Source organism: Miniopterus schreibersii (genome assembly GCF_964146895.1).
Source record: "Miniopterus schreibersii genome assembly, chromosome: 2".
NCBI lineage: Eukaryota > Metazoa > Chordata > Mammalia > Chiroptera > Miniopteridae > Miniopterus > Miniopterus schreibersii.
Window position 1 is genome coordinate 36,900,639 of NC_138102.1, and position 70,814 is coordinate 36,971,452.

General features: G+C 38.9%; 1 protein-coding gene across 1 annotated transcript; it reads right to left on the reverse strand.

Moving 5' to 3' along the window:
• Positions 1 to 8,272: 8,272 nt before the first annotated feature.
• On the reverse strand, positions 8,273 to 39,646 carry RAP2A (RAP2A, member of RAS oncogene family). The gene is made up of 2 exons (XM_081129820.1): positions 39,045 to 39,646; positions 8,273 to 12,081 (listed from the first exon to the last, which is right to left on the reverse strand). Exons 1-2 carry the CDS (start codon positions 39,356 to 39,358, stop codon positions 11,844 to 11,846), a joined length of 552 nt encoding a protein of 183 aa, XP_080985946.1. The 5' UTR covers positions 39,359 to 39,646; the 3' UTR covers positions 8,273 to 11,843.
• Between the last annotated feature and the right edge of the window lie 31,168 nt (positions 39,647 to 70,814).

A 70,814-nucleotide genomic window follows, 5' to 3' on the forward strand; every position in this document is an offset into this window, starting at 1 on the left:
CAAAAACCCTCGAGTGTAAATATTTTTTTTCTTTTACTCCTCACCGGAAGATATTTTTCCATTGCTTTTCAGAGCGGAAGGACAGAGAGAGAAACATCAATGAGAGAGGGACACATCAATTGGTTGCCTCGTGCAAGTGGTCGGACCACCGGGGCCAGGGATCAAGCCTGAAACCAAGGTACATGCTCTTGGCCAGAATCGAACCTGGGACCCTTCAGTCTGCGGGCCAACACTCTAACCACTGAGCCAAACCGGCTAGGGCAAGTGTAAGTTCTTTACTAACCCATTGCAGATTTTCTGGTTTATAGACTAAATTTGGTTAAAGTACTACAGTGACCTTGGGTCACATTCCAGGGATAGTGGGGTGGGGGTAGGATTAGTAGTCCTAACTAGTTTATTGACTGGTTCCTCTGCAGCAGAAAGAACCTTTGGTTGGGGAGGAGAGGGACTTCCAGGTTTCATGCTCCTCCCATCCAGGTATCTACTGCCAGATCTTATTAGCTGCTTCTTTATTACCAAGGCTCTCAGGGAGAAAATCTCTCTAAGAAGAAAGATAATCTCATTTCATGGGCCTATTAAAATACAATCCATAAACCAAACCAGTTAATGGGAAACCAGGTAAACCTAGTAAATTGACAGTAAATCAACTGTCACCTGAGATGTAAACTGCTTTGTATTTTTGTTGTTGTTGTTGTTTTTTAATATATCTTTATTGATTTCAGAGAGAGGAAAGGAGAGGGAGAGAGAGAGATAGAAACATCAATGATGAGAGACTCATTGATCGAGCCCGCAACCTGGGCATGTGCCCTGACCGGGAATAGAACCCCGATCGCCTGGATCCTAGGTCGACGCTCAACTGCTGAGCCACGCCCGGCCGGGCGTAAACTGCTTTGTTACTGACAATTATAAACCAACTTTACAAAGGAAAAAATATAGGAATCAGGTACAAAATATTTTTCAAATTAATTTTATTAATCGGTCTTAGCCTTCACCTAGAGAAGTTATAGATTGTAACAGCTCAGAAACTCCATTTCCTTAACATGATCTTCTCTTTTCTGTCTACTCCCTTTCTTAATCATTAAGCCCTTCAGACATCAGATTCTGGTCAGTATCAAACAGTCTTAAGAACAAAACTCAGGTCTATTGACCATAGAAACAGTTTTGGTCAAGCTAAAGATAACATTTTGACTTCAGTTGTATTTTAACCACAGGCCCATGAAAGCAGAACCACCCTTCAGCCCACACCCTCATGACACTAGACAGAACAATGCCATGGCTGACATCAGGACTGGATACAATGAGCCAGTACTCCCTACCCTGGCCCCAACCAACCAGTAGATCCCACGACCCCAACTCCTTTAGCCTCCATGATTAATGATATTTACTCTAGATCTCCTGGATGTCATCCGAGAGCCAGGTCTTTTAGCACTAGATTACCTGTGACTCTGGGTTTGGCACCATTTCCTCAACTAATAAGCTTCTACTTTCTTTGATGCAAACTCCTGTTTGCATTTGATTGGGCTTTGATGCACGCAGGTGAATGGACCCCTTTAGTCCGGTAACAAGCTGACAATACTCAACCCTCCCAGTTGATGTTCAATAAATATTAATTGATTAAAAAATAAAAGCTGGGAAAAAAACCCAAAACCACACCTGTACCCTCCCATCACCCCTGCAAATAAAGAAATAACTTCCAGGATCCATCAATGGAAGAACATTCTGTTGAAATGCTAGTTTATTGTTTAATGAAGGCCAATTAATTTTGAGTTCTGTACTGCTACAGTAGATGAATATTTGGGAGATTGTTTTGCTTTAATGAGGAAAAATATTTAACTTATGCCTATTTAATATTCAATACTTAAACATAATCAGTTCCTGCCTTTCTAGTTAGTGGATAAGGGTTTCCTGTATGTCTGATGCACTGGACATTTTTTCTAAATATAGTGGTACAGTGATGGTAGAGGAGACATTGAAATCAAGATAAATGGGGGGGAAAAGAGTAGGCAGTGAAATCCTTACACTGTAAAGCATAATTCTCTAAGTAGAAAGACAGTATGGTATAAAATTCATAATAGTGTATGGTAGGCAGCCTTCTAAGGGGGCGCCGAATGACCCCTTCCTTCTGGTATTCACTCCTATGTTAGTCAGGGTTCTCCAGAGAAATGGACAATAGGATGCATTTATCTTTCCTCCCTCCCTCCCTCCCTCCCTCCCTCCCTCCCTCCCTCCCTCCCTCCCTCCCTCCCTCCCTCCCTTCCCCTATCATCTGTCTATATATAAAAAGATTTATTATAAAGAATTGGCTCATGAGATTATGGGAGCTGGCAAGTCCCAAGACCTGCAGGATGAGTCAGCAACCTGGAGACCCAGAAGAGCCAATATTGCAGTCCCAGGCGGAGTCTGAAGGCCTGAGAGCCAGGAGAGCCAATAGTATAGTTCCAGCTCAAGGCTGGCAGACTTGAGGCCCAGGAAGAGCCAAAGTTTCAGTTTGAGTCTGAATGTAGGAAAAAGCCAATGTCCTAGTTTGAAGGCCGTTAGGCAGGAAGAATTCACTCTTACCTGGAGGAAGGTCAGCCTTTTTGTACTTCAATGGATTGGAGGAGGCCCTCCCACATTAGGAAGGAGAATCTTATTTTACTCAGTCTATTAATTTAAATCTTAATCGCATCCAAAAATACTCACAGGAACACCCAGAATAATGTTTGACCAAATATCTGGGCACCCCACATGGCCCAGTTAATCTGACACATAAAATTAACCACCATGAGACTCTTGTGTAATCTCCTCTTGAGTGTGGGCTGAACCTAGTGACTTGCTTTTAACTCTGAAGATATGGCAAAAGTGGTGAAAAATATCTGAGAGTAAAATATGAGACGGTGACTTCTGTCTTGCTTGTACTCCTCTGTTGCTCTGTCACCTGCTCACTAGGATAAAGCCAGCTGCCACACTGTGAGCTGCCCTGTGAGGAGGCTTATGTGGGCAGCCTCAGGCCAATAGCCAGCAAGGAAGTGAAGGCCTTAGAGCAACAGCCCTAGAGAAAGCAAATCCTGCCAACCACCACTGAGGGAGCTTGGAAGTGGGTCCACCTGGAGTCCAGCCATAAGGTGACTGAAAGCCCAGTGCACAGAGAGCTTGATTGCAGCCTTGTGAGTGACCAGAGCCACGCCTGGATTCCTGACCCACAGAAACCGTGAGGTAATAAATGTTTGCTGCCTTAAGCTGCTAAGCTTGGGGGCCATTTGTTACAGAGCAATAGATAACTAATACAGAGAGTGTAAATAAACTGGAAAGTAGGAAGGGTGCAAGCAAACAAAATCAATTGTGGGGAAAAAGGAATTTAAACTCTATTTATAAGAAAGGTGTTATTGGGCCCTAGCCAGTTTGGCTCAGTGGTTAGAGTGTCAGCCCACGGGCTGAAGGGTCCCGGGTTTGATTCCGGCCAAGGGCACATACCTTGGTTGCAGGCTCGATGCCCGGCCTCAGTCGGAGCACATGTGGGAGGCAACCAGTTGATGTGTCTCTCTCACATTAATGTTTCTCTCTGTCTCTCTCTCCCCATTCCACTCTCTCTGAAAACCAATGGAAAAATATCCTTGGGTAGGATTTTTAAAAAAGGAAGGTATTGTTGGGCTCTGGTGTAGGAAAAGTTGTCTTCCTACCTGTATCTGTCTTCACTTTTTCCTCTCTATTTCACTCTCAAGAGGAGGTCAGCTCTTGAAGGATGAGGGTATTAAGCCCCCTCAGCCAGAGCAGCGGGCTGCACAGATGGCCCCTCCAGAGTAAAGGCCGGGGTTTCTCTGCTCATCTCTCTTCTTCGTGAAGCAAGGTGAGTCTGAAGGAGGCTGCCCAGGAGAGCCCTGTGCCTGTGCACCTCCTCTCAGTCTCCCACCAGGACTGGGCAGGTGGCCTACAGGAGCCCCTTGCTAGACACTGGATCAAGCTCTCTTTAAAAAAAAAACAACAAAAAACCGATTTGAGAGAGATGGAGAAAGAAAGAGAGAGAGAAACATGGATTTGCTGTTCCATTTGTTTATGCACTCACTGGTTGATTCTTGTATGCGCCCTGACCAGGGATTGAACTTGCCTCCTTGGCACATTGGGATGGCTCTCTAACCAACTGCGCTACTTGGCCAGGGCCAAATTTTCTTTTTCCCTGTCTTTTGGTTCTTCTTGCTAGCAGGGGTTCTGGCCTTTCTTTGCATCGCAGAGGCAAGGTTCAATATTTGGATTCAGGCCCCAAGATCGTGGACAGAAGCCTTTGGGTCTGCTCATTAGGCCCCTCAGCAGCCTGAGTCTGTGGGGGTCCAGTCAGCGCACTGGCGTCCTTCACTGCAGCTTCAAAATGAAAGCTCCAGCAAGTAACTGTTGTTCCCTCCCCCCGGTGTCCTCAGGTGTGTGCGTGTTACTGTGTGATGGGAGGTACGCAGGAGCTTATACTGCCCTCAGAAGTGACATGGGGAGGACTGAGGATAAGAGTCAGGGAATCCTGGATACGTCGGCCACTGCTTTCTTAATGCTACCCCAACTCATCATTTCCTGGCATGGCCAAGGTCAAGGACACTGGTGAGTCACAGGGCAATGGGGCGGGTACTACCGTGTGGGGAGTAAGGTCCAGGCTGCTATCTGCTAAGAAGATCCTCTGTTGTGAGTTGGCCCAGGACTAGACATACAGACTGGCCAATATACGCTTTAAGAGGAAAACAGTCATTGTTTTAGAGTTGATTTTTTTCTTGATTTTTATCTTTCCTTCTTCCTCTTCTTACCTTTTTCAAAAAGGTAAGCTGTGAGGGCCAAGGTTAAGTACGAGTCTGAGGAAAGTGGACAGAGACCACAGTGCTTTCTCTCTTTCGCCCTGTTTTCACTAGAGTTCTCAGGTTCACAAGTGACCCAGGTCCCCCCACGTGGACAGAATCCTCACAGCACGGTTTGAAGGGTGAATATCTAACAGCGACATTTCCCAAATTTTGCTCCAAAGCATGCTGCTATGTATTATATGAAGAAAGTGTCCTCGTGTCAGGTTAGTTTTAGAAACATCAGCATATTTTTTCAGGGCCTTTTCCAATATGGGAGATGTGTTTTTCCGAACTTCTTGACTCGATAACCATTTCCTGCAAAACATCTCATCGTGTAAAACCTCTTCAGAACACACTTGGGGAAAACTTATCCAAAGAAATAACTAATATCCATGTGCTGGAACGTCCCATTGGCAGATCTCCCTCTGGAACCTGACTCACAGATTGTAGGCCATGGCTTTCTCACTTTCTTACCACGTAGACATGACTGGGGACTAAATAAATGAAGCCCCCAGTTGTTTTGGTTCACCCTTTTTAAAATTTGCTGTCTTACTCAGATTTTGTGATTTTTTTTCACAGAAATTCTACCGTCCTTCCACTAATAGTATATGTTTCTTGGCTTTAGTACGTCCCCACTAAACAATGATTTACTTCAATTGCTCTAAGTATATGTGAATTACTCATTTTGTAGGATCATATTAGAAAATGCTTTCCAATCCTGACATTTTTAAATAAAAATCTCACTAAAATCTAAAAATGTGTAATATTTAACTGAAGGCATGAATCCAGGATTTATTATTCAGCATGTCTGATATAAAGATCCCTCTGACCCGCTCAGCTTTGCTACTGTCCCCAAACTAGCTGAGTGCCCTGATGTCCACCCTCCAGGGGCTAGCCCATTGCAGATTCTACTGTTAGCTTCCTTAGGAAATAGACATATCCTGTAACAGCAGAGCCCTGGAGCTGTTGTATTGCCACCCACCCCCACCCATCATATAGATACCTCAAATTCCCAGAATGGAAGAGCTCAGGCTGGTCATACTGGCTGTGGAAAGAACTGAGCCAGTAGCAGCCTCTGTAGGCTGCGCCCAGGACTTTGGCTTGGCCTGCGTTACTGGAGTACTGGCATGCAAAAGTAGAAAAGGTACAAATGAATTATTTCTTGCCAGTAGGTTAATTTGTATCTGCTTGAGGTGAAGAGAAAGGCAAGGAGACAAGACTAGTGTTATAGAATGACTGTTGGAATCCCCTCAAAATTCATGTTGAAACCTAATCCCCAGTGTGATGGTATTAGGAGGTGATTAGGTCATGAGGGTGGAGCCCCCACAATGGGATTAGTGTCCTCACGAAAGAGACCTCAGGGAGCTGCCTTCTCCCTTCCACCAAGTGAGGTTACAGTGAGAAGTCAGCAGTCTGCAACCTGGAGATGGGCCCTAACCAGACACCAAATCTGTCAGAGTCTTAATCATGGACTTCCCAGCTTCCAGAAGTGTGAGAAATGTTTGCTGTATAACCCACCCAGTCTATGTATTTTGTTTTAGCAGCCAGAATTAAGCTATCAGGGATTATGTATATGTGTCTACTTGTGTATTGCTGCGTCAAGTCAATCGTAGGAGTAACCCTCAATGAATAATAGCTGAATGAGTCTGGATGAGTGGGTGCCATTTCGCTAAAAAGAATTCACAGTGAGGAAAAGGTGATTTAAAGTTAGAGGCTTCAGTCTGCATCTTAACTCTGCGTCTTGACCTTGGGTGATTCATTTTACAGTCAGTTTCTCATGAGTAACATGGAGTTACTCACCCTTCCACCTACATCTGTGTGTATCTGCATGTGTATATCTGCATAGAAAGATGTTGGGATGATTTACAAATGTTATTAACATGGTTGTTTTGTGGATTTGGAAACTGGGTGGCTTTTCCTTTTATTCTTTATAAATAATATCCAGTATCTAATTTTCTAAGGTAAAAAATGTAAGTTATATCCCAAATATTGTCATTGTAAAATTGTAATCATATGGTAAAACAATGAACTATTTGATACTTTTGAGTTTTTGAGATGAGAGCTTATAAAATATTCCCCCAAACCAAGTATCATTTCTTCAGTTTCTTTTTTCCTAATTTGTGTGCACTTTAAGTCTTGGAGGAATCCTTAGACAGCAAATGAAGAGTATTGCTCTAAGAAAATATTGAAAGAAATAACATCACCTTACCTGAAAGGGCAGGTCTCTTAAAAACCTAATACTTAAAAGGAAAACAAAAACAAAAACCAGAAAAAAAGCCCCACTTAACAAATGAAGTACCGCTGTGTTTTATTAGTATTTATATGGAAACATGGGTATTTAAAATTTAAGAAACAAATAAGAGGTCAGAAGCTTTTTAAGGGAGTTTGTAACAATTTTCTCCACTTCACAGGTCCCAGAGGTCAGATGGGTTCCAAATTGGGTGGCACTTTATTCCTTCAGCTATTTGTATGTCCATTCATGGACCTGTAATGATCAGTAAACTGTGTAACTTGGGAGAATTTCAAAATACTATTTTTCAGTCACAAAGAAACTCTTCCAATTCAAATGAGAATTTGATCTATTTAAATAATTTACAAATGCTTCAAATGAGAAAATAAAGAAAGCTAACCAGCAGTTATTTATCTATTATGCTAAAATATAGGCACATTTTCCTTTAAATATTTGAGATTCTGTCTACAGTGCCTCTGTTATATTCATTCAAATTATTCTTATATTCTAAAACAATGGAGCTTCTAAACTGGTGGAGTGTTGCCAGGGGATTTCAGCAGAGTTTGAAGGCAACATAACCAAAAGGCATAGTTTAAATTGGCTTAGGGAATGAATGGGCTTCTTATCAGAGCAGCTGAAGCTGTATATAATTACCAGCATCTGTCAACATTCACAGGGCCCCATATAGAACAGGCAGGTCCTACAGCCCAACAGAGCACAACCTCTAGCTTCTGGCACCTCAGACTCCACAAGACAGGAACAGAAAGACAGCTCCAAGCCATCACTAGAACACTGATATATTTTAGTGATACTAGCAGGACTGCTAATTAAAGTTATCTAGAACAATTCTGTTAACATTAGCATTAAGGCTGCAAATTAGCCAGATAGCATTATTTTGTGTTGAATAAACTTGTGGTCAGAGAATGAAAAAAAAAACCACAGACTCCCCCATCTATATATCTATATATATATATATCTACATATATATCTACATATAGATATATATATATATAATACTATTTATAAGTTTATATTTGTGATTACTGATTTTTAAATTTTGTGTTTTTATACAGGGTATGAAAATGGTCTACTAACCTCCCTTTTTATATGATGAATTCTCAATTTTATTTAGCTTGAATTATCTCTGTATGAAGAGTATTAACTAATTTGGTGGCAATTTCTAGTTGTTTTTGTATATAGTAAATACAGTTCAGTAACGAACGTGTACAAAACCAAATAAAATTCAGAGGAAATTTCATTAAATAAATTTATTTGTTAAAATAATTTAACTCCAAATACAACTGTTGAATTTGCATTGAGTTATAACTACAATTCATGTTTTAATTGAAATGTCAAGGTTTAACAACTGACATTGTTACAAAACAATAAACTGTTGTTAAATTTTGAATAGTCAGTTGTATTAGAGCTCAACAATTAACTGTGAACTATATTTATCTCTGGGAAACCCCAAATCAATAATGATAAGTCTGTTTCCAAAACCCACTGCAGTCATTCTTGAAACCCTGATCAAGATTTAACAGATGCACAATGACACATTAATTGAAAAAAGAAAAGACCCCCATAGTCTTTAAGATTTGATTGGCTAAGGAGACAATTAAAGCTTACCCAGTGCTAACACAAGACTACTGAGACAACAAAAAACTAAAAAAACAAAAGAAACAAAAAAGCCAACAGCAACAAACAAAATAAGTACTTATATATTCACACATAAAAAACCAACATTCCCACTGAACAACTCTTAAAAACAAACAGCAGACATCCTTAGGCAACATTTTTTATATAGAAAAGCAAGTATCAGTAGTTTTACCACAGAAAAGTGATGGCAACTGTAGCAATTAGAGTCAAGTTCAGTCCTAATTCTACAAACCAAAGAAGAAAATCATCAAAGCACCTTTCAATAGTTTAAGAAAGATTTTATGTAATACTTTTGATGCTGGCTTGTTTTGTGTAAGTGGAACAAAATGAAAATCTTCAGTTACCATCGCTATCACAGCTTAAAAGAACCAAAAAAAGTTGCAACATAAAAGAAAAAAAACTTTAACAAATGTTGCCTTTGTATAAAAGTAAAACAAGGCAAAACAAAAACAAAAAACCTTATCAAAATAGCTAAAAAAAAAAAAAAAAAGTGGGTCTTTGGATTAAACCATAATATTTTTAAGGCATGTTAGAAAAACTTCCACTTATCTAGTTGCTAGTCTGATCAGGGCATAAAATAATAGCGACACAAGGTCACCAACTTTTCTCTGTAGCCACTATTATTTCATGTGCCAACAAATTTAATCTTCCTGTTCTTAAGCTTTTTATTAACATCTCAACAAGCACATTCATTTGAGCTGAGTTATATTCAAAGCAGATGAAATACCAACAGTAAGAGCACACGAGGGTTTCCCGTTTCTGGATATCATTGTTTACGCTTTGTCATTAATATGTAGGAAACACTGTGATCAGGCAGCCAAGTCGGTTATTATTAACATCTTTACAGTAAAAGCCCACTTTATTGTCTGACACAAACACTTCTTACTAAAACTCCAATTTTTAGATAATCTTTTCCACCTTACATTTTGCCATACCTTTCATATTATTAAACTCATTTTTCTTGTCTGCATAGCAATCCATGATGTAAAACTGTAGAATCTTTACAGATGCTTCTAATATGGAATCTTAGTTGTCACAAATTGCTGTTAAATATGAAATTCTAAAAAACAGAATCACTCTGAGAAGTTAAAGGCTACAGAACTCAACCAATTCACTAACAAATATTTCTATTTCGGTAGAGAAATCATACTTCTTGAACCTTTGCATTTCTCTACGCATTGAGTCAAATCAACTTTTACACAATGAAATTTGTTTCAATGAAATTGGTTAGAACATTTTGTCCTATAAACAAGGTGCTTCATTCATAATTGAGGTTTCTAAAAAACCTATACTGAAGAATGGCAATATTCACATCTCAAAGACTCAACAACCATGGCCTGGTTTTACCCATGTACCTGTTTTCTCATCTGTGAGAAGTGACTATCTGCCTTTTTCCTATCCTTCAAGCATAATGCCAGTTTACTCAACACTGAGGGCTACCAATGACCTCAATGATGTATAACAAACACGTAAATAATTTTTAAAAAGATGCTTTTGATACACTATATCTGCAGCACAGATTCTCAGTATAGACAGCCATCTCTGACTTGTGCCAAATTCTTAGGAACAATAAACACACATGCACACACGAACATACACTATTCTCTCAGTTACACACATAGACCAGAGGTTACTTGCACAAGAGGGTGAAACAACAAAATGTGGGGCAGTATGTAGATCACAGGCTCGGTGATATTGCAGTTCTGAAGGCCAAATTTATCTCGAGAATCAGCTCAAGGTACTCTCTTCAGCATTTATGACTCAAGTTAAAAACCTTTCCTACACTTGATTGTGAAACTTATGCATAGGTTTTTCCTGTGCCATTAGTCATGCAAATGATAAATACTTCTCGGCTATAAAAACCAGCAATGTCGGAGCTTGAGCACCTTTTCAAAACAAAATATTCTCTAGCTTTATTTGCCAATTCAGTAATCAGGGCAAAACTGTTATGAGAAAATCTTTATATAATTCTCCAAGAAAATTAAAGATAAAAGATTTTTTTTTTTTGTCCCTTACCTTCCACTCTATAATTATGTTCTACTTTTAAGCCCAAATTATTTCACATGGTTATTCAATCTTTTTAAAGGCTTGCAATAAAGCTCTGCTACAGCAAACTTGATTTTGAAAGCAGGTTAACCAAGAACCACACCACAACCATAGCCCTTAAAGGCAAGAAGGAATTTGCTGCTTTAACAAACATAAAAATGCAAGATACTTGTACTGTCCTGTGAGGTTTCTGCAAACGGGAACATGTGGATGCAACATGGCTTCATTTTCCGTACACGATGGTGCTAGTTCATCTACTACTAGAATGCTTCTTGTTAGTAAGGCTGGGCAATCGCTTTGCATCACAGCTGCTTCCTTCTTGCTCAGTAATGTAATCAAGACCATACCTGCTTGGTTAACAGAGGGGGGGTGTCTGTGATTTTATCTGGATCAAAACCTTGTGAGAGCCTTCGTTTTCTGTGGCAAAGCAGGCGATTTTACACATTCTAAAACCAGATTGTACTTTTACATAACCTGTTTTGACTTTTGCTCTATCAAGGATCGATGTATGAGTTAGTTCTGTGTCAGAAATTAGGATAACATCTACAATTAAGCATCACTTTTGGAAAACAGAAATGTGTCAGTTGAGCAAAGAATCTCTCCCTGTAATGCTGTTGGCAGGTCAGCTGTTATCTTGACGGAATACATTGGTTAGAAGCACTATCTCAATTCCTGAAATTCAGTACTCTTGTAGGAAAATATTTCTCCTTTACTTATTATTATTTTTACAGAAGATAAAATATTTTAATTGTAGTGGTCATAGGAATTCTTCCGGTTTCTCTCTCATGATTATTTTTAATTTATACAATAGTTGCTTCGGTCATCTCAGCGACAATGCCATCATAGCTTTCAAAGGAGATCACCCTGTAGATCGATTGGCTATGCCTCAAAGTTGCAGGTGTGTAGAGAAGACTGAGGACAATGGTGAAAACTGTAGTTACTGAACCCAAATGTTACTCAGAGATATCAACGGACAATCACTGCTGAATTCTGAATGAGGGCTGCTATTTCACTGTAGATTCACACCACACATCCTGCAAACTCCGCAGTCGGGCAGACGAGGTTTGTATCGCCTATGATATTGGGCAAATCCTGTCCAGGACAGCCATTTCTGAATGCTATTGTATGTTACATGCAGAACAGCATGGGTCATCTTTGTCAGGCTGTGCAGCATAGTTCATCTGCCTCACAATTTCTGCAAAGAGTTCGTCCACCATTGTTTTACTCTTAGCAGAAGTCTCCATAAAGGGGCAGCCCCACTCCTCAGCAAGGGCTCTGCCTTCATTGGATGACACTTCTCTCTCACTTTCCAGGTCCACTTTGTTCCCAACCAAGATGACTGGCACTTTCTCATACCTATGAGAAAATAAACACAACATGCATATATTGTAAAGTCAGCACAAAGTTCAACAGGTAAGATATATTTTCTCTTTTTTCAGTATATTCTGCTACAAATATTCTCTTTTGTTGCATGAGAAATTATTTGCCCCACTGGCTTGACATCTACCTGAGAGTGTTCAGGAACTGCTCCCACAGTGGATCATAAATGGGTTTTTCAGCCTGGCTGTCATGGCTCAGTGGTTGAGCGTCGACCCATACACTGGGAGGACACTGGTTCGATTCCCGGTCAGGGCACATGCCTGGGTTATGGGCTCGATCCCCAGTGGGGGGTGTGTAGGAGGCAGCCCATCAATGACTCTCTCATCATTGATGTTTCTCTCTCTCTCTCTCCCTTCTCCTTCTCCCTTCCTCTCTAAAAATCAATAAAAATATAAGAAATGGGTTTTTCAAAATTATGTTTTTAATTAATCAATTACATATCCTTTAAAATCAATTTACCTTTCCAGATATACTTGGAAAATTATTCTCAGAATAAATCTTCTTAGATGGATTAAACTTTTTTTAATATATGAGATGCTTACTCAAAATGTCTTTACTATGCTCTGTAATATACAAAATTGATCATATTAATAAGAAAAAAGCTGGCAGAAATCATTAAGATGAAAATCATCAAATGAAGCTAAACTCTTCCCCTTTATAAAACTTATACATTAGCCAGTTGAAAGATAATTATGGTTCTTTCCAGTCTGACAAGGATGAAGCATTTCAATCATTAGCTTTATTTGATGTTATCTATTCTTTGCCTTCCTAACTAGCATAGGTGTGTTACAGACTGCATGTTTGTGTGTCCATTGCCCATATGTTGAAACTATTTCCCAATATAATTGTATTTAGGAGGTCAGGCCTTTGGGAGGTAATAGGGTCGTGAGTGTAGAGTGCTCATGAATGGGATTAGTAACCTTAGTAAAGAGACACCATTGCCTCTACAGCCACGTGAAGCCACAGCAAAAAGTCTATGATCTAGGGGAATGATCCCTTCTCACCAGATGCTGAATCTACCAGAGCTTTGATCTTGGACTTTCCAGCCTCCAAAAGTGTGAGAAATAAATTTCTGCTCTTTAAGCCATTTAATCTATGGTACTTTTGTTATAGCAGCTAGACAGGGCTAAGATAAGGTGACTCTGAATAGACATGTCTGGTAAAAGCTAAACTAATAAAGATAACAAATGATATGAAAGGAACAAAGTAAAAAGATCCTACATCACTTTGGAACCTAAAGATGATTCTTTCTACAATGGCTACTCACTGTATAAAAATACATGGTGCTACTCTGCATATTTATTTACTATTCTTATTTATGTTTGTTCTAAGAAATGTTGATAATATATTTTCATAAGTTTATCAATTTTACTTTACCATCATTTTAAAAGCTTTTTGTGACTTTAGTATAAATCAGCATGTGTATGTGTGTGTGTGTGTGTACTTTCCCCTAAGCAGAATGCACCTCTAGTTTATAAAAGAAGTAAACTGCAAAAATGCACACGGGTGATAAAAAATGTGACTGGACACAGCTCATCTGTTAGAAGAGAAAACTACATAGTCAAGACTTTACTGAGGCAGGAGTTGTATAGAATTTTTATCATTCAAGAAAAACAGGCAGGAATGTTAGAGACAATACTTCTACAATTACATCATCCTTTCAAGATGGCTCTCTCCACTCACCCTAAAGTGTAAAGCAAACTATATTCCCAACAGAATCTCACTTTTTTTTCTTTGGCACTAGATCAAACCGAGAGTGGTCTCAACATGAGGGCACATTCTAGGCAGTGTGCCATTTAGCAATCTGAAATATAAAAACAACTTAAAGATGAGTGGGGAGAACAACATGCACAGTAAAAACTAGAATCTGGATATTACCATCTTGCAAAAAATGGATTTGGACAACTCCGATTTATATCAAAGAACTTTATATGTGAATTTACTGTATACCAACTCTGCCTGTGCTTTCTGGCCTCAGGTCATACTGAGAACTCTAAACACAGGGTTTTATACATCTAGGACTCTTACACACAGTCAATTATGTGTACCCCTCGGCCTCTGGGTGGACAAATGGCAATGAGAATGAAGTTGCATTACAAAGCCTATATACATCAGCTGCTTCGCACACAAGCCCTCTTGACCTGCCATACAGAGCAGCTTTGCAGGGAGCTAACACTGCCAGTCCTGTCAGGACAATGTCAGTTCCTAATCTGTTTTAATTGCAAAGACATAAATGCATTTTATTTTTCTTATGAGACTATATATATATATATATATATGATCTCAATCACAGTGTGCTTCAAAATGCTTTGTTTGGCAGTGGAGTAAAATGAACATTAATTACTTCAGTAAAAGTGGTTGAATTTAAGTTAAAAATTAATTTCAATCTGTTTACAATACTTAATAATAAAAAAGAAAGTGATAAAACATCATTTTATAATATTTGTAAGCAATATTGTAATACTTTTTAGTTGTAATAGAATATTGTTTTATATGTAAAGAAATATTTCTTATATATTTAATTAAAAATTACAAATACACAGATTTTCAAAACTTGTGAACTAGCACACTGTTTGAATCAAGAATCTGAATAAATCTTACTAACAGATTCTCAAAAGAGCAACAAAACACTGCAAACATAGGTCCACATGTAATAGCATTTAATAATTGTTAAATAAAAATGGCAATTTAGTCAGTATAAAAAAACCTGTCCATTATATCACTAACCAAACTCAGTGGTCTTTTCTTTTTTTCTGATTTTGAGAGTACATTTATTAAAGCTGGGGACAGTGAAACAAAGGAAGGGCTTAGGATAGAAGAAGCAACAGCAGAGTGCCTAGGCGGGGCTGTTCTGACCCTTTAGAAACAAAGAAGTGAGCCACATAGGGTAGTGTGGACTCACTGAGAAGTAAAGGTCACAGTGACAGAAGTGAGCCAAGGTGGGGCTGCTGTTAGCTCACTGAGAAGTCAGAAAAAGGAGCCCTGAAGACAGGTTCAGGGGGTTGGTCTGGGACAAGCTGCTGCTGTCCACTGCTCCCCTGGTTACAAGTCTCGTGGTGACCCTTAGAGTTTAGGAGAGAAAGGTAAAGATGCACGAGAGTGAAGAAAGGACTCCTGAGAGGGAAGAAACGTGTGGGCGTGCTTCAGAGAGGGCCTGCTCAGTGGTCTTTTCTAAAACCAAGATGCTCAAGATGCTAGAGAAACTCAGATTCATATCCTCAGAAGACTTTAAAAGACTGAATAAGATCTTTAGGAAGAAACAATACTATGTACATTTCAGAATACCAGTCAGCGATAATTTTTGTCTCTCTGTAACACTAAAATAGGAGATGGTAGAAAAGATATAAACTAGGATTTGGAGGCTCAGTGTCCAGTCCTGCCACTGAGAGGTTGCAAGACAGAGAGCGCATCATTTACTCTACTCACCTGTATTTTACTACCTTGTCAGCAAAAAAGGGAACAAGAATATCTGTTCCCACTTAACACAAAAAATTGTTGAAAAGGTCAAAGGAGATAAATGTAGGAAAAAAACAAGGGTAGTGTTTCTTTCCCCTTCTGCACACTGAGACCACAGCTTCAGTAAGTTAAAAAGTAGGAGATGCACCCGGCTGGGCATGGCTCAGTGGTTGAGCATTGACCCAGGATTCAGGAGATCACGGTTCAATTCTCGGTCGGGGCGCATGCCCAGGTTGAGGGCTAGGTCCCCAGTTGGGGGTGTGCAGTAGGCAGCCCATCAATGACTCTCTTATCATTGATGTTTCTCTCTCTCTCCCCTTTATCTCTCTGAAATCAATAAAGATATATTTAGAAGAAAAAAAAAAAAGGAGATGCTAATCAAGGGAGGTGAGGAGCTCCTGAGGAAGGGTGAGCCAAGTCAGGGTGCTAGTGTGATGTGGGTACAAACAGGCAAGAGAAAGATGGAATCAAAAGGAGGACAGCAGCCAAATGACGTCCAGTCCCCAAGGTGAGGATCACAGTAAAGAGGAACTAGAAAGTGGAACTTCCTTCCCCAAATACTCATACCTGTGGGGAAGGGAATCTAAGGTGGCTGTGGATTGGGATGACAGAATGGAATCTATATGCGGAAGTAAGATTTGGAGAAACGTGGACCCTCCGTAAGGAAGATGAGTGAGAAGGAGAATACAAGAAGCAAAAGGTTGTGTTGACAGAAGAGAAGAGTGTGTGAGGAAGCTGGTCTTGCTCTCTGCTGTAGAAAGATGGTATATCAAAAAACAAACACTAATTTGAAAGACTATATGCACCCTTATATTCATTGCAGCGTTATTTACAGCAGCCAAGATTTGGAAACAGCCCAAGTGCCCACAGTAGATGAGTGGATAAAAAAGCAGTGGGACATTTACACAATGAAACACTACGAGGCTGTAAAAAAGAAGGAAATCTTGTCGTTTGGGATAGCATGGATGGACCTGCAAAGTATTATGCTGAGTGAAATAAGCCAGTCAAAGAAAAACACCAAAATAAACTAACAAACAAAATAGAAACAGACTCAGAGATATATAGAATGGACTGACAACTGTCAGAAGGAAGGGGTGCTAGGGGACTGGGTGAAAAGGTGAAGAAATTAAGCAAAAACAAACAAACAAACAAAAAACAGACACAGACAACTGTGGTGACTGCCAGAGGGCAAGGGGAGTGGTGGGAGATCAGAAGAGGGCAAAAGGGGATAAATGGTGGCAGAAAGACTTGACTTTGGGTGGTGAACACACAATGCAGTATACAGATGATGTATTATAGAGCTGTACACTTGAAACCTATATGGTTTTTTTAAATTAACCAATGTCACCCCAATAAATTCAATTAAAAATGTAAAAAAATTAAAAACAATAAAAATTAAAAGTACAGAAAACAAACAACAACAATAACAAAACACCCAGCTCAAGTACTCCAATTGCAGAATTGCCTCTAGCTAGTTCTGTGAATTTAGAAAATTAATCTCTTGGTTCTTCAGTTTCTTGAACTTTAAAATGAGTTGGACTAGAGAATTTCTAAGATGTTCTTAAGTTCTGAAGTTAAATATCAGAAAAGATACAGTGGGTCACTCCCGTAATCAACACAAATCCTTTAGTGAGTAACTGCTAAGAGTTTAGCACTGTTCTAAGAATAACACCCAACAGGCTGATCTTTACAAGAGATATGAAAGTGCCTATCAGGAGGAAGGCAAAAAGGTAGGGGAAAACCTCATCAGATTCTGTGGGGTCACCAACCAGCAGAGACTTTCAACTCTACAAGCAAAGCAGCTACTGCCAACATGCTGACTCATCGGGCAGAAAGTACTCAGGACCTAGGCAGTTCCATTTCACTGATAGTAATGTTCAAACACAAAAATGTGGGATGGTTTTAACTATGTGAATACTGAAGGCTCTATTGAAAACTGTTTATTACTCGTTATTTATGCAACGACAATCAAGTATCATATATTTATTCATCCAGTTAACATATATTTATTTGATAAGAGCCTACTATGTGCTAGATACTATTCTAGGCACCTATAATACGTCAATGAATGAAACAAAGATATCTGCCCTCACAGTAATGATAGTCTAGCAGAGGAGACAGGCACCAACAATAAACATCAGCAAATCATAGATTTACTGCAAGGTGTTAAGTACAATGAGAAACAGAAAATGTAGATCAGCAAGGGGCTGTGGGCACAGGTTCAATTTGAAATTAGATGATCAGAGTAGGCTTGTTGGGAAGGTGGCCTGTGAGCAAAGATGTGCAGGGAATAAGGGAGTCTGCCAAGCACGAATCTGGGGGAAGAGTATTTTAGGCAGGATATGGACCAGACAATGTGAAAGCTGGTGGGGTGGGCATGGTTGTTCAAGAAACAGCAAATGGCCTGTGGGGTGGATAACCTCTTGCAACTTCTGCAGTGCAGGAAACTTGCTCATTTGAGGCTAGATAGAACTGAGGAATCTGGGTAGCAGAAGTAGCCTCAGCAGAAGTAGTCTCAGTCATGTATGTGACATTATGACAGGGCCAATTATACTGTTTAAGAGGACTAGGGACTTGGTTAGTGGTTCCTTTCATGTCCTATAGTAAGTAACAGTTGTCTATATGAGTTGTCTTCATTTTTTTCCTTTTCTAAAGATCATTTGGGAATAAAGCTGAAGATGCAAAGTTCTAAAAATATTTATGGATTATTGTTAACCTGACCATGAGCAGGATACCATCTTGTCCACATCTTAAACATTGGCTGGTTTCTAATCAAGTTTAGTGCATCTTCCTTGATATTTCCTTTAAGAGCATGACCAGGGTGATATAGTGGCTGCTGTTTATAGTCTGTGGACAAATACTTGTTTTATTAACATGAATTTTTATATCGTTTATTGTATTCACGAGCATGATTACATAATATATTAATAAATAAAACTAGTTCTTTTAAGCAGCTCTGCTTAATGCATTGAATGAAACATCAGAAATACTGGCTTGAGTATCACTTAGCTGTAGAACATTGATGGGCTTCTCAGTGAGGCTGCTTTGTAAATATGAATAGTTAAAAGCATCTGATGTGTTTATCAATCGACCTTATACTTTCTTTGTTTTTGGTAGCTGTCCTGATACGTGTCTATTTGTTATGTATATGTGCATGTGTATTTTATTTTGGTTATGTCTAAACTTGGCTGACCATCAAAATAACTCGAGAATTTAAAAAATACTGATGTCCAGGCCCTACTCCAGAGCTACTGAAGCTGAATTTACAGGATCAGGACCCAGGAGGCTATAAAATATAGATATCACTGGCTGGTGTGGCTCGGTTGGAGCATCATCTCATGTACCAGAAGGTCTAGGATTTGATTCCTGGTCAGGGCACATACCCAGGTTTAGGTTTGATCCCTGGTCGGGGTGTGTATAGGAGGCAACCAATCAATGTTTCTCTCTCTTTCTTTCCCTTCTTCTCTCTCTAAAATCAATAAAAATATATATATTTGCTCTAAAGACTGTGTAGTTCAGCAGGGTTTGGGAATCACTGGCCTAATCTACTACTTTGTGATCCCAAACAATATTGTATGTCTATAGTTCATCGTTTTACACTGTAGTAAGTCCAGAATCAATTCCTTCTTCCTTTCATTTATTCACTAATGATAATTTGTAAACAGATACCACTACTGTCAGTGTCTTTAGCTTTCTTTTGAGGGTGTTGTAACATTAAAAGGCCATCCTTCACATGAATTTTATCATGCTGTTTGTCTTTTTCACAAGCAGCTTAAAATACAATTCTCTTTGAATTCAGAAGTGAGAATCAAAAAGATTTTTATAGGTCCCCTTGTTCAGCCTTCCACCCATTGTTAAAAGTCTCATCTATTGAGGGAGTCCCGAGGCAAAATGTCAAAACATTTGATGTTTCAATCACTTCCGTGACAACCTTACCAAATGGTTATGTTTGAACATCTTTAGTGATGCAACCCTCATGTCTCAGGCAACCCATTTGTCCTTTCTGTCACTTAGTTAAATATTTGTGTTAAAAAGTTTACCCCTATCAAATGAATGAGCTATATAATCTGTAACATCCTGTCCTTTCTTCTCATAGGTTCTAGTGCTTTTACCCTTTAGAATATAAAAATCTTTCCTGTTTTTCTTTTTTGAATACATTTTTTAAAATTTAATTTTTTCTAGAAATCTTTTCTCCAAAATTAAAATTGGTTTTCTTCCTTTTCTCCTTGCTTGAATTAAATAATACTTACTAATTTAAATAGTCTCTGGAAAGAATTAAATAAGTAGAGAAGAAAAGGAAAAACATTCTTACTCTCACCACCATGAGAATAATCACTACAACTATTTTGGTGTATATCCATTTAGACTATTTTCTTATACCTATCTATATAAACATAGATGTAAATTTTTACATAAAAAATACTGATATTTAGTAGCTTCAATTTTCATTTATTATCATGGAGCTTCCCATTTCAATATATAATACACATTATATTAATGGCTAAGTAGTACTCCATTTTATAGACTCTATTCTATAACTGTACCATAATTTAATTATTTCTCCCCCATTGACACATATAAAGGGTTCTCATCCCCTCATTTCTTTTTCCACTAACATAAATAACAGGCTGATGAATTACACCTGGAAGTGTGATTTCTGTCTCAAAGGTACACATAATGTGTGTGATGCCATTTGAACCAGAAAATTTCTTTTCTAGGTTAGTTCATCACACACAACGAATCTCAATGGACATCCAGAAATATACACTAAAATCAATAGTGTGTAAGTTAAGAGTGCCTGTTTCCCCACCCTTGGGATTGATATTTTTAACCTTCCAATAAAGTATTATGGCAGTTCTGCAGAAAGGACTGTTTTTGGCTGGGAGTTGCAGGCTTCCACAACAGCATGCTAGCATGAAACATCAATACGTCTTGCAAGGAAAACATGAGCTAAATAAGGTTGCCCACTTCCTCTAAATTGACTTGTTCTGAAGTGACTAAATATTTCATCTTAAAGGGCATTTCTGGTAATTTAGCTTGAATAATGAAAAGAAACCACAATCTTTTGCTCTTTCTCTTGGTTACAGAATACATACTGAAGAAGAACAGAGAAATTATAAACATAATGTAAAAATTAAGTAAGGAGAGTAATGATACTAAAAAGATATTTGAAGCTATCAGGAGTATTCCATACCAATGTAAATAAAAACAATCTGCTTTCACAGAAATCAGGAGTTGACATTTATCAGAAGATGGATTCCTAAACCTTTGATTGTGAGGGACCAAATGATCATGACTATGCAACTCAGGCATTTTGAATGTTTTTAAAAGCTGTTGAAGATGCTTGCTTTGGCAGCACATGTACTAAAGTTGAAATGATACAGAAAAGATTAGCATGGTCCCTACTCAAGGATGAAATGCAAATTCATGAAGCATTCCATATTTTTAAGACTATCAGCTGACTTCTCAACAGAAATTTGCAGGCCAGAAGGGATTGGCACGAAATATTCAAAGTGATGAAAAGCAAGGACCTACAACCAAGATTACTCTACCCAGCAAAGCTATCATTTAGACTAGAAGGACAGATAAAGAGCTTCCCAGACAAGAAAAAGCTACAGTTTATCACCAAACCAGTATTATATGAAATATTAAAAGGTCTTCATTAAGAAGAAAAAAAAGATAAAAATATGAATAAAATGGCAATAACTACATATCTATCAATAATCACTTTAAATGCGAATGAATTAAATGTTCCAATCAAAAGACATAGGATGGCTGAATGGATAACAAAACAAGACCCTTACATACCCTGTCTCAAAGGGACTCCCTTCAGCCCTGGCCGGGTAACTCAGTTGGTTAAAGCGTCAACCTGATATGCCAAGGTTGCAGGCTTGATCCCCGTCAGGGCACATACAAGAATCAACCAATGAATGCATAAATAAATGGAACAACAAATCGATGTTTCTCAAATAAATAAAAAAATTAAAAAAATACAGGGATGGAAAAAGATATTTCATGAAAATGGAAACAAACAAAAGCTGGTTAGCAATATGTACACCAGACTGAATAGACTTTAAAACAAAGGCTACAACAAGAGAAAGAGACTAAAAGAGACCCAGCAATTCCACTTACGGGTATTTATCTGAAAAAGCCCAAAACACAAAATTGAAAAGACACATACGTCCATATGTTCATTGCATTATTTACAGTAGCCAAGACATGGAAGCAACCTAAATGTCCATCAATAGATGCATGGAAAAGAAGTGGAGCATATATACAATGGAATATGTTTCAACCATAAAAAGGAATGAAATTTTGCCATTTGCAATAACATGGATGGATCTAGAGGGTATTTTGTTGAATGAGATAAGTCAGACAGAGAAGACAAATGCCAGAAGATTTCACTTACACGTAGAATCTTAAAAAACAAAAAACAATAAATGAACAATGGGAAATAGTCTATTAAATTGGGTCAACTGGATATCCATATGTTAAAACAAAACAAAACAACAAAAACCCTGACCCTCTTATCTTATACCACTGATCACTCATACAACTTAATGAGCAATGAATCAGAGAATGAAAGTCGTATCATAAACCTTCCAGAAACCATAAAATATGGAGGACAGAGCTTCATAACCTTGAGGTAGAGGGGAAAGATAGTAAACAGGTGCAGAAAAAAACCATGAAAGAAAAGATTAATAAACTAAACTCCATTAAAATTAAGAATTTACGCTAATTAAAAGAAACTACTAAGCAAGTCAAATTGGGGAAACGTAATTGCAATATATATATCTGACAAAGGACTTCTATCCAGAATCTAAAAAGAATTTGTACAAAACATAAAAAAAAAGACAATACAATTTTTTTAAATGAACAAAACACCTGAGTAGGTTTTGTTTTTTTTTAAACATATCTTTATTGATTTCAGAGAGAGGAAGGGAGCAGGAGAGAAAGAGAGATAGAAACATCAATGATGAGTAAGTCATTGATGGGCTGCCTCCTGCACGCCCCCTGCCGGGGATCAAGGGCACAGCCCGAGCATGTGCCCTAACCAGGAATTCAACCTTGATCTCCTGGATCCTAGGCCAATGCTCAATTGCTGAGCCACGCCCTAGCCCGGCTAGTAGGTATTTCTTAAAAGATAATCAAGTAGTCATTAAAAATATGAAAAAGTGCTCAACGTCATTATACACCAGGGAAACAAAAACTAAAACCACAGTGAGGTACCACTAGAATGTTATCGGATTAGGTAAAATTAAAAAGCTTGGCAAATATCAAATGTTGGCCAGGATATTGAACAACTGGAACTCTTACTGGTGGAAGAGTAACCATTGGTACAACTATTTGGGAAAATCATTTGGCAGTATTTAGTAATGTTGAACCTATAGATTTATGACCCAAGAATTCTACTCGTAGGTATACACCAAGAGAAATTTGTGTGTGTGTGTGTGTGTGTGTGTGTATTACAGCAAAAGATATGCGCTAGAATGTTCAGAGTAGTATTATACATAATAGCTATCATCCAGAAACTATCCAAATGCCCATCAATAGAATAATGAAGTCACAGTATATTCATACAAGAGGACTACTTCACCTCAATGAAGAAAATTCTTCTTACATAATTTAAGTAGCAGGGAAAATTCAAGCTTGGACACATATAAGAAGAACATACAGCTTTCATCTGTCAAGGGAGCAAAGGTGTTCAGATATATCTTTCGTGAGAGTTGAAATGTGAAACCTGTACATTAAGAAATAGGTCTATTATACTTGAAAAGACTAAATTTAGTCAATTGTTCAGGAACATGCAAGTTATCTGAACTGTTATCTAAATTCATATCTGGATTAAATTAAAAGATATATCTTCTCAGCACACCTTCATTGCAGAATTCTTGGAAAAAGTGTTTATGAATTAAAATCCATATGTATCTGGTACACAAAGTTCAATTAAAAATACTTTTTTAAAGCTAACTTTGGAGGAAGAAGACCTAAGGATGCACCAAAGCCATTAAGAGCTAAGACTTTTTAGGAATTTTAAAAGTATTAATAGAAGAGCTTTGTCCTGGGAGATTTTTCTTCTCTTGATAGTAAGATCTTAAAATATTTATTTCCAAATTACTAGAAACAAACATCACTGAAAAAAAACACACAAACAGAAAAAACTCACACAAAAAACCTACCAGCTTTAAATTAGCATTTCTTCTCTCCAACAATAACCAGCTCTGGGGAAGAGGACATCAATTATATATGACATGTAACTGGTTGGTTCCCATGGCATAAGATTGATTGGTATGTCTATTGAAAAGATTTTTCATTTGAACCAGGAGAAGTAATAGGTGACATATGGAAAAGGCAAAACAAAAATGCACAATAACGAAAGGAGCTGGAAACTATCACGACTGGCAGAGATTATGGTGCCCAACAGTTGCCAATGGAGAATGATGAGCTAGATATTTCCACAGGATTCATGTCAACACTGAAGCAAAAGAAGTTAGAAACAGTTACGACAAATCACTGTGGGAGCGAGGGAAAATGGGTGTAAAGCAAAAAGTCTTCGATAATCTCTAGTAGTCATCAGGTCGGGATGAGAAGCTGTAACAACAGGTCTAGCATAATAGTGATTACAGGGGATGGGAAGAGCAAGAATTAATTGGATGTGAGAAAATCTGTCCCTTTATTTTCATTCCCACTACAAAATGCCTTTCATTTCCAAAATAATTCATACCTGAGCTATGTAACAGTCTCCTAACTGGTTCCACCACCAATTTCTCACCCCTCTATTGGCCACTTCCCAATAATTATCTTAAAACATTGTTTTTACACAGTCCTCTCCCAATCTCCCCAATCCGCTACCTCAGAAAAGTATGTGGTGACTCTACAATGATTCAAGTCTATCCCTATGTTAACAGTCAAGGCCAACCACAATTTAGTCACTGGCTAAAATCAGGATGGAATGCACTACAAGGAAGAGAGAACTAGATTTGGATTTAGAGGATCTAGAAATAAGACCCAACTCTGATCTCTTGAACATGTCATGTGACCTTTCTGAGCTTCAGGTTCCTTATTTGTGAAATAGAAATAGTAATGATACTTAGGCATTATGTTAAGGAAGATGGTGATGACTTTACTAATAATAGGTAGCATCAGTAGAGGCTTTAGTCACTGTCAGATACTATACCAAGCAGTTTAAAGTATCATGGATACTGTAAAATACTACAAAAATGCTAATTATTCTTTTCTAAGTTCTGGCAAACCATCTGTTAGTAAGTCAGTTCTAGAATCTTAATTGTGGTGATATATTTGTAAAAGAGTACAAAAATTTTTTACTTAGTATCTTATCTCCTACCTCTGGCTTCCATTCCCCTGGCAAGGACAGCCAAATCTAACTATTTAGCTTGAAGACCATTAACCCTGTGAAAAAGATTTGAGAAAAACAGGATCTATAGTGTTCCCTCTAATCACAGGCTGAAATTTTACCATTTTCTTTAAACAGAAGTATCTTTCTTTATGCTATTCATGTTCTCGCACCAAACATTGCTAAGGCAAGTCACCAGACGTGAACCATGGCTCTGAAGCCCTAGTAAGACAATGTGGAGTAATTTTTTTAAAAAGGAAGAAAACAAAACTCAATAAACGAGGAGTTCTGAAATAGTCTTGTTTCTGTGTTGAGGCAGCTGTGCCACCTTTGAAGTTACATCGGGGACCTCAGGAAGGAAAGGGCCATATATTTTTTCTATGTAGCAGTATCTCCAGCGCTGGAATCAATTCTTGACACAGGCATACAAAATAGAATGAGTTAATGAAGTGATGATCTTCAAATATGACAGTGTTTGCATGCAACCCATACTGGAAATGTCACAGAAACAATGCAAACATATCCATGGTCACCAGGCTGAAAAAGCATTTTTGGATGTTCACTGTCTACAATGTTTTATTTTTTTATTCTTTATCATGCCTTGCATTAGATGCTGAAATGCTTAAACTGATTAGCAGTATAAGGGGTCTCTAGAGATTTGGGAGGAAATGGCCAAAATATAGAACATAACGGGACCTTTATCCCTAAACTCAACAAATGTTTACTGAGTGCTTTCTATGTAACAAGGGCCAGATGTCAAAACTGAAGCACATTACCACCAAGTACATGGAAGAAGGTTTGTTTTTTTTTTAAATATATCTTTATTGATTTCAGAGAGAGGAAAGGAGAGGGGGAGAGAGAGAAAGAAACATCAATGATGAGAGAGTCATTGATCGGCTGCAGCCCGCAACCCGGGCACGTGCCCTGACCGGGAATCGAACCCTGATCGCCTGGATCCTAGGTCGACGCTCAACCACTGAGCCACGCCCGGCCGGGCAGAAGCTTTTTTTTGATAACATAAATTAGGCACTATATGTCAACTACTTTTATAAATAATATACACCGTGGGTAGAGTGAAGGGGGAGGAGGCAATGCAGACTATTATTATTATTATTATTATTATTTTTAATGCTCACTCAAGGATATGTTTTTTATTGATTTTAGAGGGAGGGAGAGAGGGAGGGGGAGAGAGGGAAAGAAACATTGATTGTTGCCTCCTGTACATGCCCTGTCTGGGGACTGAACCCCCAACGTGGGTATGTGCCCTAACTGGGAATCGAACCCACCACCTTTTGGTGTATGGGATGATGCTCCAACCAAATGAGCCACACTGGCCAGGGCTGCAGACTACTATTACAAGCAGTTGCAAAAGATATATGCATAGTCTTAGATTTTCTCCTGAAACTAAACTTTAATATGTTATAGTCTTAATAAAATTAAATGTGATCTCCAAAGTTCAGTTAGTCATGTGTGGGCAGGAACAGTAAAATGACATAGGACAGATAAATTATGAGGGCAGATGGTAGGTGCTTGCATCATTTTGCCACCTTTTAAGAGTTAAAATACAGCCATTCATTCACTCATCATTTACTTTCAATAAATATCTTTAAAAATATTTCATTTTTCCAGATAACTATTGCTGCATAAGAGAACTACCCCAGCTATCTTCCCTGAGCACTAACTCATCATGTATTATTTTCTATTTTCCATAAACCAGTTTACTTTTTTACTGCTTTCTAAAATAATAATTCTTCTCAAACCATTTATAACTAAGTACAAATAAAAAATATCATTTCCAAGGAGGATCAAAATTACTAAATATAACCAAATAAATATAGATGTTCAACTTTCTCCCAATTAACCCATTGTAAATTGAAAATACCGTAAGTAAAAAATGCACTTAATACATCTAACCTACTGATCATAGCTTACTTAGCCTAGCTGATCTTAAATGTGCTCAGAACACTCTCATTAGCCTATAGTTGGGCAAAATCGTCAAACACAGTGCATACACTGCAGGGTAGCTGCTGCTTATACTCGTGATCACACGGCTGACTGGTAGCTACAGCTCACTGCCCAGTACCAGGACAGTATTCCACCATGTATTTCTAGCCTGCAAAAAGATCAAAATTCAAAATTCAAAGTATGGCTTCTATGGAATGTGTATTGCTTTTGCACCACCGTCAAGTCAAAAATCTTAAGTTGAAGAACTATAACTCAGGGATTGTCTGTACATAATTGTTGGCATTAGTCTTTACACAAATTTTTGACCTTCTATAATAATTTAGAACACACACAAAAGTCCTTAGGAAGGTGGCCTGGCAAAAGCAATGCTCTTGGTGGAAAAATATTTTGAAACTTAAGTCAAATTGTTTTGAGTATTTCTATCTCTATATATACGTATAATTGACTCAACACTGTCAAATACATATTTATTCATAGTACATTTTGGCAGGTAGTTATCTTGTACTTATTTTGCATAATGCCCAGGGCAATATTATATAAATGACATGATTTAAACCATAGTATTTGATGTTGACAGTGATGACTTTTATACATAGACAGATAAAACTTCTGGAATCAATTTATTAAAAACTCTGTCAACACACTACTATATATATACATCCATAAAGACTGTGAAAATTATCTTCATGCAGTTTTTGGAATTTATAAAAAGATCTATTATCAACTTTTTTAAAAAGAAAAATGTCATTTAGCAAATATTTAATATTATATGCCTGATTGCTTTTTATAAAGTATTTTTTATATTTAAAATATATGTATTAAAAAATCATCACAGTTTTCTGTGAGTCGCAAATCATACTGTCCTATTTAAAGTCAACATAGTCTCCAAGGGAAGAGGAAAACTCAAAGCACTCAGTCTATGCTCTAAGTTCTATAATATACGGCACTAGCATTTCAGATACAGAGGAGAAAGCAAAGAAAAAAATGGAATTCAGATACTAGATTAGCTATATAATTTATCTGGATATGGTAAGGCAACTGAGTCTCATCCCTAAGAAATCATGAGGCAGTACACTGTTTTATAAAGTCAGATAAATGCCTGGGTTTTATTCCTATTTCTGTAAATTTTGGTGAAACATTATTACTGATATTTTAGAGTTACTATGTAAAGAAACACTTTACATTCATTACCTCATTATTATATTATACCCATATTACAGATGAGGAAATTGAGATGCAGATAATGTTAACTTGACCCCAATTACATAACTAAATGTACTGGAGCTCAGTTTTTTTTTTAGTTTTTTTTTTTTAATGTTTTTATTGATTTCAAAGAGAGGAAGGCAGAGGAAGAAAGAGATAGAGACATCAATGATGAGAGAGTCACTGATCGGCTGTCTCCTGCACGCCCCCTATTGGGGATCGATCCCGAAACCCAGGCATGTACCTTGACTGGGAATCGAACCATGAAGTCCTGGTTCATAGGTCAATGCTCAACCGCTGAGCCACGCCAGCTGGGCTGGAGCTCAGCTTTAGTGAGAGTAACACTTAACTGTCTTCATAGATAAGAGTAGATCAACATGCACAATTAAATAAAATACTGAATTACAGCAATTATTATATATAGTATTTGTTATGTTCACTGGAAACCTAAGAATGGATGAATTTAGACCAAAATTCTCCACCCAAAAACAGAGAAAAACTCTAAGATTTCATATATGGAGAGTTGTAAAGATACCTACTAAAGAAAATACTAATATGTACTGAATTATTAATATGATGTAGGATTTCCACATTTGAATTATTAATTTTTAAGGGGCTACTCCTAGGAAAGCATGAGAAATACTACTACTAAATGTTTTAAGTAAAGGTTTACAGTGTTTCTCTTGGGTAATTTTACTAATTTATTTTAAGACGTCTGTAAGTATAGTTACTTCATCTATTTTTACTATCGTATAGGGAGAGCTGAATCAATATTTTCCTGGACAGATACAGCAAACCTCTTAAAAAGATCAGTTTCCAAAACCTCCTCAGCAACCTGTTGTAGTAATGGAGAATCCTTGCAATCACATACTGGTCTGAATCCTACTACAATAGCCCTTTCTCTGTCCTAAATTTTTACAAGACAGAAGCTATCCTGCCTTATCAGAATAAGCAAAATTACAGAAGTATTCCTCATATTTCTAATATGTACAACAAATAGTAATACATGCTTCCTCAAAAGATACATTTTATGTTGGTTTTTTTCCCAGTGACTAAATGTTCTCTTTCTCAGTAACAGAGGGAGGATTTACTAACTCATGCTGGGAAGTATTTCATTTTCATAGCATCTATATAGCATTGTTGAAAACTGAAAAACCAGAAAGATAAAAGTTATTTCAAAATACTAAAGAGAAAGTTCCATTAATTTTCTTGGAGTTAAATGTTTTAGGATAATAGTTTTCAAATTGTGTGTGATGAGATCAATTTAGTGGATCAAGGGGAATATTTAAAAGCAATGGGATAAAATAGAAAACAACAAAACAGAAAGTATAGTAGAAGCAACATAGCAAGTGTTAAGTATTATTTCATGAAACTTTGGTTTCATTTACATGTATTTATGCCTGTGGGTGCACTGTGTCACAATGTAAAATGTATTTCTTACTGAGGGCCACAATTAAGAAAATGTGAAAGCCACTGTTGAGTGAATGCATAGAAGTAGACAAAGAGATGTTATTTTATCGGTTTATTTTTTACAGATAACAATTTAAAAAGAGAAATTATAAAATACTGATAAAAGAAACCGAAGCAGACTCAAATAAATGGAAAGATATTCTGTGCTCATGGATTGGAAGAATTAATATTGTTAAAAATGTCACATACTACACAAAGCAATCTACACATTCAACGCAATCCCTATCAAAATTCCAATGGCATTTTTCACAGAAATAGAACAATCAATCATTCCTAAAATTTATATGAAAGTACAAAAGACAATAAATAGCCAAAGCTATTTTAAGAAAGAAGAACAAAGCTGGAGACATCATGTTCCCTGATTTCAAACTACACTACAAAGCTATAATAATCCAAACAGTATGGTATTGACATAAAAAAAAAGATACGTAGATCAATGAAACAAAATAGAGAACATGGAAATAAACCCATGAATATATAATCAACTTATTTATGACAAAGGAGCCAAGAATATACAATGGAGGGGAAAGGACAGTCTCTTTAGTTAATGGTGCTGGGACAACTAGAAGGCCACATGCAAAAAAATGAAACTGGATCACTTTCTTACACCATGCACAAAAATCAACTCAAAGTGGGTTAAACACTTAAATGTAAGACCTGAAAGCATAAAACTCCTAGAAGAAGATATAGGGGGTAAGCTCCTTGACATCAGTCTTAGCAATGATTATTTTTGGATTTGATACCAAAAGCTAAGGCAACAAAAGCAAAATTAAACAATTGGAACTACATCAAACCAAAAAGTTTCTGTAAAGCAAAGGAAACGATCAACAAAATGAAAAAGCAACCTATGGCATAGAATATAAATTTACAAATCATGTACCTGATAAGGGGTTAATATCCAAAGTATGTAAAGAACTCATAAAACTCAATAAAAACACAAATGAACAAATAATCTGATTAAAAAATGGGCAGAGGCCCTGGCCGGTATGGCACAGTAGTTGGAGCGTCAGCCTGCTCGCCAAAGGGTTGTGGTTCAATTCCCAGTCAAGGGCACGTGCCTGGGTTGCAGGTTCGCTCCCTGCTCCCTCAGGGCACGTGCAGGAGGCAATCATCAATGTGCTGATGTGTCTGTCACATCGATATGATCTCTCTCTCTCTCTCTCTCTCTCTCTCTCTCATTTCCCCCCTTTCTCCCTTCCATTCTCTCTGAAAAAGCAATGAGAAAAATATCCTCTGCTGAGGATTAAAAAAGAAAAGGGCAGCGGATCTGAATACACATTTTTCAAAAGAAGATATACAAATGGTCAGCAGGTATGTGAAAAGATGCTCAACATCACTAATCTTCAGGGAAATAAATGCAAATCAAAATAACATTGAAATACCAGCTCATACCTATTAAAAATGGCTATTATAAAAAAGACAAGAAATAACAAGTGTTGGCGAGAATGTAAAGAAAAGGGAATCAATCCTTGGACACTGTTGGTGGGAATGTAATTGTTGCAGCCACCATGGAAAACAGTATGGAGGTTCCTCAAAAGATTAAAACAGAACTACCATATGATCTAGCAATTCCCCCTCTGGGTATTTATCCAAAGAAAACAACTGCATTGTCTCAAAAAGATATCTGCACCCCCAGCTTCACTGTGGCATGATTTATAATACCCAAGACGTGGAATCAGCCTACATGTCTACTGATGGATGAATGGATAAAGAACAATGAATGTATATGTATATGTATTGTATATGTGTGTATACACATGTATATATATAATGGAATATTATTCTGCCATAAAAAGAGAAAAATACTGCTACATGTGACAACACAGATAGACCTTGAGGGCAATATGCTACGTGAAATAAGTCAGACAGAGAAAGACAAATACTGTATGATCTCACTTATGTGTGGAATCTGAAAAAAACAAAAACAAAACTGAACTTACAGATAAAGAGAACAGATTGGTGGTTGCCAGAAGCCAGGTGGGAGGATGAGGTCAGAGAGGAACGGGAAGGAAGGAGAGTAGGGAAGAAGAAATGGTTAAATGTGGTGAAAAAGTACAAACTTCCAGTTATAAGATAAATAAGTACTGGGGATATAATATATACCATGGTAACGACAGTTTAACTAAACTTATTTTGGTAATCGTTTTGCAATATACACATATGTAAAATCATTATGTTTTATGAGAAATAATGCTCCTAATGTTTTAGGTAAAGGTTTATAATATATTCTTGGGTAATTTTAGTAAGTGAAAAAAACCTAAAACTAATACAATGTTGATGCCAATTATATCTCAATACCAATAAGTAAATTTTAAAAACCTACAAAAGTGATAAATCACTATATTTTTCCCTAAAACATCAATTTTGTTATGTTTTCAAACCTTAAACATAGCAAAACCAAAAACATATCATTAGAGGAAACAAAAAACAAAACAAAAAACAACCACCTATCCCATTCTGCCATTGATTATGTTTTAGCATTCTGAGTAAAAAGGAATATATAATTTACAAATATACTTAATTTATACACTGTGATCTATTTTAAGTAGCTTATTCAGATAGAGTTTTCAGCCATGTGTGATAAGTACATTTTCAACATTAAGTAACTAAATGCATCAAACTTCCAGAGACTTCCAACTATTGCTTTGTTTCTGGACTTCCCAAACCATGACTTCAATATAATATGCTATTGATACTTGATTCAGACACCCAGTAACCTTATTTTGACTCATAGGCTTAAAAAAATCTTATTTCATAGCAGTGACCTTTAAATTTAAACTGAAATTTATTAAAAATCAGGGTAATATAGGTGTATTAGAGTTTTCCCACAAGAATAAAAGGCAAAATAGCTGAAATGTTAGGTCTGATATTTCAAAAAGGTTTCAATTGTTTAGAAGTCTCAAGTTAAATCTATTCAAATATTATGTTCGGCATATACCATGTTAAAATCTTAGCATCTATAAATGAGCTATTTTTAAATAGTTTATAACCTTAAACTCCACTAATATATTTATATTTTACCTGTACGTTTTATTAAAATGCAGATGTCCAAAATCACAGCATTACCATTATTGATATTATTCTACTAAAAGACTACGTTTGATCTGGTAAAGCACAAAGGTATGTTTAAGAAACTTTTCCCCGTCAGGCTGAGAATAATTTTTAATATAATGAACCACAACTGTCAAAGTAACAAATAAATAAAAAGGCAAATACATGTGGTGTATTTCTGCACACCATTAAAATTTCATGATTTATTTCCCACAGAATTACTATCTCTAATTTTTACTTTTGTAACTATTGTGTCTATCAATTTGATCTTATTTGAAAGTCTTCTCATACACACTCAAGTATTTTTCCAAAAAAAACTTAAAGAACTTACAATTCTTGTTATACCATAGGCCAGAAAAACAGAAGTACATAAAAAAAACAGTAGGTAAGAACAGATGGAGAGAAACACATAGCAGGGCAAAGCTGAAACAGAAGCAAAGGAAACCCCAGAGTAGAATCACACATCCTTCCCCAGGGACTTAGGTTCTGAATACAATGGTTAAGAGAAAAACTGTGTAAAATAAAAATCATCCTTGGGGGGAAAAATCCTTCAATTAAGTATGGTATACATGATTTTAAAGATCATTACTTAGAAATGTATATAAATGTATGATCTATACATTTTAATGTGCCATATGTAATTTTATAGAAGATAGTATATAGAAATTAAATTACTCAAATGTATTGCTATTGAAAAACTTCCCAACTTTGTTGGCACTTCTGTTGGTTGTATTCTCTAGAAACATTTTATCAGTTCCTCCATTTCCTCCTTAATGTTTATGTATTAATTAATTATCCAACTTTTTCCTAAAGGAGAGCTACAAAGTCAACATTATCTACTCGCCTAGTGGCCTGAATATTTCTCATTCAGTGGTCAGTCACTTCACCTTTCAAATCACTCATTTGTTCTTGTCAGAGGGTTTATCAATATTCAGGGACAGTTGATATCTTTTGTCTGTGTGCAGTACAATGGTTGGCTGGCTTTTTAAATTATTTTGTCCCCTCTCCCTTAAAAATATTATAATGATTCCTCTGATTATAGATTTTATTGATATAATTATTACCAAATTTTAACTAGACAAGATTTGCAGATCACAAGCTGCTGGTTCTTTAAGGTTTATATTAAACTTGACCACTTCTCTCACTGAATGAACTACATAGAAGTACTCACAGAATATTAGAGCTGAAAGGAGATCATCACTGCAAAGTGAGCTTTAAAAAAAATTCCAATCCTGGGATGGCAAAAAGAAAACTATATTGTAATGTTCTAATTTTACAATGCAGCAAAAACGAATTTCCCTTCCAGAAAAAAACATTGGGTTGTAAAATGTGACTCACAGCTATTAGGCTCTATACCTTGGAGGCCCAGATTTTTATTACAAATTTGGTTACTGGAGGTATCAAATTGGGGAAGGAGGTGTTTCTGGAGGAAGGAATGATGGCGGAATCCACAAGGTTCACTAACTTAAAACAAACATCATTTGATGTGTTCCCTGGTTTTGGCTAATAGCACCAATCTGTTACTGGTCAAGGTTTATGTGTAGCAATTGGCAATCTGCCTCTATTTTAAGCATAGGTTTTTATATGGCTACTTATTGTGAAGAGAAAAAGTACAATCACTTGTGTCATTTGAAAGTAATCACTTAAATGATATAGAAATATTAATAATAAAAAAATAGAAACTTGTTCACTTTGGGTAGTGCAAATCAACCACTTTTTTCCAGCCTTTTCCCCAATTTTAAAACACCCCATGCCTTCTAGCCTACTGCAAAGTATGAAGTCTCTATATATCTTACAACTCTCAAGTTCTATCCTTGGCTATATGTATCTCTAACTTCTATTTCTGGCCATATTCATTCACTTCTATCTCTAGACTCTTCCCAACAGATGTCATGCACTCTACAAATCTGAACTACAAAGCTCATCCTGAGTCTTTATATCCATACATAAACTGATGTTTCAGGCTTTACTCAAATATTCTAATTACTTATTAGGTGGATCTATCTGGATGATTACCATCTTCAAAGCTTGAAATTATCTTCCTCAGCTATGCCTCCATAATTCTATTCTCTCATTTTCAAAATGTCAAGGTTACTTTTCACCTTTCCCTCTTCCTCTCCCATTCAGTTTAATAAATTCTTTATAACATTAATTTCATCCATTCTTTCCTTTCTGTTTCTATAGACACCATGCCAATTCAGAATCTTTATACTTCATGTAGAAACTATAGATTATCACAATATTTCACAACTATTCCTCCTGACCCTGTTCAATTGCCACTAAGCCATGTATCTTATCACCACCATGTTTCTATTTCTGTAACAATTTTGATCATGGTCCTTCTAAGATCAAGTCCGAAGTCTTCAACCTTCTATCATTTAACTTTACATTTTTAAGCCTTACCACCTCTCTCTTTTTAAAAATATGTTTTTATTGATTTCAATAAATCAAAAAATATTGTTTTTATTGAGGGAGGGATAGATAGGTAAAAACATCAATGATGACAGAGAGTGGGATGGAGCCCATAACCTGGGCATGTGCCCTGACTGTGAATCAAACCATGACTTCCTGGTTCATAGGTCAATGCTTGGTTGAGCCACACTGGCTGGGCCTTACCTCTCACATTTCTATATTAATTCCTGGTTTAGAAAATCTGGTCTATTTAATTAATAGCTAACAAACATATTCTATGCATTTCCCATGCCATTTCCCACTGATACTATGCTCCTGATTTTTAAAAAAATTCTCACCTGAGGGTATGTTTTACTGATTTTTAGAGAGAGGGGAAGGGAGAGAGAGAAACATCAATGTATGAGAGACATGGATCGGTTGCCTCCTGGACATGCCCCAATCAGGGATTGAACCAGCAACCTAGGTATGTGCCCTGATGGGGAATCAAACTGACAAGCTTTTGGTACACAGTACAATGCTCTAACAGAGCCACATCAGCCTGGGCTGTGCTCCTGAGTTTTTAAACTTTACCTCTTCCCCTGTTGTCCTAACTAGATATAAGAACTCTCACAGAATGTTAGAGCTGAAGGAAGATCATCTACTCCATCTGCAAAATGAGCTTTAAAGAATCATTTCCTCCATCTATAAAATGAAAATGTTTGGGGAAACTGAGGCCAAAAGACAATAAAAGTACTTGCCTTTCTAAACTCTAGTTTTTTCCAATATATTTTTCTTGATTGTTTCCTATGTAATAGTAGCTGTGCTAGCCACATGGCATTAGAGTTAATGACTAACGTATGTAAATCATCACACAAATAATTAAGCTTTTGTGAGTGCTGCAAAAAAGGACAGGTTGCCACTGAAGTCTGAAGTACCTGTGGCTGAGAGATGGGTGAGGCAAGGAGTTAATCTAGACTGGGAAGATGGGAAGGAATTATTCAGCTGGGAAGGACGAGGAAAGCTTCCCGATGTAAGCAGGGGCAAAAGAGCGAGTCGGAATTAATTTTGCGAAAGGCCGAAGATTTCCACAGGTAGAAGAAAAGCCCAGAGATAGGCACTTTGAAAAGGCTAAAAGAAGGTCTGGGTGTTGGAATCTAAGGGATGAGGAGTGTTGCAAGAGGTGAGGTTGTAAAGGCAGGAGGGCCAAGAGCACTCTCTGCATGCCTGGAAAGGTCATGCTGAAGATTCCTGGGCTTTGTCCTAAGAATAACATGCCTGTTCCAAGATACTTCAAGTCAGGACCACGGCTTACCCTGAGAGGAATGAGAAAAGCAGTTATGAAATCAGAAAGAATTCTAGTGTTATTTCATTTGAAACATTTTCTGTATTCCTATAACTCTTCCTTGTGTGATCTCATCTAAAGTCAAGTTAAAAAAAAGAAAGCACATGAATTTATAAATATAGTCATTTTCAGGTGGTCCACTTGGCTTTGATAAGAGGCTGTATATATATGCATATGTTTGTGCACCTGTAAATATTTAAGGAAGTATTGGCCTGGTTTTTATTTTTTAAAAGCAAAACCTTCCACACAATAACAATTCAATGAAAAGCTCCATTTACTGTATGGCCATACATTAGTGCTAGATTTGAAGTGAAATAAATGTTCATTCTCTTGCCCTTTCCCATTAGGCCTTAATAAGAAAAAATAGTTCAAGAGAACACCAACAAAATCTTTTTAACGATTGTTTTTAACCCTAATTGCTTTTTAGCCTCATCTTGTCTATACTAGGTAATGAATTTCGCAATGCAATCACAAATTTCCTATAATATTACGTTTATATTAAGAATAAAATTTTAAAAAGGTAGGGTGACAAAGTTATTATTAATAAAAGAGCTGGAATTTTGGCGCAATTTCTTTGTTCAAAGTATTGTGTTGGGCACCTTAAAATATATCTCATTTAATCCTAAGAAAGACTCTAAGGGTGCATGCTATACTCTATTTCAGGTAAGGAAACTGAAGCTTAGAGATGCAAGCATTTTCCCAAAATACATATACCTTAGATCTAAGCTAGCCAATACGGTGGCCAGCAGCCACATGTGGTTATTGATTGAGCACTTAAAACATGGCTAGTCTGAATTGGGATGTTCTGTAAGTGTAAGTAACACACTGGATTTTGAAAAATTAGTGTGAAAAAGAAAGTAAAATACATCAATAATTTTTGAATATTGATTACATGTTGAATGATAATATTTATTTATTAATTTATTTTTTGTCAATCCTCACCCAAGGATATTTTTTCCATTGGTTTTTAGAGAGAGTGCAAGAGTGGGAGGGGGGTCGGGGGAGAGACACATCGATTGGTTGCCTTCTGCATGTGCCCAGACTGGGCCTACATCAACCTGCAACCCAGATGGCGTCCCCTTGACTGGGAATTGAACCGGAGAGCCTTTGGTGGGTAGGCAGACACTCTAACCACAGAGCCACAGTGACCAGAGCTGAATGATAATATTTTAGATACAGTGGGTTAAATAAAATGCATTATTAAATAAGAATGGAGAAATAAAAAGTTACCAGATTCATATTTTAGAACAGCAGCATAGGCCATAAACATATCTACTTTATTTGAGTTTGAAATTTAGTGGAAGAAATAATATACAAAATTTTCGCTTAGCTATTACAGTGCATAGTCAGTGAGTTAATGGGGGCAGTGGTCTTGGGGAGAGGATCTCCCCTTTGATCTCATATGTTATATTAAAAATCCACAGCTGGTAATGACTTTTTAGCACCCCTTGAGTACACATGACTAGTCCTTGCTCTTTCTCAATGAGTAGACTCAAACTAACTTGTAATGTGATTGTATTTAGAGTACACCTACAACTATCTTTCTGTTAATGTCTCCTAATTTTGAGCTATAGTTAGAACTATGTGGAGAAAAGATAACACTATATCAAAATTGTCAGCATTAACTAATTATAAGAACCAGACAAAACAGTAATGTGTAATTAAACAGTAATTAGAAAAATTTGCTAAAACTTTTAACTAAGATATTATTACACTTCTAATGCTTGAAATAAGGAAAAATGCACTGTCAATTTAAGAGAAAATAAACATTTTAAGCCACGTAAACTACCAGCCATTTTTCCAAAGTACATACTTTTAGCGGAGTTTATATTAGAAAAGAGCTTAGATGCATCAACTTTACATTAGATAATATACTTTAAAAACAACAAAAATCGATAATATACTTGTTACAACTTTGAAGAATTTCTGTGGTTTTTTCCTTCCACGAATGTCTTCCCCTCCCCCTCCCTCTTTTTTAGGGGGTAAGACAGCTAGATTTTTTAAAAAGATAAGCGGTATTCTTTAATGTGAGTGGCATATTTTATCTCCTACATGCTAATACTCTCTCAACCCCACTGAGCTGTTAGGATGTCTTCAAATAATTTGATAATCTGTCTTTTAAAGTTTCGTCTTAATTGAAGAGTTCACTTTAAAAACGCCTTGGCACCATTCAATCGTTTATGAGATGAGCAAGGTCTCTTTCCTCTCCACTTGACATTTTTACAATACGTACATTACATGTGTGAACAATTTTTGCTGTCAAATATTGCAAAGGTAGATTTTTTCTTGTTCGGTCTGAAAATGTCTCCACTGTACTTGCACAGCTGCCCTCTTCCCATCACAAACCAACCCACCCCGCACAGCCCTCTCTGCAAGTTTTAAACTTTGTTTCCTTTGGGGTTCTGCACAAGCGCTACTATTAATATCCAAGAGACAAAGAGCTGTGCTGTGGGTTCACCGGATGCCAAATTTGGGTTGTGAAACAAACAAAGCACTCAAATTTGAGACTCAAGATGATGATGGTGATGCTGGCAAAATGAAAAAAAATATTATAAAGCATAAGACCCTAGAGGCATCTTTCCTAGACAGCTCCCTCCGTCCACCGCCAACCCAGAACGCAGGGGGAGAAGAGGAAGATCTGGCCCCGGGACGGTGGCTGCCCGGCTGCACAGCGAAGCCCCCTGCACGCGCCCCCGGCCCTCTCACCGCTTCACTCGGATGATCTGGTCCCGCATGGGCTTGATGTCCTGGAAACTCTGCTGGTTGACGAGGCTGTAGACGAGGATGAAGCCCTGGCCGTTCTTGATGTACAGGTCCCGCATGGACGCGAACTGCTCAGTGCCCGCCGTGTCCAGGATCTCCAGCACCGACGGCGAAGAGTCCACCTCGATCTCCTTGCGGTAGAAGTCCTCGATGGTGGGGTCGTATTTCTCGATGAAGGTGCCGGTCACGAACTGCACGGTCAGGGCGGATTTGCCGACCCCGCCCGAGCCCAGCACCACCACTTTGTACTCGCGCATCGTCCCTCCGCGGCCGCCGCCGCCGCCGCCGCCCGCGACATAGACCTACGCCCGCCGCGCTGCGTCCCCCGACCCTGCCCCGGCGGCCAACCCCGCCGCCTTACGCGGCCGCCCCCACCTCACTGGCTGCAGCCCCGCGGGCGCCGGCGGTGGGAGCAGCGAGCATGGGCCGAGCGCGGAGGCAATGCGGCCCCGCGGGCGCGGGCAGGCACTGAGAGCCAACAGTGAGTGAGAGCCGCCGGAGCCGCCCGAGCCGCGGGCCCGCAGTGCTGTCCTCCCGCCCCGCCCCTCGCGCCTCCACGCCCAGCTCCCCGCCTGCCGCCGCCGCCGCTTTCCCAGGCGCCGGAGCGCGCGCCCGAGCCCGAGCCGCAGCGCTACCGGGGGCGGGGCCCGGCGGCCGGGGGCGGGGCCCCGGCGGCGCAGCCCCGCCCCTGCTCCCCCGTCGCCTAGGCGACCGGCCTCGCGCGCTCCCGGGAGGCTCTGCGCCGCGCGGAAGCCTCTGCCTGCGCTTAGATAAACAACCACCCTGGCCACCCAACACCGCTGCCCGCATCCTCCCGCGAACCCCAGGGCGGGCGCACTGAGCATGCGCAGTTTGTCCGCCTGAGACGGAAACCGCGTTAACCTGAGAATCCCACGCTCAGAATTTGGCGGAGACAAGATGTTAGCGGGACGAGAGCAGTCTCCAGCAATACCTGAGGAGGAAAGTGAAGAAAAGAGACTAACAAGGTCCCAAAGGAGGCCTCGGGAAGACGGTCTCTCCCGACACCACCCGATCAGCATTCCTCAGAGCTTTGATTTTATCTTGTATAAACAGAGCGAGAAGCTTTAAGGGGCCGAACATAAATACAACAAAAGGAAACTTTGTTTTAAGCGTCAGGACACTGAAAGAGAGGTGACAGGTAATTGCAACCCACGGCCCGATACGAACGCCAGAGACTGAGGAAGTCGGGCCCACGCCCACTGACGTCGCCGGGAGTCCGGCCACCTTCCCCCCGAGCCCCGCCCTTCTTCAGTGGTGGACTGGAATGGAGCTCTTCCCACGCCCAGTCAACTACGGGCGCTTGGAAAACCGGGAGAGCGGAGACCCGAACCGCGTAACAGGGCCTAGGGACATCTCATAGTAACAGCCACCTAGGATACCTAGTAGGAAACTAGGATTCATCCCAGCCAACCAGATCACGTCTCCGAACCCCATGGTACCATTCTCGGCCAATAGAGGGTCGCTTCATACCACATGACACCCACCCACCAGCCAATGGGGAAAAAGTCTAGTCGCAGAATCAGCCAACCCACCTCCCACTGCCAGGCCCGGCTGGGCGTTTGCTCCTGCGCCTGCTCTGTCAGCCAATCGTAGGTGAGCTGACAAATGACGAAGGCTTGAGCTGAGCCAACCAGAATTCGCGATTTCCCTGCCACCAAGGACAGGTAGTGCGGAGACACCGCCGGGGCGGTAGGGTTTGGGAGGGGTCAGACTGAGGGCCTGGTGGCTGCGCTCTGTTCTGGCAAAGGAACAAGGTGTGTTTCGGGCAAGAGGGATGAATTCCGTTTTTAACATCGTCTCCGTGTCATCCTACCTAAATGATGGGCATGAAAATAGTGCTGAGGGATGTGAACTGAGTCGTGGGTTGAATCGAGAAAACAGTAACTTCCGTCCCTAGGGTGAGACTTTTTCCGGTGATTACGGAGACATACTGCCCCAGTTGCACGGGTCCTCCGTGCGTACCTTCTAAAACGTTTTTAACAACTCAGTTTTAAAACTTAGGTTCAGTTTCTCTGTAGCACTAGATCTAGTTACACACTCTCTCCCACCTATAACATCAAATTTAGAAGTTATGTCCCCAAATATTTCTGGGTTATATTTTGTAGTAACTGGTTATGGAATATACCTTCCATAAACTATGTCCTCGAGCTAGTCTACATTCGTCCATTGCTATGTCACATTTCCTGGGAATAATAAGTTTCTATATTTCTGATGTTTGATCATGGCATACCTCTTCTTCCTCACAAGGTCATCACGTAGAGGGGATTTTTGGTCTGAGTTCCTTGAAAACCCAGGTGTTCTTTTATCATCTTTTCTGTCAATTATCAAACTACTACAAAGATGTACTCTGATTCAGCAGTGCCCTACAGCCTTTTTGCTCCAGTATATTAGAATGGATATCTTATATTTGCATTATCTTGCTATAGTATAACACATACCAAATCTTTGTTTAAAATAATGGAGGACAAGAGTCTTGTCAAAATATGTAGTAACATACAACTCAGTCATTATTTCTTGATTACATGTCATATATGAAAGGTTATATCTGACCTGCCAGAATTAGCAGTGAAAGCAATTTGCAAAAGAACTAAGAATCAGGAATTTTTTTAGATAAATGAAATCAAAGAGGATCTGATATCTTATTCTAAACTAGTAATGTGAATAAGTGAATTAAAATTAAGAGAGCTCACATAGATATGAAATGAAACTTTTTAAACAGGTATTTCAAGAGGATGTTGTACAAGAACACTGTTTCCTACATTTGTCTCACATTTTGTGTAAAATGTGTATACTTATTTGTGGTTACTTTAGCTTAATATCAGCTTCACTTCTTTCAGAAAAAAAGACAGACTTTTAAGATTCAAATTGTGTATTTTGGTGATAAGAACTTCCTATATTTGTTAGGGGATTAAATAGAGCCAAGCAGCATCAAACTTTTTCTCTGTTTAGTACCTTGCATTTCAACAAAGTGAAAAAAAAACCTTTCACTTTGCAAGGAATAAAGGTCCAGTGACTTTTTATTTTAGAAATTTGCATTGGGATTTTGGGTCCAGAATGTAACCTTAAGCAACTGGTTTTATTTCCTAGGTCCCTAGAAGTTGAGAAGCTCTGGATTATAGTGCATAGATAGAAGTTCACACACAGGCACAAAATAGTGAGTTGTCTTCCTAGACACTCCACTTAGCATAATAGAGAGTAAGAGAGCTTTTGACATTTCTTAGGCTATCTTCCCTGACCTTTCATCAATGCTGACTTCCTTGATAAGGAGAAATGTAGAGACTATAGGTCTTAGGATAGTTATACCTCATATGTCTCATATTGACAGGCCTCAATTTGCATTCACAATGTTGCCATAAAAGTGGATTTTTTAATCACTAAGAGGCGAAAGAAACGTATATGGAAGCATATTTTCTCACCTGTCTTGGATGGTGGCACTTACTTGATTTGAGGCTATATCTGAAATGCCGTTTGAAGGATTAGCTGCTATGAGAAAGGAAGTATCACATGATCTCACTCATATGTGGAATATAATGAAAAAATAAACTGATGAACAAAATAGATCCAGAGACATAGAAGCATGGAACAGACTGACGAATCTCAGAGGGAAGGTGGGGTTGGGGGGGGGTATGAACCAAAGAATTTATATACATATATGCATAATCCCTGGACATAGACAATAGTGTGGTGAAAGCCTGGGGAAGGGCCGGGGTCAGGGTAGAAAGGGTCAAAGGGGGCGTGGGGGAGGGAAGGGGACATCTGTAATACTTTCAACAGTAAAGATAAATTTTTTAAAAAAATGCAAAAGTCTTAAATAAAATACTAGCAAATTGAAAAAAAGAAGAGAAAGGGTATCAGGACATATAGAGAATCTTGAAGATTTGGGTGGGAGTTGGGTGTCTGTCTCCTGATCCCTTAATCATTCCCAGCATGAATTATCTATTCTGAGTGCGACTAGAAATAAAAATTTGTGCCCTAGCCGTTTTTGCTCAGTGGTTAGATCGACAGCCCGTGGACTGAACGGTCTTGGGTTTCATTCTGGTCAAGTGCATGGACCTCGGTTGCAGGCTTGATCCCCAGCCCAGTTTGGGTGCATGTGGGGGGCAACCAATTGATGTGTCTCTCTCACATCACTGTTTTTCTCTCTCTGTCTCTCCTCTCTAAAAGTCAATGAAATCTTCCACTCTCTCTAAAAAATCAATGAAAAAAATATCTTCAGGTGAGGATTAACAACAACAACAAAGAAATAAGAAATAAAAACTTGTGTCTCCACTTTTTATGAGAAAGACAAAATAAAAATGAGACAAAATGAAATCAAATTTTCTCCAAGAGCCATAAATCTTTATGATAGTGAAGACTTAACACTGTACAGTAACACTTCAGGGTCTCTTTAGCTTCTGAAGTGGTGGGAAAAAAAAAAAACAAAAAAAACTTTATTTCTCCTCTCCCCACTGAATCTGAGTTATTTCACTTATGCCCAGATACCCTCAACTGTCACACTTTTGTTACCATGGAAACTCAGCTCCTCTTTGCTTCTGTGAAAGATGTTGGAAAAGGTGGGATGAAATACACTGTGTTCTGGGATGTTCTAATGACAGCAAGAAACAAGTATGCAAAGAATTTAATATATACAAATAAGTAGAGGGTGTTTGCAATATGACCAGTGCTTCTTGGCTATAAAATTCTGATTCCTATTTCTTCTTGTTAAATCCTCCATATCCGTGATTAACCATAAAAGGAAAGGACAAGTCAAGTACATTTAGCCCCTATGAAATGCTGCTGGCAATTATATAAAGAATAGAAGCTATTTTCTTGGCCTCTGAGGTTCCTAATGCAGTTCAGAAACAGACATATACATGAAGAGTGGAAAGGAAGTGACAAAAATGTGTTTCCCTTTTGAAAATGTGATGTCTCAGTACATTTGCAAAGAAAAAGAATTAGAATGCAGAAAGTGAGTATGTAAAATGTCAATGAAACAAACCTTTTGGTTGACAAAGTAAATGTTTTATAGGCAATTTGAAGCAGAAAATATTTTTTCTGAAGAAAAAGGCTTAATTAAAATATCAGGAGAAAAAAGAAAAGGGCTGGAGAATCTTAAGAGCTCAAAGGTTCTGAAGAAAATAGAGTGTTAGTGTGGTTCATATATCATAGCAGAAGAGTGGGCACAATGTTGCTTGCATACTCAGCAGTTTCCTATTCTTTTTGCTGAAAAAAAAAATTAAAGGGGTGAATCAGTATTGATCATTAATGGCAGTGCTTTCCTCTCTGCCCAAGGTTAGTCCAAAAGTAGGCACTTAACTCAATTCCTGCCATTGGAACCAGAAGGAGGCTGCTGGGGTTGGGGGATATCTGGGATTCTGAGAAGAGTGTGTAGCTATCCCCATTTTTTTACATCACTTCCTTTTCTGCTTTGTACTCTGAAGTATGAGAATGTGGTCACCATCTTTGGGTTGTAACACTTTATGGCTGAGATTGAAAATGAACAAGCTTTGGATGATTAAGGAGAAGGATGGGAAGAATGTATGTCCTGGGTAACAACACTGAACTTAGAAATGCCCACTTTTGGACTATGGCTAAGTAAATTGCTAGTCTATTTTATTTATTTATTTATTTATTTATTTATTTATTTATTTATTTATTTATTCCTCACCAAAGGACTTTTTTCCATTGCTTTTCAGAGAGGTGGGGAGAGAGAGAGACATCGATTGGTTGCCTCCCACACAAGCACCAACCATCTGGGAATCAAGCCTGCAACGGAGGTATGAGCCCTTGGCTGGAATTGAACCTGGGACCCATGGGCAGATGCTCTAACCACTGAGCAAAACTGGCTAGTTTATTTTAGACTTTTGGTTTAAGTCCATTAGGTTTTCTGTATCTTGCAGTTAAATACCTTCCAACTATTATAGAAAGTGTGAGAGATTCGAGACAAAACGGTGTTTAAAAAAATCAGCAGTGCCCAGCTGGGAGTGGCTCAGCGGTTGAGCTTCGACCTAGGATCCAGGCGATCAGGGTTCGATTCCCAGTCAGGGCACATGCCTGGGTTGCGGGCTGCAGCCAATCAATGGTTCTCTTATCATTGATGTCTATATCTCTCTCTCTCCCTCTCCCTTCCTCTCTCTGAAATCAATAAAAAAGATATATTAAAAAAAAAAAATCAGCAGGGTCTGGCGGGTCACAGTTTGATTCTGGGTCAGGGAACATGTTCAGTTTTCTGGTGAGATCCCCTGTAGGGGGCATGCAGGAGAGGGCCGATGGATGATTCTCTCTCATCATTGATGTTTCTATCTCTCTCTCCCTTCCTTTCTCTGAAATCAATAAAAACATTTAAAAAAATCAAGAAGTATTTATGGAGCATAAATTCTACTAATATCTTGAATAGTATTTCAAAGACATTATAATATTTATTCAACACTTACTATTTATATTATTCTGGGCTCTGTGGATACAACCAAATGCAATTAGCCAAAAGTGGTTGCATTCTAAGAGGAGACAGACATTTATAAACAGAAGAGACAGGCATTAAGCAACTGATTACACATTTACATTATATAATAACAGCTATAATTAATGCTAATAAGAAGGAAAAATCAGAGATTACAAGATTGTATAATAAACTGTAGTATAAATAAAATATTATAAAATATGTAACCAAATAAAAATTATAAAAACAAACACCAAGTACATGATAACATCATGTATCATTTATACTCGAATTACTAGAGGTCAAGAGATACAGGGAGCAAACAGGAGTGGGTTTAGTCAAGTAAAGCTGTCTGAAAGAAATTAATATGGAGCCATGTTTTGAAGAAAGTGGCCAAAGAATAGAATAGCTGGGGCAGAAGGGAGCGCTCCAGAGGAAGGGAACCAAAAGAGCAAAGGAAGAAAGCAGGATTAAAGTAAGAGTGAAATAAGGGAAATGCAGAATCACTTGATTTTAAAAAAATAAATCTTTATTCATTTCAGAGAGAGGAAGGGAGATGGAGAGAAATAGAAACATCAATGATAAGACAGTCATTGATGGGCTGCTTCCTGCACGCCCCCTACCGAGGAACCAGCCTGCACCCGGCCATGTGCCCTGACGGAGAATCCAACCGCCATCTCCTGGATCACAGGTCGGTGCTCAGCTGCTGAGCCACGCTGGTAGGGCCAGAACCACTTGATCCTTTCATTCCTTGTAGGAATGCCATTCTAGGGACAACTATTGGGGGGGGGGTCAGAAGTCAGAAGTCTTAAGGCAAGATTATGAAAGGTATAATATAGGGGAAAGTATATAGAAGAGAAAGTAGAAAGCGTAGAAGGGTATATTTGAAATCAAAGCATTATTCAAAATAATGAATTTATAATGTGGGTATCATGAAACAATTATAATTATGGACTTAAGGGCATCAAGGAGGAGGGATTCAAACTTTCACAATGGAAGTAGGAAGATATGAGGCGTAGCAAAAAAGAAGACAGGCAGGAAAACAATTTTTGCTTATGGTTGTTTTTGCATTGTAGCTGTTATTGACATGCATTATGTAAAAATGAATGGAATTTGATTGAAAAGAAAAATTTCAATAGACTAGTACTGTATAAAGATAGTCTTTTTGGTAAATAATGTAATTTAAAATGTTTTCTCTAGAGAACATTTTTAAACCTTGCCATAGAAAAATCCTTTGGGCAGAGCTCGCACCTGCTCACCCACGTGAAGACCCTGCTGGAATTACAGGCGCTTCAGCTCCAGGCCTCGGAGGTGTCCGAGGCGAGCGTCCGGGAGGGCCCGGGGCCCACGGGGGCAGGCGCAGTCGGCTAGACCCCGGCCCCCTCCTGGAGGCCGCTCGGGCTCCTTGGGGCTGAGGGTCCCAGCTCTGGTGCGTGCCTGCCTTCCTTCAGCGCCAGGCCGTGGGCTTTTCTCCTGCTGGGCCGGGGAGCGGGGCCGCCCAGCTGCGGTTCCAGGCGGAGCGGAGAGGAGGGCCATGCGGAGGGGCGAGAGCCGGGAGGGGCGAGGGCCGCGCGGAGGGGCGAGGGCCGCGCGGAGGGGCGAGGGCCGCGCGGAGGGGCGAGGGCCGCGCGCAGGGGCGAGGGCCGCGCGCAGGGGCGAGGGCCGCGCGCAGGGGCGAGGGCCGGGAGGGGCGAGGGCCGCGCGCAGGGGCGAGGGCCGGGAGGGGCGAGGGCCGCGCGGAGGGGCGAGGGCCGCGCGCAGGGGCGAGGGCCGGGAGGGGCGAGGGCCGCGCGCAGGGGCGAGGGCCGCGCGCAGGGGCGAGGGCCGGGAGGGGCGAGGGCCGCGCGCAGGGGCGAGGGCCGCGCGCAGGGGCGAGGCCCCACGTGCCGGGCTGTGCTGTGACGGCCCCGGCAAGAACCCAGAAACGTGCCAAGTCTTGCTCATACACAAAACCCTTGTGCAGTTGCTGTGACAAGAAAAGTTGTGGCGACTGAAACGAGACTCCGCGAAACCCCGTGATAATTGACAGCCTTATTACAGAAACAAGAGGAGACTTCAGACAAGATAAACCACTGACACTCCCACGCCGTGGACAGAAAAGCTATCAAGAAACGGAAAGCACTGAGAAGCGGCGGAGCCCCACCAGCTCGCCACACGGGAACTTCAGACACCCCCCCCAAGAAAAATGTCCCGAACCCCAGCCGACGCTCCGGGCCCCGCCCCCATGCCCCAGCTGGCTCCGCCCCTTCCGCCTGGTCGCCATGGGAACGCGGCTAGGGCACCGCCGCAGTTCCAGTTCCACATTCTGAGAGTGGACAGGCTGCAGCCGGCTCTAACCCCCGGAGAGGGGAGAGCGGAGGGATGCCCGAGCATCTTCCTGTGCCGACCTCGCCTAGGGTCCAGCCCAGGAGCATGGCGGGGAGCTGGCGGTACTGGGACCAGAACCTCAGCTGGTCCGAGGAGAGCAAGCTCAGCGTGGTCGGGACAGCCCTGAAGACGCAGGGGCCCCGCTCCATTGGACAGCCCGGCTACAGAAGCACCCTGGGGTATTGCCTCCGCTTGAGGAAGAAGGGCGTGCGGTTCACTGTAAGCACCCAGGGAGCAGGGACCAGGGCCCCTGGCGACCAGAGTGCCAGGGCTGCACCGCCCAGGGCTGCGGTGCCGCTGAGGACCAACGTGCCGCGGAGGACAGGAGCGCGGCTCACATCAGTGCGCCCCGCTGGTGGGAGTGGGGCGCCTCTCAGGTCCACCCAGGGCAGGATTGGGCTGCGCTGTGACCCGCGGGCGTGCTGGACTGTGCAGACTCTGGCTGAGCCCAGACTCCAGAAATCCCAAACACTTTCTACACATAGCCGCCTTCTGCGTGAGTTGCAGGCCTCTACCACCACCTCGTTGGCGTCTGTCGCTCTCAGTGACCTGTTGGATGAAGAGTTGAACTATGGGAGCAAAGTTGTTGAGGACTTCAGTATTCCCTCTACCTGCTATCTTAGTATAATAAGTAATTTTTTGAAGCCAGAGAAGCCAACAAGGGCAGCGATGCTACTTATGGAAAAGACAGTGGAACTGTTGAAGCTGGACAAGCAAATAAAAGAAGCTCAAATCCAACAAAAAGAGGTATTGGAGGAAACCAGGCTGCTACTCAATGAAAAGTTCCATGTCCAGGCTGACACTAAATTCATGCTAGATCACTTGACCAACAAAACTGAAGAGTATAGAAAGGAAATCAACAAGCTGTGGGACAACTATGCACAAGAAAGTGGGGAAATCCAACGAAGGAGACAAGAATTAGCCTCCAAATATGCAAAACAAACTTTGGAGTTTCAAAAACAGATCTTGGAGAAGGAAAAGAAGGAATTTGATTTGAAGCATCAATTAAGGGCAATGAAGGACATTTCTCTAGTAAAAGAGAAACAGGACAGAGAAATGCAGACATTACAGGAAGAGCTAAAGAAAGCCCGAGCTGAGACAATTGCAAAGGCCTATGCTCAGTACCTCCAGGAAAAAGCATTACTGGAGAAGCAACTAAGTGAGCCAGATGTAAATCTGTTGGGAAAGAGAGAAAAAAAGGAGTTGAAAAAGAAGGCCAAGGCCCTGGAGGTGGTAGCAAAGGGACTTGCTTTTGAGTGTTGCTGCGATATTCTCAGAGAGAACCAGGGGTTACACAAGGACTTAGCACAGCAGTCCCAGCATTGCCAGGAGTTGCAGGCCACCCAACGCCACTTACAAAATCAGAAGCATCAGCTGCAGCAGGAACAGTGGTATACAGAGTGCTTAATCCGAGGGAGGCAACGACTGCAACAGGGTGCTCCAAAGGCCATAAGAATCCCTTCCTTTGGCCACAAAGGCACCAAATCAAGGATTAATCCACAGTAATTCCTAAACTATAACTGATTTAATAGGGACTGGAGCAAGTATTCTTAGGTGTTGCATAAACTAGATATGAAGGCTTTTGGATCTCATTGCTATTGTAAAAATCCATCATGTGGAGGATTAGGTGCTTTTTTCCAGCTCTACTGCTAGGTATTTGTGTGACCAGCTTCCCTTAATTCATTCCGTCTTTAATTAGCTCTTGGTAATAAGCAGAATGTTCCTCAAACCTCCAGATAACCTAACACCATTTGCCAAACAATCATATGTGAAACCAGGTCGAGAAAACAACCTTGAGGAAGTGAAAAGAAAGCAGTTGTGTGACTTATTTCATCTAGCTGAGTCAGGTATCTTTATAGATAAAGTACCTTTAAGGCTACATCTCAGATGGACTCTATATAGTGCTTTCTGCTCTGTAAACAGCCAACATCAGTTTATCCTCATTCCTTTTTGCCAACTTCGAACACAAAGGCAACCTTTGTAAGCTTTTTAAAAAGTTCGTGCGAGGGACCAAGTAGCTCCTTCTATAGTTTACTATACTCTAATAACAGCAAGATCAATAAATGCTAGGCAGTATGACCTTTTGTCTGTTTCAGCCCTTACAATTTTAGCTTTTAGTAAATTGAGAAGGGAAGATGGGACGTATACTATATCAACTCTTTGAAAATTTTTCTATGTAGAAGTATCCCCAGATTTACTGAGAAATCTCAGAGGGAAGGTGGGGGTAGGGGAGTAAGTGGGGAGAGATTAATCAAAGAACTTGCATGCTTATATGCATAACCTATGGATCCAGATGTTGGTATGGGGAAGGCCTGGGGGTGAGGTGGATGTGGGGTGGAGGGGATCAATGAGGGGAAAAGGGGAACACCTATAATACTTTCAACAATAAAAATAAATTTTTAAAAAAGATATTCTGAGAAGTACAATGATTTCAAAAGATAAAAAAATAATAGATTATAGATTCCATAAAAAGCATAAACATTAGAATGGACTAAAATTTTTAAATTGTATTAATAAACATTTTAAAAGATAAGGGATGTTAGGTATATTAAGACAAAGAAATAAGAAGTAACCAAGTGGCAATATTACAAGTGAAATATATAATTGATATGAAGAACAAGAGAGATAGGATAAGATAGCAGAAAGGACACACAGAGTTATGGAACACATGAGGACTAGACTGAGGTCATTTCCCAGAAGGAAAAGGGAAGATCAGAAAAATAGATAAAGGAAACACCAATTGATATGGGGAATAGAAGTAGAAGTGTACAAAAATTGGAATCCCCAAAAGAAAGAGAAGGAAAAATAAATGGATAAATTAGAGAAATTATAGTGTTAAATTTTCCATAAATGAATGGATAAATGAATGAACAAATAAAAGGGCCCATGGAGTATCAGAGAAGAATGGTATGGAAAATCCATACCTACACAAACTGTAGGGAAACTTGGGATATCCAAGACAAAGATAATTTTACAGTATGAGGTTGAACAAGGAAGAGCTATAAAGGTGCTCTGGCAAGAGGAATCTTCTTCCAAATCAACCTGAATGGAAAAGAGCCTAAAGCTTTCTTGTGGCGCTGGGGAGCAGACACTTTCATGAAGAAACTTTGTACATCAGCTACTAACTGTGGCAGTCATGGGGACCAGAGGCAGAGTGATGGGGGCAGCAGGCAGTGTGGTGTGGAAGTGCAGCAGCAGTACTAGAGCCCAGCGAGCTGCAGCCAGCTAGGTCTTGACTCCCTATCTGGTTTTGAGCTTGGACCTCAACAGCACAAGGAAATGGAGCTCAGTGGCATATAATGGAGGGCATATGAACAGGTCCATATCCTGGCATTTAGGAAGATGGCAGCAGAATAAAGGGATCTTATCTTGCTTGCAATGCCTCCCAAAACCAAACTGGAAGTTACAGCTGAGTCGGGGAACAATCACCCTGAAATGCTAACTGGAGACTGTCTGAAGAGGAGACATTGCACCAAGGACTATAGAAGCCATGTCAAGATGGCCCCTGTACAACAACTTGCATGATATGGTCAGAGTTTAGCCTCATAGTCAGCCAGCCTGAGGGTTGATCACACACACAAATGGGCTAAGAGCAGTCAAGACCCAATTACAACAAGAGGGCTGACATAATCCACACAAGGTACATTCCTAGAGCATCCTCTTCAAGGGATCAAGGAGACTGTGCCACTGGGTCCCACAGAACCCGTACTACATAAGGCCACCCCATGAAGACTGGGAAGCATAGCAGTCTAATACATAGAAACAAATACAAAGAGACAGCTAAAGTGGGGAGACAAAGAGACAACCTCCAAATGAAAGAAAAGGAGGAATCTCAAGAAAAGAGCTAAATGAAATGGAGGCAAGCAATTTATCAGATATAGAGTTCAAAGGAATGGTTATAAGGATGCTAAAGGAACTAGTGAGAATTACAAGAAACTTGTAATTTCTTGGGAACTACACCACCATGAAAAAGGAAATAAAAACCATTAACAAGAACCAGTGGGAAATGAAGAATACCATATCTGACATCAGGAACACACTGGAAAGAATTAAAGTAGATTGAATGAAGCAGAGGATCAAATCAGTGACCTGGAAGACAAGGTAGAAAAAGACACCTAATTAGAACAGCAAAGAGAAAAATGAATTAAAAAGCAGCAGAATAGTTTAAGGATAGCATGAAATGTAATATCTGTATCCTAGGGGTTCAGAAGGAGAAGAAAGTAAGCAAGAAATAGAGAACCTCTTTAAAGAAATAATGACAGAAAACTTTCCTAACCTGGTGAAGGAAAGAGTCACACAAGTTCAAGAAGCACAGAGAATCCCAATCAAGATGAACACAAAGAGACCCACGCTGAAACGCATCATAAACAATATGACAAATGTTAAAGACGAAGAAAGAACCTTAAACGCAGCAAGAGAGAGATGGAAAGTTACCTACAAGGGAGTTCCCCTTAAACTGTCAGCTGATTTCTCAACAAAAACACTTCAGGCCAGAAGGCATTGGCATGAAGTAGTCAAAGTAATGAAAAGCAAGCACCTGAATACAAGACTAGTCTATTCAGCAAGGCTATCATTTAAAATTTAAGGTGAAATAAAGAGCTTCCCATGCAAAAAACACAAAAAACTAAAGGAGTACATTACCACCAAGCCAGCATTGCAAGCAATGTTAAAGGGACTGCTTTAAGAAGAAGAAATAGAGAGAGGGGGGAACATAGGTATAAAGAAAAAAAAGATAATAAATAAGTGCCTACTAATAATAACCTTAAATGTAGATGGATTAAATGCTTCAATCAAAATACATAGGGTAGCTGAAGGGAACCATGACCCATATATATACTGTCTATAAGAGAACCACCTCAGAACAGGAGATTGACACAGACTGAAAGTGAAGGAATGAAAAAAAAATTTTTATGCAAATGGAAACAAAAAAGCTGGAGTAGCAACACTAATATCTGACAAAATGGACTTCAAAACAAAGGCCATAAAAGAGACAAAGAAGTCACTACATAATACCAAAGGGATCAACCCACAAGAAAATATAACCTTTGCAAATATATGTGCACCCAATACAGGAGCACCTAAATATATTAAAAACAACTCTTGGTGGACTTTAAGGCTTAGATTGACAGCAATACAGTCATAGTAGGGGACTTTACCACCCCACTGACTTCACTAAATAGATCTTCTAGACAAAAAACCAACAAGGAATCAGAGACTTAAATGACACTAGATCAGGTGAATTTAATTGATATTTACAAAACATTTCACCCCAAAGCAGCAGAATATACATTCTTCTCAAGTGCACATGGGACATTCTCAAAGGTAGACCACATGTTAAGACACAAAATAGGTCTTAATAAGTTCATGAAGACTGAAATCATATCAAGCATCTTCTCAGATCACAATGGGATGAAACTAGAAATCAACTACAATTAAAAAAAAAAACCCTCAAAACATTTAAACAGATGGAGACTAAATAACATTTTATTAAATAATGAATGGGTACCAATGAGATCAAGGAAAAAATAAAAAATAACCCATAATCTATGGGGCACAGTGAAAGCCAACCCAGAGAGGGAAGTTCATAGCATTATAGGCCTACCTCAAGAAACCAACAAAAGCTCAAATAAATTATATAACCATACATCTAAAATAATTATAAAAAGAACAAGAAAAGCCCAGAGTAAGTACAAGGAAGGCAATAATAAAGACCGGAGCAGAAATAAATGAAATAGAGACTAAAAAATCAATACAAAAGGTTGGTGAAACCAAGAGCTAGTTCTTTGAAAAGATAAATAAGATTGATGAACCTTTAGCTAGACTCATCAAGAAACAGAAAGGACCCAAATAAGTAAAAAAAGAGAAAGAGGTAAAGTAACAACTGACATCGCAGAAATACAAAGGATTGTAAAAAAATACTGTGAACAACTATATATGCCAACAAATTAGACAACCTGGGTGAAATGGACAAATTCCTAGAAAGATACAGTCTTCCAAAACTGAACCAGGAAGAATCAGAACCTGAATGAGCAGATAACAACTCATGAAATTGAAGCAGTAATAAAAAAGTATATATCAGCAAACAAAGTATTTGGATTGGATGGCTTCATGAGTGAATTTTACCAAACATGCAAAGAAGATCTAACACCTATCCTCCTCAAACTAGTCCAAAAAATGCAAGAAAAGGGAAGACTTCCAAGCTCTTTTTATGAGGCCAGCATTCTCCTACTTCCAAAACCAGATAAAGACACTACAAAGAAAGAAAATTACTGACCAGTATCCCTGATGAACATAGATGCTAAAATCCTCAACAAAATAGTAGCACATCAGATCCAGCAATACATTAAAAAGATCATACACCATGTCCAAGTGGGATTTAGTCTAGTGATGCAAGGCTGGTATGCTATTCACAAATCAATAATGTTATACATTACATAAACAAAATGAAGGTTAAAAATCACATGATCATATAAATAGACACAGAAAACGTATTCAACAAAATCCAACACCCATTTTTATAAAGAGACTCAGCAAAGTGGGAATAGAGGGATCATACCTCAACATAATAAAGGCCATATATGACAAACCTACAGCCAACATCATACTCAATGGGAAAAAACTAAAAATGTTTCCCTTAATGGGAAAAAACTAAAAATGCTTCCCTTAACACAGGGATGTTGTTTTCACCGCTCATATTCAACATAGTACTGGAAGTCCTAGCCATAACAATCAGACAAGAAGGGGGGAAAAAGACATTCAAATTAGAAAGGAGGAAGTAAAACTGTCATTATTCACAGATGACTTGATATTATACCTAGAAAACCCTAAAGACTCCACCAAAATACTGCTGGATTTAATAAATGAATTTGTCAAAATAGCAGGATACGAAATTAATATCCAGAAATCAATGACATTTTTATACACCAATAAAGAACTCTCAGAAAGAGAAACTTTAAAAAATCCCATTTACTATTGCAATGAAAAAAATAAGATACCTAGGAATAAACTTAACCAAGGAAGTAAAAGACCTGTATTCAGAAAACTATAATGACATTGAAAAAAAGAAATAGAAAATACAAACAAGTGGAGGCATATATTGTGTTTGTGGATTGGAAGAATTAACATTATTAAAATGTCCATACTATCCAAAGCAATCTACAGATTCTATGCAATCCCTATTAAAATACCATTGGCATATTTCTCAGATCTAGAATAAATATTCCAAAAATTTATATGGAACCAAAAAAGACCTCAAATAGCCTCAGCAGTCTTGAAAAAGAAGAACAAAGTTGGAGGGATCACAATACCAGATATCAAACCATATTACAAAGCCATTGTGATCAAAACAGTCTGGTACTGGCACAAGAACCGGCATATAGACCAATGGAATAAAATGGAGACCCCAGAAATCAACCCATGCCATTACAGTCCGTTAATATTTGACAGAGGAGGCAAGAGCATACAATGGAGTAAAGATAGTCTCTTCAATAAATGGTATTGGGAAAATTGGACAGGTATATGTAAAAAAATGAAACTAGACCACCAACTTACACCATACACAAGAAAAAACTCAAAATGGGTAAAAAAAACTTAAATATAAGTCATGAAACCATAGAAATCCTAGAAGAAAACTAGGCAGCAAAATCTCAGACATCTCACGGAACAGCATTTTCACTGAAATGAAAAAAATAAATGAGACTACATCAAAATAAAAAGCTTCTGCACAGCAAAAGACACCAAAAAGGCAACCCACTGTATGGGAAAACGTATTTGCCAATGATACATCTGATAAGGGGTTAATTTCCAAAACATATAAAGAAGCCATACAACTCAACACCAGGAAGACAAAAAATTCAATTAAAAAATGGGCAAAGGACCTGAATAGACACTTCTCCAAAGAGGACATACAGATGGCCAATAGGCATATGTGAAAAAATGCTCAGTGTCGCTAATCATCAGAAAGATGCAAATTAAAACTACAATGAGATATCACCTCACACCTGCCAGAATGACTACCATCAACAAATCAACAAACAAGTGCTGTTGGGGATGTGGAGAAGAGGGTACCCTAGTTCACTGCTGTTGGGATTGCAGACAGGTGCAGCCACTATGGAAAACAGTAGGGAATTTCATCAAAAAATTAAAAATTGAACTGCCATTTGACTCAGTGTTCCCACATCTGGGAATATATCCTAAGAATCTCAAAACACCAATAAGAAAGAATATATGCACCCTTATGTTAATAGTAGCATTATTTACAATAGCTAAGATCTGGAAACAGCCCAGGTGCCCGTCAGTAGATGAGTGGATAAAAAAGCTGTGGGACATTTACACCATGGAATACTATGCAGCTGTAAAAGAAGGATCTCTTACCTTTTGAGACAGCATGGGTGGGTCTAGAAATTATTATGCTAAGTGAAATAAGCTAGACAGAGAAGGACAAATATCACATGATCTCACTTATATGCGGAATCTAATAAACAAAATAAAATGTCTGACAAAATAGGTCCAGGGGCACGGATACATGGAACAGACTGACAGATCTCAAAGGGGAGCAGGGTGGAGAGGGATTGGAAGAGATTAACCAAAGTACATATATGCATGTATGCATAGCCCATGGACACAGACAATGATGTGGTGAAGGCCTGGGATGGGGTGGGAGCTGACTGAAGGGGGTCAAAGCAGAGGAAAATGGGGCACATCTGTAATATAAATAAATAAGTAAATAAGTAAATAAATACGGTATGAAAAGTTAAGGATCATATTATCAGATTTTTCAATACAGTGTAAAAAGAGAAACAATAGAATAAGATTTTCAAATATTGGAAGGGAAGGAACGTAGAGACTGAAGTTTTATATTCAGCCAAAGTGCCATCCAGGAATGAGAATGAGGTACAGATACTCTCAGGCATAGAAGCACCTCAGAAATGTTGCCACACAGCAAGAGTGCAACCCCTGCTCACTTTCATATGAGCTCTCGATGGACTCAAGTCCCAGTGGGGGGTGTGGGGGGCAACCACGGAACACCAGGCACCATGTCAAGTTCCCTGGTTCACCTAGGAGCCTTAAGACCAACATCTCCCCTTGGATGTCCCTCTCCACCGAAGGCAGTGGATGACTCCTGCTCCCGACTCCAGCACCTCATTCACATGCACACCAGTAACTGAGCCCCAAGGTGTCCCTGGACTTTCTCCAGGTGGCCCAGGACAGCACAGAAGGGGATCTGGAGTGAAATGTGAATCACCTCCTGGGGTACCAGCAGGTCCCCACTCACATCTCTGCTGTTTATGCTGAATCTTGTGATTATTATGCCATAAAAATCTTCAATTTGACTTGGAAAAAAAAAAAGTCATGTTTATTTTTCCTTGAAAACAATGCATGAGTATTTGAGAAAAAGGCAGAAAAATTCTAAGTGATGTTACATAAGATGAAAAGATGATAAAATATTTTCGTGAAATCAGGTATTGTTTTTAAAAATATTTAAGCCCAGAGAAATACAGAAAATATATCCACATTTTTCCCCCCCTCTGAATTAAAGGTCTAGATAATATCAGCATGATGGGGTAAAAAGAGAAGTTTCAGAATGTGCCAAAGATGTTCTTTTCTTATTAAGGGGGAGTTTTTATATATACGTATTAAGGAAAAAGAACAAAGAAAGGATAATATTAAAAATAATAGAATTTTTAAATATTAAAGAAACAAGATAGTCAAAATAGATCTTAAGGTATTAATAATTATTTAGAAAACTCACCAGTTCAAAGAAAAAATGGATTTATATGCAAATTTACAAAAGGTGCACCTAAAGGATAAGGACCTGCAAAATTGGATGAAAAAGTTTGTTAGAAATGTTATCAGGCAATTTGTTAACCAAAGGAAATCTGGAATAGTGATATATCAGATTAAATTCATTTTAAGTCAAAAGTACTCTTAAGCACGGAAAGAATTACTAAATAATGATAATATAATTCAGTACATCAAGAATTTTAATCATGTATGTATGCACGAATAAAATAGCCTCAAGTTTATCAAACAAAAACTAATAGAGCTATAGGAAAAAAATGAATAAATCTACCTTCTTAATATATATCCCTCTCTCAATTATTGATAATTTTAGCAGACAAAAGCTACAGGGATATTGAAGGTTTGAATAGCCTATTAACAAACATATGTAGAATTCTGCAGTGAATGATAAGAGCACACATTTTTTCCCCAGCACATACAGAATATTGGCAAAAATTCACCACATACTAGATCACAGAGAAAATCTCAGTACATTTCAATGAATATGTATCATTTAAACTCTGAATTCATAATTTCATTACATTTTAAAGTAACAATAAGACAAACGAAGAGCCCATATATTTGGAAATTTGAATATTCATAAGGTTAAATAACTCATGGGTTAAATAAGAAATTAATGAACACTTGGAATCAAGCACTAATGAAATTACTATATATCAAAAGCTGTGGTTCTTTGATGGAAATTCATAGCTTTAATGCTTATATTGGAAAAGAAGACTCAGAATTAATTAGCTAAGTGCACTTTTTTATTTATTTTTTATTATTATTATTTTTTAAAATATATCTTTATTGATTTCAGAGAGAGGAAAAGAGAGGGGGAGAGAGACAGAAACATCAATGATGAGAGAGTCATTGATCAAGCCCGAAACCCGGGCATGTGCCCTGACCAGGAATCGAACCCTGATCGCCTGGATCCTAGGTTGACGCTCAACCGCTGAGCCACGCCCGGCCGGGCAAGTGCACTTTTTTAGAAATTAGACAATAACAAGAAAAATAGAAATAAATAAATATAAAAATAAGAGAAAATTAATGAAAGTTAAAGATACAATAGAAAAACTCAACAAAGCCAAAAACAGTTCATTAAAAAAGTAATAAATGAGCCATTTGCAGTAGTAATAAAGAGAACACCAAAAGAAAAACAATATTGTAGGGTGACCAGGGTATAACTAGTGTTAAATTAGAGAGTAAAAAAATAAGATAATATAATCGACAACTATACCAAAGATTTTGAAAATTTACACAGAATGGACAAACATATAACATGCTGACTAAAGAAATCAAAGCTTGAATATCTCCTATATAAATATAAAAATTGAAGTATTGCTTAAAAATCTTTTGACAGAAATTCTATTGAATGTATAATCTAATTTCTTCAATAAATAAGTTGTTAGAAAAAGAAAAAGGGATGAAGGCAGAACCTACACATTAAAAGGGATTTAAGATACATATCAATCAATTGCAATATACAGGGCTTGAATCCTGATTTAAACAAACTGTTAAAAATAAACAAGCAATTGAATGTTGACTGGCTATTTGATGATACATTGGTATTGTGCTTATGGCTTTTAAAAGTAACTTTTGTCTTTTAGAGATATATACTGAAATGTTACAAACCCATTCATGTATGGAATGTCAATATTTAATAGAGGATACATATTTTATCAGTAAGGAAAACAGAAGTGTTCAATAAATGGAGCTAGAAAAAATGTTAATGAGGAAAAAAATGAAATTTAATTCTTACCTTAAACCATGAACAAAAGTTAATTGAAGATAGATGTCAAAAATAAAACTTAAAAACTGTTAGTTGAAAATACAGGTAAATATTTTTTTGGACTTTGGGGTAGGAAAGAATCTCTTTTAAAAGACAAAAATCTTGATTTAAAAAAATATTGATACATGTCATTATATCAAATTTTAGAGCCATTGTTCATGAAAAGATAAAGGAACTAAACATACAAGTACAAACTAGAAGAAGATATTCACAGTACACAAACAAAACGCAATAAAGAGGGCCCTTGGCATGACTCTCATGAGTTACACAATCTGACTTTCGGTAGAGAAATTTTGAGAGGCACAGCTGAGTATGCTAAAGTGGCATTACTACCTACTCAGAACATGATATTTCTGTATGCCTGTATGCCCAACTTATTTCCAAGTATATTTGGAAAAATAAAAAATAGAGTTCCTTGGTAATAGAGAGATATCTTAAAAATGCACATGACCATTTTATATCCATTTCTAGGTTTCTTTGGGAATGCTTGTTCAAGTCAGGCTCCTAAGGACTCATATTTATAGGATATGACTTCTCTGGTCATAGCTTATTGTCATGTCATGTTTTGCTCCTGGGCCAGTTAGATTTACTTCCTCCTGGGAGTTTAGAATTTGAATCCAGAAAACTGGGCACTTTAATTAAGAAGTGATGGGAAACTACACTGGGCAGACCTTTTTAAATCAGCAGAGAATGTCAATCTACAGAGAAAAGCCAAAGAATGAAGCGGACTGATAAAGAGAGGTAGAGCAAAGCAATGACGGCTCATTTAGTTCCTGAGAGCTTTCCTGCTTATGAGGAGGTCTAATAGCATTTTTTACCATTGCCCTGTGAGATGGTTCTTCCATTACAACCTTATACTAAATTTTCCTTGACTTTAAGTTAATATCTGTGGGTTTCTATTACTTACACCCAGAAGATTCTTGACAAAGACAAGGTTATTCCATTAGGATGTGTTCTCTTAAGCCCCCCTTAGGTTGACACTGGAAATGAATAGCATTCTGCTGTCAGTTTGCCAGCATTAATTATACGTTATGGCCCAAGCATTGTTGAGAACCTAATTGCATATAACTTGTGAAAATGACTTTTGGAGCTGCTTCATGATGCTTAGTTAGAGGGATCTGTTATATCCCCTGGAGGGTATAGCGCATCCTTTCTGTAATGATGGTAATATTGTCTCTCATGCGTGTTATTGTTTTGCGTTAATAACAAAATGCAATATAAAAACTCCAGGCAATAGCCAGGTAATGCAGCGTGAGGCCTGGGATGCAGCTTATCTCACAAACCCAAGCATAGAGCCAGGTGCCAGCCCTCCATGAGTAGATAGTCCAGGAGGATTTGAATATTTCTTGCAGCTATTCATAAAGAAGGAGATGTTTTGTTTTGATTTACAATTTGTTATGTAGGTAATCTTCTTGTCTTTTGGAGAAACTAAAAAGTAATATCTAATCAGCTAGTTCCCCTGCAAGACCTCACCTGGCTTACCCAGAAAACAGTATAGTTTCTCCCATGATTACAGGGAATTCCTTATTTTCCTACCTGCAGTGAAATGACACATAGAATTTCTGGGTTGCAGCCTAGGTCACATTTGTAAACTTGCCATCATTTCTAAAATAGCTTTATATTTAACTTTTAAATCAGTTTGGAAATGAAACTCAGACCACACAATTCACCATCTAAATTTGGACACATTTGAGAGTAAAAAAGGGGTGCTATTAGTAATAACGCTAAACATTATTTTTGGGGAACCCAATCCTACAATTTGTTGATAAGAAATCCAGTATGGAGTATCAGTGATCACATTTAGAGAATCATAACTGTGATATTAATGAGGACAGACAATATGGATGGTGATATATCTAATGTGTATCAGAAACAGAATTGAAAACTTGGTTTTACTTGCATTGCCCCAATTAATCCTAACTTTAAAAAATGCTTGACTAAGACAAGGGTCAAAAGTATCATTACTTAGTAAAAATTCTGAATTTTCTGGTGCCAAGAGACCTTTCCCTTAGGCTTTCTTCAGCTGAGTCTAAACTGTTTTTGAGAAGGATGTAGATTTAGTAGATTCTTGGCCAACTTCTAGTCCCAGGTTCATAAGTTTGGCAGCTCCTTAAGGTCTTTAGCTTTATCCTATCTCTCCATCTGCCTGAAGAGAGAACTATGGGAACCAAGTGGATGTTAAAACCCTGACCTGTCTCCCTTCCCCAGGACTGGGACTTATATCAGGGTCCAATGGCCCAGTGGATCAATTCCTAGTTTCCACTCTAGCTTTGAACTTCTTCTCTTTTTGTATCCACTGATTTCTCATTCCATCTCCCAATTTTGGTTTTGAAGTAGTTATATTTATTTGTTTTATCTAACATTTTTGGATAAAAATGTTTGGAATGGAACTAAGCTTAGTCTTCAGATTTCAGTGTAAGTGAGAATTTGACTTCTCCTGATCTTCAAATCTCCAAGAATGCCATGTCTAATGTTTGTCATGAACTGAATGGGCATGAGGAAACTAGAGCCATGATCTAAGAGCTCAGAGCCCATCACAATATGGAAGGTTGTTCGGGAAAAGAAAGCAGTCTCCTACCCTTAAATACTTAATATCTGAAATGAAAGCCACAAACTCTGATGACAGCGAGACTGAAAATTTTATAACTGGGGAGTAACTGGGATATTTGTTTTATGAGGAATAGGCACACAAGCTCAGGTATATTTGTGGAATGTTCAAGGTAGTGATTATGGAGTGTTCATTTTTATGTAGGAATGTGGTGATCACCCCAAGAAGTTACACGGACATCAATGCAACCCTCTCAGAACATGGAGTTCAGTCCGGATAGAGAAGTGTGCTTGCACGTGTAGTGTCAGGGTTCCTACCAGGAAGTCATACTCTTCTAGATTTCTCAGGTTCTTAAAGTCTTTAAGCAGGGTTTTTATTTGGTTACCTTAGAGTGCTTGATACCTTAACTGTGTCTTCCAACAAAATGTAAATTGATGTAAAAACATTCTGTTTCTTTAAACACAAACTCTCACATTCCTGCCGGGTTTCCCCATTTCTGTTTTCCTCTCCGGTTTAGTTGGCTGGTTCTCTGAGGCTCGGTGACAGAGCTGGGCAGTCTGAGTAGGGCTGCGCTCTGACAGGGACTGATGAGGCCTGGAGCAGCAGGGATGTGCACAGACTAACAATATTCTTTTTTTTTTTTTTCTGGCATTTAAAAAGTCAGATTACATTGCGAATAAATACATATTGGAAGGTTATTAAAGCAAATGAGACTGCTTTGCCAACCACATAAGTTCACAGCCTTCCTAGAGAAAAGCTGGCTGAGGATTATTTCAGGATGCTGGAGTTGCATCTTAAGACAAGTGTTCATCAATAGGATGAGCTGATTAACAAAGTGCTATATCCATACAATGGAATATTACTCAGCCACGAAAATGAATGAAATTCTGACACATGCTACAAAATGAATGAACCTTGAAAACATTATGCTAACTGAATATAAGCCAAACACAAAAGGAAAAATATTGTATGATTCCATTTATATGAACTATCTAGAATTGGCAAATTCATAGAATCAGAAAACAGACTAATGGTTACCAGGGTTTAGGGAAAGAAGGGAGTGGGGAGTTATTGTTCAACGGGTACAGAGATTCTGTTTGGAGATGAAAAGCTTTGGAGATGGCTAGTGGCAATGGTTGCACAACATTGTGAATATAATTAATGCCCCTGAACTGTACATGTAAAAACGGTTAACGTGGCAAATGTTATGTTAATATATTTTGCTATGGGTGTGCAGGCATGCCCGCGAGTGCACACACACAGGCAAGTTAAGGGGACTAACACTTCTGGAAAGATGGAGTAGGCATGCTTTTCCCTATTTCTCTAAGTACAACTAAAAGCTCTGGACATGATATATAAAACATGAGAAAACTTTTTATTTTAATCCTCACACGAGGATATTTTTTCCATTGCTTTTCAGGGAGAGCAGAAGGAAGAGAGAGAATGGGGGTGAGATAGAGAGAAACATCAATGTGAGGGAGACACATCGATTGATTGCCTCCTGCATGCACCCCCACGGGGATCGAGCCTGCAACCCAGGTACGTGCCCTTAGCCTAAATCGAAACTGGGACCCTTCAGTCTGCGGCCGACGCTCTAACCACTGAACCAAACCTGCTAGGGTGAGAAGACTCTCAAAGGTCAAGAAGAGGGCAACCCGCTAGGGGCCTTGAGACTCAAGGAATGACACTGTTGTAAGTTCCCTGGTTTTTATTTTTTTGCCTCACGTATCTTAAACTAGGTGCTAGAAAAGTCAGCAGTCTGACAAACCAAGACTTGCAGACAAAAAACCCCCACAAAAAACGACCCCTAAGAAAAGCCAGCTTGACATTGAAGATGCTGGTGCCAAATTTGATGGGGATGTGGAGGGGCTGGAACCGACAATAGGGAGACTCCGGCCCTATGCCTAGGGAGTAGCCCCCAGTATTATAGCTGAAAAATGTGCTGAGTCTCAAAGGCACCAACTTCCTTAAACTGCCCCTCAACAATACAAAGCCTTTGCTTTCATCTTAATGTGTTAAAAATGTTACTTCTTCACTCATTTTTAATCTTTTAATCCCAGAAAATTTCCAAAGACTGGTTTGATACCCCGTATAGTGAGGGACTCCTTGGTTATTGTAGCTCAATACAATGCATGTAGAAACCTAGCAACCCAGGTAATTGTATCCAAAATAAAAATGTTTCCTGGGGAGAATTTATGCCCAGAACTACCAGTGTTCCATCACTTTTAAACGAGAACCCAAACCCAGGAAATCCTATAATTCAAACTGTCATCCCTGGTAAAGATTAGTTAACTTTTAGTCCTGTGAGAAGAACAAAATTTAACACAAAAGAGGACCCCAGGTGCATAAACAATAGGGCAGAGATTGGGGTAAAGGCTGGAGGTTGAATCTCATCTGTGTCCCTCCTATCTTTGTTGCACTGGACAAATAACTGAACTATTCTGTTTTCTCATCTGTAAAATGGGAATGATAATAATAATAATAATAATAATGATTCTTTTAAAGATAAAAAAAGTTGTTAGTTGCTTATAGCTCCCATTATAAACAACCCTTGTAAACTTTTAGAAAACAGGGACTCTCTTCATCTTTAGACTGTTTCAGAAAACCTAGTCTGCTGCCTTGTAGACACTCGGAGGACCTCACTGGCCCAAGCAGTGTCCAATGCTGAGCATTTAGCACCAGCACTCGAGTACTTCCTGAGCTGCTGAGGACCTGGAAGGACTCATCTTTTTGTCTTGTGGCCTGGAGATCCATACTGCCCGGTCACTGATCCTGTTCTCGATGGTTTAGCCACTCTCTAATCCCAGGCTTGAATATCCCAGTGGCAGGGCCAGTGGGCACAGTTCTTCATTAAAAGCTCTGAAAAGCACTCACATCATCTCTTATGTATATATTTCCCTAGGAGGATATCGAGATTATCTTGGCTTCCTGAAATCTAGTTAAGCCATGAAACCACCCTATGAAACAGACTTTTTATCCCTATCTTGCAAGTTATGAAATCTGAGGGGTTAAGTGATTATGTTAAGCTTACCAATTTAAGCATGGGAAGTATAAACAAAATTAAACTTGCTCCATCTTTTATTTACTGGGTTCTACTCTCCTGGCACCAAAGAAGAATTTAACACTCATATCCTTTATGCTTGTTTTTCCCCTCACCCCTAGTTATCTGAGAGACTTTAATTTCCTCGATCACAAGGTAATAGGTAGACTAGAGAAGTGAATAAAACTGTAGGCATAGAATACACTTTTTGAGCCATCTAGATATTTAATTAAGAAAGCCTCTAGATAAGAACAGATAAAGAATTTCCTGGATGTATGCACCAGTTGCAATTAGGTCATGGTTAGTTAAAATGCATTTATAGGACATCCGAAGTCGAGAGTTAATGAAATTTGTCATTAATTTCACTGCTATAAAAGGATAACCACACAACTTCATTCTTGGGTGTCTTCTCTTGGTTATTTACATGAATTATTTATCTTATGTCTGGAAATTTAATACATGCCATAGAGCTGCAAATTACACAATCCATCTTAGGTTTTGTGCTTTGCTGTCAAAATGGGTGATCAATCTCAGCTATTAGTTTTATTTATTAAACCCAGCTTAAGAAGTAAAGGTTTGACCCCATTTTACATTATGCTAAAAACAGAGATATAGTTAGTCCAAGATGTTAGATGAAGTGAAAGCAAAAAGAAAACCAATTTAAGTGAAAGGTGAGTTAATAAATGCTGTGCCAATCCTGCATGTCAGGACTGTGCGAGGAGATTAATGTATTGCCTTTGCCAAGGCAGAAATCAGAGCACGCTGACCAGTAGGTAAAAACACTGAATGAAATAATGGCTTCGAATGTCATTCTGAATTAGTGAAACAAACTTTGGAAATTTTAAAAGGCAAACTCTCAGATATGCATGACCTACCAGCTTCCTCTTAAGTGATAATTAAAAAAATAATGTTAGTTTATATTCCAGAATCCTCAAGCAAAATGTATGGGGATGTTATATTAGTTTAGTCAGTAAGTCCAATGACAGATTGCCCACAAAAACTGATAATGAGATCCTAAGTTGTTTTTTGTAGGACTGCCTTTTATTTGAAAGGAAAAGTGCAGAATAAAGTGACTATGCATCTGAGCTCAGGGAGAGGGAGGAGGAAGGAGGATGACCCCTCTAAAACAAACAAACAAACAAACAAAAACAAAAACTGAATTCAAAATTCCAGGACACACTCAGGTATTCACATCTTGTTAATCCCCTACTTCATATTATGACTTATGTTTATCACCCAACTTCTTAAAACAGTCTGCAATTTTAAGCTTTCCAAACTGCTAAGTAATTAACTTTTATTAGATAGAACATTATGCAGAATCCCAGGAACTTGGCCACTAAATTGTATTGCAGGTAGAGAGAGGTGGATGTGTTGCAGTCACAATGATTGGCTTTTAAGGCTGTTTTTTCCTCAATGTTCATAAACATCTTTTCTCAGGCAGCAAGGCCTTTGTGTGCACTGCTTCACTCTACCTAGAATATTCTCTTCCTTCATCCTTCCTGCATCCTTCCTATTTAACTCATACCCAACCTCCAAATCTCAGTGTACAATCATTTTCTAGGGAAATTGTTAATTCTCCAGACGAACTCAGATTCCTTTGTTACAGAGTCTCATATACCTTTCACAAGACCTCCTTTTCATAGCAGTAAAATTTACATTTATCATGACATTATTTTATTGTCCCGTCTCTACTAAGGGAAAGTAAGCTCCATGAGGTCAAGGGCCATGATTTCTCATCATTTTGCCTCAAGTTCTTAACATCATGCTTGGAGCATAGCAAGAACTCGATTAATATTTGTTGAACAAATGACTGAAAAGCAAGAGCAATTTTACTTTTGAATTGTTGAGAAAGGGAATGCAAAACATAACTCCTGTGCCTTTAAAACCATGATGGGACCGGTACTCCTGTGACCAATATGAAGGGACAAGTTCTACATAGTATTTTTAGCTCAGGGATGACTGTGTAAATGAAATGAACGGCAACTTCACAATAAGACAATCTGGGTAATTTGGAAATAACGATGAAAGATATTTGGATGGTTGAGCAACAAAACATAACTGGCTTTAAAATTGTAATTCTCTATCATTTGATTAGAAGAAGAAAAGAGAAAATTGAGATGGACCTGTTGTAGGCAGCGGGAACAGCACTGGGTGTTAGTCCGGTGGGGTCATCAGACTGGATCTGGGTTCAGCAACCTCTATACTTGAATTCTGGCTAGGAAAGAATTCAGAGCCAAGGCCCAAACTGGAAGAGAACATTTATTTGGTAAAATTACAGAGGTGGAAGAAGTAATTCCTAGAAGATATGGGCTTAGGAAACAAGTTATAGAGGCAATGGAAGGGCTAGAAGCTTGGGACTGAGGAAGCTAATAGTAACATGCCTAGGGTGGGGGAAGAGGGGAAGGGAAGCCGGAGGAAAGAGAAGGGGAAAGGCACAGGCATGCTAGGGTAGGGAGAGTGCTGGGTCCTCCGGATAGGGAGGAGATTTTAGGGTAGGTCCCAGGGGAAGATCTCATTGTAATATTCAGCAGTTTTCCAGGGGAGTCCTTTCAAGGTTGTGGTCTCCACTAATAGATTGATCCGAGCCAAGGCAGGGGCCATCTTTCAATGCAGCTGGTCCTGAGGTCAGCTGTGGCTGGTTTTGTTGATTTTCTGGGCCTGGAGCTAAAATACAACTGAGGCCTAGATGTTATCTCTACGGAAGAAACGTCAGGGAGTCCAAACTGCCTGACCAGTGAATTGCTAGAGAGGAAAGCCACCCTGGGGTGAGATCCCACCCTACAATTGTCCTTTGTTATGCATCCAGGGCTTTCCTTCCTGGTGACTTTCTGTACCTGGCCCATTGTCCTTGCTCTGCTCTTGTCTGTCTAACTGCCAATCACAGACCCACTGAGCACCTTGGCTACTTATAAACTTCACTCCTGCTCTTTCTATCATTGTAGCATCTGCTAATCTCCATTTAATTGCTCTAATGCAACAGGAGCAATTTGATCATCTTGTGGAGATTAGAAAATGGGGCTTCCTTTTGTTGCATGACCCCAGCCACCCCCCTCCCCCACCCTTTTGTGGCCTTTATTTCCTCTTTCCTTTGTCGGGGAAGGTGTCACCTATGGATATCCACTTCAAAACTGCAAAGGAAGTCCAAGATTTAGTTCCTTTTCAGCTTGGTGCTTGGCTTAGTGACAAAATCCAGCTATTGTTTTAAAGATAAATAGAAAGTTGAGTAGTAAAAATGAGATCTGAGTGAGAAGTTCTCTGTGGTTCCCTTTCATCTCATCTTCAATTAATTCGATACATGTTTGTTGCATATCTTTGGCATATGTTAGCTAAAATAAGTAAGATTCACAGTCTAATGGGAGAAGCAAAGTGGCAGCTGGCAATTTAAGGCAGACAGCGATAAGTATTAAAATGGGAGTACAAAGAAAATGCTCTGGGAACAGAGGGGAGGGAGAGATAAATTCCAATTTAGGGATTTTGAAAGACTTTGTGAAGGATTTGGGCCTTGAAGATGGATCTTTAATAATGGTGAAGACTACAGTGAGCTTAAAGGTAAAGAAGAGGGTCTTTTAGGCACAGGGAACAAGGGAAACCTAGACAAGAAGGTAGAAGGGCATAGTGAATGTTTTAGAAAAATATAGTAATACTGTGGAGCTGGGGTTCCCAGTGCTTGGCAATATAATGAGAAACACGATTATAAATGTAGATTGAATCTATAGAATATGCCTTGAATGCAATACAAGACAGTTGGGACTTATTTTGCAGATAGAGTCTGTTCAGGAAAAGTTTTAATAAGTTTATTTGAATATGGTTTAGTAAGAGAGCTGGAATTCTATTTTCAAAAGGTAGGGAGAGCTATGCAGGGGAGCTAGCCCAGTTTCTAGTGTCCATTTTTGTCTTGTTACTCTCTAGGGGTTTTTGGCTTTAATCTGCTCGGAAATGGGTTTGATGGGTGGCAGGAGGAGTAAATAATACTCAGGTTGCATCAAAATGTATTATCTGCAAAAGAGGCTGGCTGCTTGTTTTCCTGCTTGGTAATAACTGGATCCTTGAGCTCCAAAGAGGGTGATGGAGTAAACAATGCCTCTCTCTGCTGCCTTGCAGGCCTGCATGTGCTCTTCTTTGAGAATCAGTGTTGCCCATGGGTATTTATATTCGTTTTAGCTTTGTAGATTTTGTTATTGGAATTTCCTCCCATAGACTGGCAACATCCTGTCTGACTGTCCTGCCTGACAGTCTGTATTCATTTCTTTTCTTTTTTTCCCTGAATGCCATACATATTTTAGTATAAAATTGAGCAAGTCTAGCTAGATATTAGGCTGCTATCCAGAAGTCATCTTAGACCAAAAATGAGCACATGATATTTTGAAGTTCCTTTTGGTGATTTTGTGGTCCAAAGATAAGAGAAATAATAAGAAAATCTCATGATATATTTCTTGTTTGTGATTATTTACAAAAATCTGGCAAAACCAAAAAGGGTTGGAAGATCATCTAGGCCACTATTATAGCATTCCAGAGGGGAGGGACTCAGGGCCAGAACTCAGATCATCTCAGTGGAGAAAGAGAAGAGAGGATGGACATGAGCTTCATCAAAGGGGCAGAGTATGTAAAGATTATTGTTGGTTAGCTGTATGAGTTGGGAGAAAGGGTAAATTTGCAATATTGCCCATGTTTCTGGCTTTAGTCACTGAGCAGATAGGTGAAAGTACAGCTTACAAAGATGGGGAATATGAGAATAAATAAAGATTTTTATGAGATCAATCATGAATTTGTTTTGGATATGCTGAGATTGAGGTGTCTGTGACATTTTGGGGTGCATAGAAAAGCAGTGGGAAGAAATCACAGGGCATTAGAGATTAGGAGATATATGTGGCCTAGATTGATGGTCATTAATATACTATCTTTTTTTATGCCAAGAACTTGAACATAATTTCCCAAGGGTTAACATGTAGAATATGAAGATAAGAGGACCAAAGTCAGAAACTTTGTGTGTTTTTTATTTAAATTTTGAAAGAAGCTTTAAGACCATAATTTGTAACATGAATTGAAGAAGAGGAGACCACCAAAAAATGAGAAGGAAAGGCTGTGAGCATGAGACAGGGAAAACCTGGAGCCTGGTAGAGCCAAGAAGTGAGGAAGGAGAGTTTCTATTTAGGAATGACTGAATGAGCTGGACTGAGAAATACTTATCTCCATCTAGACACATGGAAACAGTGGCTAAAATACAAATTTTACTAAATACCTATCAGATCTCTAAGGGACACTTTCTGCTTGCCAGTAAGAGACTCCCCTAAAGTAGTGAACAGAAGTTGATGTATTAGCAATGCTACTTATCTCAAGGAAGTGGATAAATTTCCCAAAGGCAACTATGTAGAACATGAATATGAAAAGGCCAAGGATGCCACAAACCATCCATTCAGCTTCTAGAACAGGAAACATATCTTAGTAATCAGGTAGTAATCTCTTAGTAATAAGAGAGCCCACTTGGGGCCAGAGTCAAGTCTGCAGTCCCCTGTCTAGTAGGAGCCAGGACCCAGTAAAGGGGCTATCTTGTTGGAGGTCCTGAACAGCTCCACCAGCCATTGGCATCATAAGGAAGCTTGGATGCTGGGAGGGAAAAGAATCTCCTGAATCAGAACAACGCAGAGACTGTCCCAAAATAAGAGGACAGGCTCAGAGAAAAAATATGCAAAACATTGAAGAAACTCACGTGCAAGGGAACAACACTTTAAAATCATGTCATCTCTCAG

Bases quoted from the DNA above. Each gene is read 5' to 3' on its own strand.
- RAP2A (XM_081129820.1), bottom strand. From the start codon at position 39,358: ATGCGCGAGTACAAAGTGGTGGTGCTGGGCTCGGGCGGGGTCGGCAAA. The intron at 12,082-39,044 runs GTGAGAGGGCCG...ATTTTCTCATAG, and splicing joins CAGATCATCCGAGTGAAGCG to GTATGAGAAAGTGCCAGTCA.